Source organism: Papaver somniferum, chromosome 1, assembly GCF_003573695.1.
Source record: "Papaver somniferum cultivar HN1 chromosome 1, ASM357369v1, whole genome shotgun sequence".
In the NCBI taxonomy this organism is placed as follows: Eukaryota; Viridiplantae; Streptophyta; class Magnoliopsida; order Ranunculales; family Papaveraceae; genus Papaver; species Papaver somniferum.
In genome coordinates, this window is record NC_039358.1 from 211737022 (window position 1) to 211809110 (window position 72089).

At 37.4% G+C, this 72089-nt stretch overlaps 5 protein-coding genes across 5 annotated transcripts; 4 read left to right on the forward strand and 1 right to left on the reverse strand.

The window, feature by feature from the left end:
* The first annotated feature begins 1120 nt into the window (after window positions 1–1120).
* Window positions 1121–2089, forward strand: LOC113336245 (basic leucine zipper 19-like). The gene has a single exon (XM_026582212.1). It carries the CDS (start codon window positions 1268–1270, stop codon window positions 2072–2074), a length of 807 nt encoding a protein of 268 aa, XP_026437997.1. The 5' UTR covers window positions 1121–1267; the 3' UTR covers window positions 2075–2089.
* An 8053-nt stretch (window positions 2090–10142) lies between these two features.
* Window positions 10143–10736, reverse strand: LOC113359651 (octapeptide-repeat protein T2-like). Its single transcript, XM_026603246.1, has one exon. The coding sequence runs from the start codon at window positions 10734–10736 to the stop codon at window positions 10143–10145; it is 594 nt and encodes a 197-aa protein (XP_026459031.1).
* Window positions 10737–18338: 7602 nt separating this feature from the next.
* On the forward strand, window positions 18339–18981 carry LOC113359658. Its single transcript, XM_026603253.1, has 3 exons — window positions 18339–18466; window positions 18556–18646; window positions 18721–18981. The coding sequence occupies exons 1-3, from the start codon at window positions 18339–18341 to the stop codon at window positions 18979–18981; spliced, it is 480 nt and encodes a 159-aa protein (XP_026459038.1).
* A 2894-nt stretch (window positions 18982–21875) lies between these two features.
* Window positions 21876–22379, forward strand: LOC113359666 (basic leucine zipper 23-like). The gene has a single exon (XM_026603260.1). It carries the CDS (start codon window positions 21876–21878, stop codon window positions 22377–22379), a length of 504 nt encoding a protein of 167 aa, XP_026459045.1.
* A 26639-nt stretch (window positions 22380–49018) lies between these two features.
* On the forward strand, window positions 49019–50665 carry LOC113336252 (basic leucine zipper 23-like). The gene is made up of 2 exons (XM_026582223.1): window positions 49019–49126; window positions 49699–50665. The coding sequence occupies exon 2, from the start codon at window positions 49840–49842 to the stop codon at window positions 50605–50607; it is 768 nt and encodes a 255-aa protein (XP_026438008.1). The 5' UTR covers window positions 49019–49126; window positions 49699–49839; the 3' UTR covers window positions 50608–50665.
* The last annotated feature ends 21424 nt before the right edge of the window (window positions 50666–72089 follow it).

Consider the following 72089-nt stretch of genomic DNA (forward strand, 5'->3'; position numbering starts at 1 on the left):
TACTGCTTGTCAAATCATGACCAGATCTACCTAATGATTGTTTCTTTTCTTAATTATTTGTTTATAGGCTTCATATTTGTGTGTGATGGATGATGTGGATCATAACACCACCATTAAGCAGATGACTAGCGCGTGGGATAGGGATGTGAAATTGCTGCAGGACAGTGTTTGTTGACAAGGTTTACTAACATCTAGCGCTGACATGGATTACTGTACTTGATTATAAGTCTATTGTGCTAGAAAATAGACCTACAGTCCTTGATAATAGACCATGTGTACTTGATGCTAGACCTATTTTGAACGTGAGAGCGGCACGTCGCGTATAAGGTCCCCGTTAATATACAAATTAATTAAGACATTGGATATAAACTATAAATCTCTCACAACTTTGTAGGAGAAACCTCTAAAAACGATCAACCAACTACTATCTATCTTTCTCTCTGTCTTCATATCTTCCCTGACTTGGTTTTGAGAGGTAATACTAATACTTATACTTCGATCATTGCAACATTTTCAATTACTGGGTTTCATCATGATCTGTTCATTTTTTGTTCGATCAGCTTGATCATGTTTTGTAGTTTCCAGAATATAGTATTATGTGCAGTATCTTGGCATCTGATAGCTAGATCTCTTAGGCATAACAGACCATGCTATAAATTGTCATGTGGATGATAGATCCTTCTGTAGTTCTGTACAAAACTAATGATATGATTTATTATGTACGTAAGAATCTCGCTATCTTGAAAATGAAACCAGATCAATTAGCTATATTCTACGTACTCAGTATCGTGTGAGCAGTTTTCAACTCAGTGATAAGATGGTGACTGTTGTCATAATACGCCTGTTCTTTTTGTTGTCTGACTGATAGCTTTTGTTTCCTTCTCATACACCTTCACATATAGTACATTATTTTCTTTCTTCTGATAGTACATATCCATAGTACATTCGTAGTACATATTTGTTCCTTTCGCTCTAATATACATATTGCAGTAGAAAACTAGAGATAAAGATGTTTGATTTTGTCGTGTGGGTACTTTGGCGTCTTGCCTTTTCGATTAAAAGATTTTGTTCACTTTAATCATCTATAACTTATACATTTGGATCTCACTCAAAATCCATGTTATTTTGTAGGTTTTCATCTTGACGAAGCCAAAACTGGTCGGAGTCCCTGGGTTAGAGAATTTCATATCTAGTCCGGAGGTTGAAAAGTTTTGAGTTCGTTGACTTTGTTTGACATTGGTTAATTAATTCTGAATTTGTTCGAGTCATGGATGATGGAGAGTTAGATTTCTCGAGCCAAGTCTTAAAGATGGACCATCAACTGCTAACAATGGATAGTTTTTTGGAGGATTTCCTTGGTGATAGTCATGCAGCAGGTACTCAAACCAATACTTCCACCCCAACTGAACAAGATGTACCTCACCCACAAAGTTATTTCCATCAACGTACTAAAAACCGTCCTGTCGAAGAGAAAACCACTACTGAGGAAACAGGTGACTCCGTTGAAATTAAATCCAAAAAACGTGCACCTGGTAATAGAGACTCTGTTCGTAAGTACCGCGAGAGAAAGAAAGCCCGGCAAGCTTTAATTGAGGACGAACTTGCCAAATTGAGAATCGTAAATCAACAGTTGTTAAGAAGGTTGCAGGGACAAGTTGCTCTTGAGCAAGAGGTAGCTAGGTTTAAGCTTCTGCTTGTGGACATTAGGGGAAGGATTAAAGGCGAACTTGGATCATTTCCTTATCAGAAACCAAGTGCTAAGGGTATCGGTGGTGGCATTTCGCGAAACATGCCCCAATCTACCTTGCCTGGAGCTTATGATGTGAACCAGTGCGACCTTCAGTACCCCGGGTTTGATAATCAAGATGTTGACGTATCTGGTGGATTTCAAAACGAAGGTTTTGGGGCTTCTGATGCTAGTTATCTACCATGTATTTGGAACAATAATTCAGGATATAATGAGTTTCTAGAATTTGGACAAACAAATGTTAGGGTAACTGCTAATGTTAATAATCCTTCCACTGCTTCCAGGAAGCGGAAAGGAAAGAACTCGAACAGAAGTTCGAACAGATGACTAGGGAAATGTTTATAATGATCCAACTTTAAGTAATGACTACTTGCTTTAGTGCCTTGTGTTAATTTCCTTCGTTTCACTAGCCTTTGTTTTCTTTTTCTTTTCTTTTTTTTTTGATCGGGTCAGAAATATTTATTGATCAAACAAGGAGAGGTTACAAAAGATTTGTACCACCCTCACACAAAAATAAAAGCAAAAAAAAAAAAAAAAAAAAAAAGAAAAGAGCTAGGCCAATTCAGAAATTTATTGATCGGGTCAGACTAATTCCTAGCTTAATGAGAATCAAAATACATCACAGGCCAATTAAGAATAATATTCTTAAAAGTAGGAGACTCTAAATCTTTGAAGAGTAGATACCAAGTAAATAAGAAATATTTTGCCTTAGATATGTTGAACTGCGATTTCTGTACTTTCCTTGTTGGTAAAGGCTCTAGCATTTCCTTCCCTCCAAAGCACCAACTGATAGCTACTGAGATCATGCTCCATAACTGATTTTTCTTAGGATAATAATCAATCACTTCCTTTGGCATGATTCCAAACGCACTTTGTGATAAACTCATGGAAGTTCTTTCATATCAGTTTATCCTACATATTTTAAGAAACAGGTTATGGATCTTTGCCTGAGATTATTGGTGGATAGATAAATGATTCTATAATTTTTTTTCTCTACAATCTACGTTGGAGGATGATTATGAGCTTATTGTTCCTATTCTTGATTTATTTTCGAATCTAAATTCGGAAGTTCAGTTACAGGAGCGGGTAACCAAATGAAAAAATTTCTAGGATTTAATCTTCAAGGCTTGTACTTGGGAGGAAGAAGAGGGTCATGTTATCTTATTTTATCTGGTCCAATGGAAAGCTTAGACCCGCTCATATTCCAATAGTGGACTATCGTTCTTTCACATACTACCCGATCAATAGCCATGTGGTTGAGCAGAAACAGGAGCTCCGTATGCTACGGTAAAATTTGTTGGAAAACGTTGTTTTTGTTAAAGCTAGGAGGAGTCAAGGACGCGATTGTAATTGGTCAACCGATCATATAATCTCCTGTGCCTATCATTATAAAAGGAGTTGTTGACATTGATGAAGATGGAAGAGTTGAGAATATATTCAAATATATCGAGTTTAAAGCTAGCTTGGGAAATGTCATCTATAACAGAAAAGTACGGATGGTTTATTATTAAGAAATGATGAGACGGATCGAAGATGACAGTTTTTTTATTTGTTTTCGTTAACTTGGTAGTTGTAAGAAATTTTACAACTACATTCCACAATAACTGATTCAATCTTTAGGTGATCATTATGAATTCTTATTTTATTAACCAAAGATTAAGAATGTTTACAAGAATGATTCAAATATTACAACAATTCTGCTTGAAACCTAAGCTCACTTTCTCTTTCTTCCTATTTTTTTCCAAGACTTGTCCTAGAATCCTTTTAAAAACAATGACTCTCTCCTTTATATAGGATTTCACATAGTGGATGACAGCTAAGAATCCCATTATTTTCGGGATCTCTATGCGACATATTCGCTCATATACAATCGCTCATCTTCGCATAGCATACTTCTTCGCATGATTCTTCACACTTTACTCGTGACTTTGCTGACATTATCTGGTGCGTCATCTCAACTTTGTTGTGTGCGACACCCTTCGATATTAACGCGTAGGTTGTATTCTTTACTTCAGGTAGTTACTAACGTGTGCGATATTTAACTCCTACATTTTCCTCTTCTCATGTTGCTTATTCTTCAGAGTGAGCGATATGAGAAATTCTCCTCTTGCAAATCGCACATGCTTGTCTTTTTTCATTTTACTTTGCCGACAATTTTCCGTATTTCAAGCTCTCCTTGTGTACGCGTGTCCTTTTAATCACTCATCTTTCGACACGTCCTTTTTAAGCGTTCATTTTTTCGCATTAATGAGAATAAATCTTGAAAAACAGGTCGCTCTTTCCTATATATTCTCTTCTATCTTACTCCTTTTATTTCCTTCATTCTTCTTCACCTTCTCTGCAAATTTATATTCTTCATTCCCATTCTTCAATGGCTCCTGCTGGTAAAAAGATGGAATTGAATTTAACAGATTAAAACTGACTTCAACAGAGGGGTTATAACTCTCTCTTCCTCCTTCATAATTTCGCATCCAAACTTAATCTTGATCTAATCAAATCTGATCAATGGAATAACAAAAATCATCGTTGCGTTAGGTCAACTTCAATTTCTACCAATTCCTTATATAACCCTGAGATTCCTCTTTTCTATAGAATTCTTGCTGATGAAAGATTCGCACGAGGAATATTTCAGTTTGGTGATGCTATGGATACCATTAGAGTATGCTCGTCGCGCAGCTGGTCTTGGAAATTCTTATCCTGATGAAGTGCGAAAAGAGGATCATCGTGATAAAATTATAGATCCTGCTGAGTATACTCTCGATAATTTCTTTAAGAACTATTACGTCGCTTTATGAAAAGTAACGTGACTAAATGGGCTGTTCGCATAAGGAATAGATGGTATCGCTGAAGATGAAAAATTATGCGAGATGTTGATTGGAATTCAAACTCTAATCGTGCTGCTCGCAGATCCAATGATTCTAGTTGGCTTAATTGCCTGTCATCTTAGAAGGTCCTTTGTATCTGGTAAAGCTGCGGATGGTTCTGACAATCCTCTGCCCGAAGATTTCCCTCTTTACCAACCTTGGGAATTTAAATTACTCGCAAAGAGGAAAAGAAAGTAGCGGTATGTGATCCTCTTGATCAATTTGTAAATTCTCATAACTTTCCTTCTTATTATTTTTTTTTCGCAGGATGCCAAAAAGGTCAGTATTCGCGCAAGGTATCATCTTCGCAGAATAAGGTAAGAAACACACTTTCTATTTTAACAATATTTTGCCTCTGTTTCTTATCTTGATTATTCGTAGGTGAATCCTTTGAACGACAAAACTTTAGGCAAAAGCAAGAGCACTCCTAAGAAACCATCAAAATCTGATCCAAGAAAACTCATTAAAAATGATGTCTCTAGAAGTGCGAGATATGATTCTTCTCAAGTTCGAATCTTCAGATAGATACTTTTGTTTCTGAGAAGAGGTATCGATTGATTCGTATCGAAGAAGTTGTCTGATCTTTTTCTGAGATGCTTTGCTACTCGGGATGATGAAACGGATCGTGCCTTCAAGATGATCTCAAGGATCTGTACTGCTTCGATTGGGGGATCGATCTCTTCGTGGAGCTGCCTGCGATAAACCCAGATTTTCAATTTGCGATGAATGGCTTGGTAATATTCTGCAACATTTGCTTTTATCTTTCCTTATTATTCTTCTTTTCTTATAATGCTTTTTTTTTCACAGAGTGCCCGCATATCTTATGCGATTTCTTAGACAATGAAGAAACTTCGCAGTTGCAAGATGAGAATGCCAAACCGAAACATGAGAAATCTATTCTTTCGGATGTGAATGCGAATCTTACAGGCGAGAATACAAAACTTATAAATGAGAATTTAACTAATTCTCAATTAGTTCTCCGAACTCGAGAAAGAAACAAGGAACTCATTGGTATGCAACTTATATTTTCGTACTCCTTTTCTTTTATGCGATCGTTCGCACTTCTTACTTAATTATCTTCGCAGACCTGTATGTCCTTTCAGATGAAGCGGCTAATCTTCCCGATGTTGAAATTCTTTTAGAACATCTCAACTCCTCTTTAAATAATTATCCTACTCGAGGATTTGAAAACCTCAGCTTAGAAGAGTTAAGATTAAAATATACTACTCTTAGAGAACGCCATAAAAGTGCATTATCCACTGCCAATAATTTTAAACGACGTTTTTATGAGGAGAGAGAAGCAATTCAAGTATTGGAGGAGAAGAAGAACAAACTTATTATTGAAAAAGATGATATCACTCTTAGGGGTGCGAAAACACTAGAAAAATTTCAAGAATCCCTTATTGAGGTTAAGATAGAACGTGATTCATCTTGTCGTGAGAGGGACATTCTTATTGAGGAAAGAAATTTAATTCGATCTCAACTCCTTATAGAAAGTGAAGCTGAGTTTAACTGGGCTGCTAGAGTTCTGAACAATGCTAGAAATAATCTAAGTGTAAATGTTAGCATTCATACTGAACATTCTACACTAGCCGCAGACATTTTTTCCAATTATGAAGGTCATTTGTTGTTCTTTGATCTTCATTCATATTCCTTAGGAATAATTGTTTGTTATCTTAACTCTTTTGTTGATGTTTCGCAGAGAAAGAGAAAGAATATCAAAAGAGAGTTGCATAGCTAGAAACTCGCTTGGCTGCTAAAGAAGAAGAATCATCTGCTCGTAACTCAAAGTATCAGCAATTGAAGGAAAATTGGTTTAATTTAGTCCAAAACAATAGTAACGATGCTAATCGTTCTCGTGAGGTTGCTGTTAAAAGAGTTTGTCTTGAGAATGGTATTCCTTTGTCGAAATACAACTTTCCAGCGATTCCTGAAAATGTACTCATTCATGATATCCAAGTTACTGATGGAGAAGAAGATTCTGAAGAAGAAATTAGTGATTCTGAGACTGAGCGAAATGAGGGAGATGAAAATTGATTGCTTCTTCTTTTTGTGATAATTCTTGTAAATTCAGTTTTCATCTTTTAATATGATTCTTCTTTTCTTTGCTTCATATTTATGACTTCTTCATATGCATATAAAACTATCAAAATGGGGCAAATAACACTTCTTTTGCATTCCCATTCTCGCTTCTTGTTATTTGGCAGATCTTGATAGACCAAATATGATTAGTATCCTTTATCATGAACTTCTGTTGGTGCGAGCATATTTTAAACATTATGAATAATTTTTTTTCTTATATTATCTATGAGGTCTTATTTTTTCCTTCCTATGTAAAGGTCTTATGTTGCCTCTGTTTATGTGCGACAAAATCGCAGACAGTCTTTACACCATAGTGTATTGACCCATTGATCTCGTCTTATCACTTTCTTGTATTATTTCCTTTTCAGGTTAATTCGCGTAAATATCACAAATCTTAATACTTGTATGAGTTAAAAGTCTTGCGATATTTACGACTTTTGACACAATTCAGCTCCCTAATGGAGGGTGTCGTCCTTATCTTCCCCCTGGCTTCCCCTTCAAGGAAACTTACCTCTATCGTGTTAAGATTATGGCTCTTCCCATCCAGTTTTTCAACAACCAGTTGACTTCGCAATCTCGCATACACTACCTATAGGGTTTATGCCAGCAAGATCGCACCTTAAATGGGTTATCTTCGGACCGAGTGCATCATAGTCAGGACTTTTCAAGAGTAGCAAGGTACGCTCCAGACGTCCATGGCACTCTTGACTCAACCGTGTACCTCGGCGCCCTGATCGAGTTTCTGCACTCCTTGGGAGAGCCTTTCTCACGTTAGGATCTCAATCTAAGATTACTATCTTAGACTGAAAATTTAAGGTATCTCTCCCAGATGGGCATTATCGTTTTATTCTCATCCCAAAATCTTCACAACTCAAGTTCCGGGGTCGGTGTAGCCTTCCCTTGAGTCATGCCTTCTAGGTTTCTCCAACTATGGCGTGCGATAGGTCTTGCTATATTGCCTCTTGCATATAAACAAACTAGGGTGCACACCACATTTGGATTCCCAGCGAATCTGATAATAAATATCATTTTCTGTAGCCTTTTATAAAGGTCTTATTATAAAGATTTATCTTTTTGTTTTCTTATTAGAAATTGAAATTTTCAACAATCCATCTTACAAATGAGAATGCCTATGTTACTCCTTAGTATATAAATGCTTTTATCGAATCATCTTGCACAAAGAAAATCAGATCCACTATTTTGGTACATATAATCATTTGTCTTCTGCACTTCTTGAATCTTCTTAAGTTCGCATGTGTTTTCCAGAATATTCATTCGTGTAACCATTCAATTGGATGTGTACGAAAGTCATTGTACCCCTCAATTTTTGATATCTTGCCTCTACGCTTTTTTTTTCCATAGAAATTTTGTTAATTTTGATTAACATTCTTTATTCGCGGAAGAATCTATTCCAACACTTCGCATACTTGTTTCCCCAACATCGTACACCGCATCAACCATTAGTCTCTCTGCTCTTTGACTATCCACTGCATATGTTTTCCAATTCCGTTGTTTGAATTCTCTTGCTTCGCATTTGTCAATATCAATTTCTTGGCAATTTTTACTTTCAATTGTATCTCCTCTTATAATGCCAACACCCTGAGATAAAGGAAACTTAATGCATTGATGAAATGTCGATGCAACAACTAATATACTATGCAGCCAAGGTCTTCCAATGAGAGCATTATAAGGCGATTCAACATCCACTACGCACAATGTGATAGCTGTTGGTAAATTTTGTAAAAGAATTCGCATAGTCACTTCTCCCTTTGGTTTATTTGCAGAACCATTAAAGTCATAGATTTTGTAAGTTGAAGGGACTAACTCATCATCTCTTCCACCCATGGTTTTATATGAATGATAAAACAGAATATCTACAGAAATTCCCGTATCTATAAGTATTATATTTATCCCCCAAGTATTCTTTTCATTTTCTTCTTCATCTTCTTCCAATGGTTTTGGATTAATTCCCAATTTCACCATTAGTGGGCACTCATGTGATGATCTTCCTACCGGTATTTCATCTGCACTGAACGAGATTTTCTTCCTTTGCCAGTCCTTCAAAGGTGATATTTTTGCCAAGTTTAAAATTTCCCTTCCTTCAGCATATCTTGCATATACTCGACTTAAGACATTATCATCAAAATCTTATATGTTTCTGAACGAGTGTATGATCGAGTTACAACATAAATTCTTTGCCTTCGCACCCACTTCAATAACAAATGTACTCCTTTCCTTCTCCTTTGCATATGTATTTCCTTGAGGTGGAGGTGGTGCTGGTGGTAAATTCCTTGGTCATTTTAGTAAGAAATGGTCCAACTTTCCTTGCTCAATCATTCGCAATATAATCTTCCTCACATTTCTACAGTTGCTTGTTGTGTGACCATGGAATCTATGATAGACACAAAGTTCTTTACTTATCCTTCCTGGTGGCGGCTCTTCTCCTACATTATGTGGTTCTGGAATATCATCCATTAAAAGAGCGGCTTCCCATACTTTATCCACTGTAGTGTTCAACTTTGGAAAATTTATCTGTTCCCACACTATTCTTCCAGCTTTCTTGTTATAATGTGTTTGCTGTCCTGCAGAGCTTCCTGGTTGAATTGTATCAGCACCTCCATAATTTTGAAGTTGCTTGTCTCTGTACTCTTTATTCAACTCTGCTTGATCTGCAATGCCCATAGCCACTAACTTTTGTTCCATCTATGCATTATTCCTTCCTTGAGTTCCCTGCGATGTACTCGCAACAACATTTGTCATCCTCAGAAGTAGACTTGTATTTCCACCTTTCAAATAAGATATTGAAACTGGGTAAGATTTCATATCTCTTTGCTTTTCCTCAAGTGCTATGTATTCTTCTTGAAATTCGCGCAGCTCCGACATTGTTATTGTATCCTTTATTCTGAAGATTTGGGTATATAATAAATCTGTTGCAAATAGAGCATTAATGAATGCAAGAATAAGATGTCGCTCATCCACCCGTATTCCCATTTCACTACACATTGTTCTCCAACGAGTCGTTAGATGTCGCAAACTCTCATTTGTTCTTCTACGAAGTCCGAATGCAGTCTCAATCCCTGGTCTTGATAGATTATTACTTATGTATTTCCCCAAAAAGACATTTTGTAGATGATGAAATGAACCAATGGATTCTACAGGTAGGCCTTCAAACCATTTCAAAGCTTCTCCTGCTAGACTTGCAGCAAAATATTTGCACATTACTGCATCATAATTTTCCCACTGCAATAAACATCTAGAATAAGCTTTTACATGTTGTATCGCACATGCGCTTCCATCAAATATACTTTTAAATGCCGGTAAACTGCACTTAGATGGTATCGGTGCTCTTTAAATTTCTTTTATAAATAGAGTTTTTCCAGCTTCCTCCACTGCTTCCTCTAGTTGTCTTCTTCCATCATTTCTCTTAATTCTGCCATCTCCTTAAGAATTTATTCGCTTAATGATTGATCCAAATCCTCTCGCATGGGTCTCTTTAATCTTGCTTGTCTCAATCTATTCTCATGATTGTTTTGGTGTATTGCCTCTTGTATCTCCTGTTGTTCAGTTTCCTCTCTTCTTCGCCTACGCCTTTCAGTATTTGCTTCAATTTTTACTCTATCAAGTGTTTCTTCATTGCCTGTGCGATCATATCGATGTCTTGATATTTCTCTTTCTTGTGGAGTAATTCGACCTTGATCTATATCATCTATGCGATGACGCTCGCGTCCCCTTACTCGATTATCAATATGACACAATCCGCTTTGTAACTCTCTTTCTTCTAATTCTTCCCTTCTTCTCTGTCTACCTCTCGCACATGCAATCTCTCTTCCGCGCTCATATTCGTCTCTCAATATTTCTCTACCATGTAATATCATTTGTCCTTGCCATGGATCCTCTTCTTCCCTTTTACAATTAGTATTTGCACGACGAAGAAGTTCGCGTGGATGTTCATATCGATTAGTTGCTAAGTCAATTACACGTCTCCTTTCCCTTTGATCTTCCAAATTTTCATCTTCTTGCGAGTTTTCTTCAATGACTTCCATATGTTTCCTTCGCCTATCATTTCTTCGATTAGATTGGATCTGTCAGGAAGAACTCCTACTGGATCTTGACTTTGAACGTGTATCACTCCTTGACCTTTGTTCTTGTAGTCTAAGATTCTCTTCTCGTAAATCATCATTTTGACGGATTAGATTCGCACGCTCTTCTTCTTCTGTCTTTCTTTCAATTAGTAATCTTTTCCTAAGCTCTGCAATCGTCATATTTCCTTTACTCGCTGTAACTGGTTCTTCGTTGCCAATTCTCTGTCCTTCCTCTGTGGAATTCGTCATCGCAGTATGGACACTCACTGTATCATAATATATATCATTATTCTGTCCTTGTTCTCGCTGAGATCCAATTGGAATTTCTGTTCTTTGATGTTCTTCCATTCTTTACTCTTGTTGCTCAAGACTTGTAATTAGCATCCAGATCTGTTTTCTAGCGCCAAAAATGTAGTTGTAAGAAATCTTACAACTACACTCCACAATAACTGATTCAATCTCTAGGTGATCATTATGAACTCTTATTTTATTAACCAAAGATTAAGAATGTTTACAAGAATGATTCAAGTATTACAACAATTCTACTTGAAACCTAAGCTCACTTTCTCTCTCTTCCTATTTCTTTTCCAAGACTTGTCCTAGAATCCTCCCAGAAACAATGACTCTCTCTTTTATATAGGATTTTACATAGTGGATGACAGCTAAGAATCCCATTATTTTCGGGATCTCTATACGACATATTCGCTCATATACAATCGCTCATCTTCGCATAGCATACTTCTTCGCATGATTCTTCACACTTTACTCGTGACTTTGCTGACATTATCTGGTGTGTCATCTCAACTTTGTTGTGTGCGATGCACTTCACTTAGGTTGTATTCTTTACTTCGCTTAGTTATTAACGTGTGTGATATTTAACTTCTACAAACTTCTTCTTCCTTTTCTTTCATTTCTTAATGCACGTGGATTCCTATTCCCGGAACAAGGCGAAGTTGTTCCCTCTGCAGTTCTTAGACCACTCTTCTTCTATGCAAAAATAAACTCCAAGTAGTAGTCTCCAACGAAGCATATTGTAGTTTATGATAATATTCCAACAGCAATTTCCGCCTGATATTCTTATATTTCACCAACAACTACGGGAAGAGCCAGGAGCTCAGGAGGTCACATACAGTTTTTTTTTTCTTTCTTTGTTACAACTTGCGAGCATAAAAAAAACACAAAATTGGTTAAAAAGACCAAAATCAACAATTTCTGGGTGAAAAGAACATTTAGATTTTGATACTGTTTAAATGGACAAAAATGTAAAAATAGTCAGGATGTAAACAGTTTCATCCTACCATTTTCAAATACTTTTTCTTATTTTTAATTTACATCAGGATGCATCCAGTTTCATCCTTGCTATTTTTTAAGTTTAAGTCAGGATGAATCCAATTTCAACCTTACTATGTTTTGGTGTCCATTTCACCCATAATAATTTTTACTCGTCCATTTGAACCATGTTTTAAAAATGTTTGGACGGGTCATTTTCCGTAAAAAAAAAGATTGAAGAAGAAGAAAGTGGAGGGTAAGACTTTAAGCCTTTAATATTTGGGTTTGTTCAAAGATCGAGGGAAATTCTATCCGATTCATTTGAAAGTCTAGAATCGCTCATATTTAACAAGTGGACTATGGTTACCTTGAATAATAGGACAGATTTTAAAACTTGCCTAGCTCAAAGTTCAAACTCAATTGCTCACTTAAAAAATGAACACAACTAGTACTACATTGGGGTTACCTCTTATTTTAAAGTACGACTGACCTTTCTTTCCGGGATTGTAAGATGCATTTTTAAATGTGGCCTATGTCATAGGTTTCTCAAATTAGGGAGATTTAAGCATATATTGTGTGGTCCAAACTGGCCGATGTTAGAGATTAGCCAATCAACTTGTTTATTTTGATAAACTCGATTAATAAATTTAGATAACCACATCTCCAGATGATACCGTTCTCGAGTAAACCCCTTCACCATATACTGCTGCTCAATATATATTTTAATCACGTACATTATCAATATCAATTAATCAATATTAAATATCATCTGAATTTTCTTAGTTAGTATCGTATCGTTTGTTAACACCTTGTGCTAAAGTGAATAAGGTGGATGTGACGACAACTAATTCCAGAGATCATAACTTAAAGCAAAATTCATTAGGAATAAAATAAACACTCAATTAACCCAATAACGATAATTTTTCGGTGAAAATGATATGTAAAATTTGATACTATTTAATTGGACGAGAATGTAAAAATTGTCAAAATGTAAACAGTTTCATCCTATCCATGTAGGGGTAAAATATCGCACAACTTGTTACTAAGCGAAATAGTCATTTCACCATCAAGCGAAGCCAAACACATAAAGCATATCAAAGATGACGTCACAAAGTCACGCTAAAAGTATGAAGAGTCGTGCGGTGATGAAGAGCATGTGCGAGAAACACCAATGTGAGCGTGCGACATTGACGCACGTCAGATCCGAAAATATGGGCTTTATTAGCTGTCATCCACTATGTAAACACATATATAAAGAAAAAGACAGGAGAGAGAAAGAGGGAGACACATTTATAGAGAGAGGTCAATCTTATCTTTGTATTCTCATCTTCTTCCTCCATCAGCTAAAACTAGATCTAGAGCTCTACCAAAAACCAATTAATGGAGATTCTAAATGTAATACTCATGTAATTTCAACAATCATAGTGAAGAACCATGGATGTTGATCACATTGATCGAACCATGTAAAAAATCCTTGTGTCCATTTACAATTTTAGCACTCTTGTCATCTTTTTCATATTCAATATGTTTATATCTATATAAATTATTAAGGGGTGTTAGTTGTGGGATTTCTCACAACTACATTTTGGCGCTAGAAACAGGGACTGCTATTTGTTAGACTGAAGAAGATTCAAAGACATTAGCTATATATTATGGAAGTTTAGGCGAAAGAATTATATTCTCAATCAATAAATTTCACCAGCAGTTCACAAAACTAACAGAGATATTGAGAAGCAGAGGCGAAGAAATTGAAAACAAAGAATCCTTCCATAAAGAATTTGTGATCAAGAACAACAAGTGTCGGAACTTCACAAAAGAATAGAGGCAAGTACGTACTTTTCAAGTTTAGTATTCTTTTGCTCGTACCTTCAACAATAAAGATCAAAAACTACTTCAACATCACGCATCTCGCTCCAACAACTACAAAAAGACGGATTTTTCCTTAAAGATCGCTCTTCAAGCAATATTCAAGAAAAAGAGGCAAAATGTAGGGGTAAAATATCGCACATCTTGTTACTAAGCGAAATAGTCATTTCACCATTAAGCGAAGCCGAACGCATAAAGCATATCAAAGATGACGTCACAAAGTCACACTAAAAGTATGAAGAGTCGTGCGGTGATGAAGAGCACGTGCGAGAAACACCAATGTGAGCGTGCAACATTGACGCACATCAGATCCGAAAATAGGGGCTTTATTAGCTGTCATCCACTATGTAAACACATATATAAAGAGAAAGGGGGAGACACATTTGTAGAGAGAGGTCAATCTTATCTTTTTTTATTCTCATCTTCTTCCTCCATCACCTAAAACTAGATCTAGAGCTCTACCAAAAACCCAATAATGGAGATTCTAAATGTAATACTCATGTAATTTCAGCAATCATAGTGAAGAACCATGGATGTAGATCACATTGATCGAACCATGTAAAAAATCCTTGTGTCCATTTACAACTTTAGTACTCTTATCAACATTTTCATATTCAAGGGGTGTTAGATCTATATATACAATTTTACAATTTTAGTACTCTTATCATCATTTACAATATGTTTAGATCTATATAAATTATTAAGGGGTGTTACTTGTGGGATTTCTCACAACTACAACCTATTTTCAAATACTTTTTCTTATGTTTAATTCACATAAGAATGCATCCAGTTTTATCCTCGCTATTTTTTAAGTTTAAGCCAGGATGAATCCAGTTCCATTCTTACTATTTTTTTGGTGTCTATTTCACCCATATTAATTTTTACTCGTCCATTAGAACCATGTTTTAAAATATTTGGCCAAATGACCCATTTTCCGTAAAATAAATATGTACATTTTAAAATTCAGAATTTGCGGTTTCCAATTTTTACCAATGAAAATAAAAACAAAATCTCACACTACTGCTCCATCTACTCTTCCCTGTTATCTTTCTTCCAATTTAAAGTTCAAAGTTTAAAGAGTAAAAGTCCACGCCATGATATCAACTTAGGAGAGAAGAGTGACGAGTAGCACATCAGGTGTTATTTAATGAGTAGATGATTAACTAACTAATCTACCGTATCCTCGCAAGGAATAATACCTCAGGCGTTTTTCCATTTTCATTTTGTTTAGATTTTATTTCTTCTTTCTACTTTTGTACAACCCTCTTATTTTTTTTATATTAACTTGCTGTAACTATTACCCTACAGTCACAGTTACACTCCGCACAAATAGTTTTGGAGATCAACTTCTCTCGGATTTTTTTCGAAACAAATGGAACTATGTATATTAATCTGTTTTTGGTGTATGCTTGTAACACATCACATCACATGTATATCACTGTGTACATGCTGCAGTATGCTCTTACGTGAGAAAGGAGAAATCAATGGACAATACAAGGAACATAAAAAGTTTATAAACACTCGTTCCATCGCTTCCAACAAGCAAGTGACATTTCTTGGTTTGGTGGAATTAAATGGAGTTGTAATTGATGGTCGTTTAAAGGAAATATTGTTTGTCAAATCATAATCACGGTCTTATCTACCTTTCTTAATTTATGATTGGGGGATTTTGCGTTTCCCCCTGATTAAAGATATCTAATTTGCATTACCCCTAGAGATTTATAATAGGTAAAACCCCTTTAATTTGGATGTGCCGTAACCGAGCAGTTTAGTACAGCACGTGCAGTTCACATGCGTGTGAGAAAAAAATATCTGAAAATTAAAACCCAAAATTACCCTTTAGAAAATCAACGGTTTATACTAGATCTGGGCTTAGATTTGTTACATGTACCCTAATCTCACCTAACTGATTGGATAAGAGGCGGGAGAGAAACCATTATCTTCCATTTCGCAGAGAGACAGAGAGAGAAACCATTCGAGAGACAGAGAGAGAAACCCTTTTCTCTTCGATTCCACACTTCTTTCTGCAAATCTTAATCAGAGAAAGAGATAGAGAAGAAGATCAAGGAAAGAACAGTGGGTTTTGAAGAAGGATTTGGACATGCAATTCCCTAAAATGTTGTAAGTTTTTTCCTTTTGATTCTCGATTCTGTGTTAGGGTTTAGTCGATTCTGTGTTAGGGTTTTTTGATTTTGGGGTTTTTGTTCTTTGGGTTGATAATAATGGTTATGATTATGATATATCTCAGTTTGATTATAAAAAATGTAAGTTTTTGATGTTATTGTTTTGATAATGAAACTGAAATTTTTTATTCTGTGTTTGTGTATGTTTGTAATGATAGTAAGGATTATGGTGTGAAAGATCTAGTGATTCATTATGGTGGACGTTGGCCACCTGACCAACCAATTGGGGGTTTGCACTTCTTCGACTATATGAATGGCCATGAATTTCGTCATAAGAATTTTGATGGTGACTGTTTGAGTATGATAGATCTTATTACTGATATGGGAGACAGGTTGAATGGTCTGGGAGGGGTGATTACTTTTCAATATTTGGATGGTGGTTTTTTATTGACATAGATGATGAACCAGACTTGCTGAGGTTTTGGACTGATTCAGATCAAGAAGAAGGCATTCCTGAAGTACATTTCTTTATGATTCATGCAAATCCTATTAGTCAAGATGTGGGGGTAGGTGTTCAGCCATATGTTCCGCGAGTGGTGTCTGAAGTTGATGTTGCTGGTTCGTCAACACAGTCTCAGAGGGAACGACCATTAATTGTTGATATTGATGACTATGATGATGTGGTACTTCCTGAGCAGCCACATGAGCAGATGAGTCAGCAGCCACATGAGAAGACAAGTCAGCAGCCACATGAGCAGACAAGTCAGCATCTACATGAACAGATGAGTCAGCAACCACCAGATACACCTGGAAGGAACTTCTTTGGTTCAAAGAAAGTGGCTTCTAAGAAACATATACCACAGAAAAGACCTACTGTGGATGATAACAGTACATCTGAACCTGCAAGTAAGAAAAAGACATCAGATGGTGATGAGTTGGATGAATTAAATGATGAAGGGTTTGATGAAGAAGAGCTGGATGTACTTCCTGAGTGCACTAATCTGGATTATCATGACATTGATGATTTACCAGTTGAATATGATTACCATAGCAGTCAGTCACTTAGTTCAGACAGTGAACCTGATGAAGAATCTGACTATGAAACTGACTTAGATGAAGAAGAAGAGACACCTGAGCCATATAGATATGGAGAATATAGGAAGGTTGCAAACAAGTATGATGATATGTATGCAGATAAAGAAAGTGAATACCATATTCCATGGACATGTGAGACAGATGAACTTGCAATTGGTATGACTTGGACAACTATGAAAGAGTACAAGGCATTTGTGACAAGGTTTTGTATAGCCAATACCATGGAAATTATAAAGACAAAGGATGACAAGGACAGATTAAGGTGCAGGTGCAAAGACCACAAATGTTCATTCAGACTTAATGGGAATCTGTAAGTTAACTTATACATATGTTATTATCTTACTTCATACATACATGCACAGTAATTGGAACCTGTAAGTTAACTTATACATGTGTTGTTAATGTGTGCAGCCAAAAAGATGGAAGCACAATCAAGGTCACTAAGTATGTGCATAAACACACTTGTGTAAACATGGATATGTCTAAGAAGAACAAATTGGCCAATTCAACTTGGATTGCTTCAGTAATAGACATGATGTAAGAAGTGATGGTTATAATTTGAAGCCAAGGAAGATAAATGAAAAGATTATGGAGTTTCATGGAGTGCCTGTGAAGTATTGGGTGTGTTGGAAGGCTCTTGGAAAGGCACTAAGCAATGTGTATGGTTCATATGAAGATGGTTATAAGTTCTCACCTGAAGTGTGCAGGCAGATTCTGTCCAAGAATCCAAACAATATTGGAGAGGTTACTGTTGATGCTGATAATGACTTTAAAACATGTTTCCTTGCATTTGATTCATACCTGACAGGCTTCAAAGATGGATTCAGACCTTTTGTTGGTTTTGATGGGTGCCATCTTAGAGGAAAGTGTGGTGGTGTCATGCTCTCAGCATTTGCACCTGATGGTACCCCTTAGCAATTTTCATTTGTGATGTAGAGAATAAGGCCAATTGGATTTTATTTCTGGAAATCATTGCAGCAAGATTGCTTGCACATCCTATGCAATTGACTTTCATTTCAGACAGACAAATGGAGAAGGATAACAAGAGGGCACATGAATGGTTTAAGGATGTGCTGACACATACTTGGGCTAGGTCAACATTTGATTTGACTTCCAAATGTGAGCATGTAACAAATAACTTCACTGAAGCAAGAAGAATAGATACAAATTGTTTGGAAAAAGTGAGTTTGAATGGTGTGTCCAAAGCCGAATGAGTGGAAGTAGGTGGGATGTTAGCTTAACTGAAAAATCATGCAGCTGTTGTGTTTGGGACATCACTGGCATTCCATGCATCCATGCAGTTGCAGTAGGAATACATTTGAGGGTTGATCTGAATAGGTAATATTCTACCATTATGATTTCCTTTGTCTTTTTTATTTGTTTCATTTGTGAAAAGTAACCTTATGACATACATTTTGTTTTTGCAGTATGGTTGATGACTTGCACAAGGTTTCCAGTTATAAAAAAGCTTATGCTGGTAAGGTTAAGGCATGTGCAATTGAAGAGAATTGGCTTGAGGTGATATTCTACCATCTCTTTAATATTTTCAGTATGTGGCAAATGTTTGTGTTCTAATATATCTTTCTACGCAGCATGAAATGAGGCCCAACAAGCCTAAATACAAGAGAAAGGTTGGTAGACCACAACTGAATAGGATTAGGTCTGATGTTGAAGGAAGACCAAACCCTGAAAAAAGCAAGAGAAACTGTAGCGGTTGTGGTTCAAGTGCCCGCAATGTCAGAAGATGCCCTACAAAGAATGTACCATCTACAAATACTAGAGGAAGGGGCAGGGGCAGAGGTAGGGGCCAAGGAAGAGGCAATACTACACTTGCTCAACAAAATGGAGCATGATCTTCACAAGGAATGTGAAGGGGAAGTGGAGCAGGATCTTCACATGGAATGGGAAGAGGTACGCCACCTGCTCAACAAAATGGAAGAGGTGCAGCTAGAGGAAGAGGTGCATCTGCAACAAGACCTGTCCCTCCTCCTTATGCAGGTATTGGTGGAGCTGGAAGAGCAGCAACAACAACAAATTTCCACAACCAGAATGGATTTAGAGCCGATGGAATGAGGGAAGCTTTTAGACCCCCATCCCAGAACTTCAACCCAGCTTGGAGGCGTTAAGTGCATATACATGTTTGTGTGTGTGCTCTTTTTTTTTTATGTGCAAGCAGGCAATATTTTGTACAGAGATTATACTCTGATCTATCTTAGCATTGTGCAGGGTAGTTGCCATTTTTTGTACAGAGATGTTACTCTGTGAAGCATATGTGTAGGGAAAACTATTTTCATACTCTGTTATGGCCATATATGGTCTTTGTTAGGCTCAGTTAGCCACTTTACTTTCTTGTTTGGACATGATGCTACTTCAGTTCCAGAAATCTGTTTATTACATTTCAGTTTTACTTGTTACGTGGAATTTCTTTTCTTCTGTCCAATGTCTAACTTGACTGAGCTTTGGAACTGATCACACAATTCACCAATACTTGTATTTGCACTAATCTGTTTTTGTTTCATGTTTCCTTCATGACAATCTTTAGCCCAATGTGAGAGATTATGACACTTTAAACACCCCTTTGCTTGATGTTGTCTAGGTGGTGGCAACCTCACCGCTTCATCCAACCATTGAAATTTACCACATATGAAGTTTTGACACCTCAAAAATCTTCTTTGTGGATTAGCTTGAGTATTTCCTTCCCAAACTCTTCTAATCCCATCACATTTTCTACACTTTGAGTATATAAATGGGCAATCTATTGCTGAATGTGTTGATTGAAAACATATTTGACAGGTGGTTTCACTGGAAGCTTCATCTTTTACCTGAAAAATCACAGTTTAAATTTGTAATACACCCTCACTGTAAATACTATAATTTGCATTAGCCCCTTTAATGGTGCATATGCAGGAACTTACCTCACTGTCGAGACTTGAAGATCCACCTCCCATACTCGATCACTAATGTCTGCTAGTGTTCTTCCTTACTTGTGATAAATCAGCTAACTAAATGATGTGGAGGTTTGGTGAAATCAAAGAATGGATTCCAACCGAGTTAAATAGAGGTTTGAGTAGAGATAACAGGGAAGGAGATGGCCGTTGAACGGTCAAATTTTTTTTGGGGCTACGAATGCACCACGTATCCATGGATAAGTATGTCTTTTGACAATTTCAGATATTTTTTCTGACACGCATGTGAACTGTACGTGTTGTACTAAACTGTTCGGTTACGGCACATTCAAGTTAAAGGAGGTTTTACCTATTATAAATCTTTATGGAGTAATGCAAATTAGATATCTTTAATCGCGAGAAAGGAAAAATCCCCCTTTATGATTGTTTATAGGCTTCCATAGAATCCATACAATTAATAATTTGCACTTTGTAATATGATGATGTGGATCATAACACCACGAATAAGGAGATGATTATCGCGTGGAGTAGGGATGTGAAAGTGTTGCAGGAGTTGCATGGCAGTGTTTCTTGGCAATATTATGCTCTGACATGGATTATTCTACGTGGAAGGGGCACGTCGAGAACAAGGTTCCCTTTGATATACAAATGAATTAAGCCATTGGATAGAACTATTTAAATCTCTCACAACTTTCTAGGTACTCTAAAATCGATCAACCAATACTTACTATCTTTCTTCAAATGTTTTAAGAGGTAATACTTTTGCTTTAGTTGTTGCAACATTTTGATCGTATTGGGTTTCATAATCTGTTCATGCTGTATTTTTATTTGCAATATTTTTTGATCTGTTTTTTATCTTCTCAAAAGTGGGTTTCTTTGTTATTGGTTTCACTTTTTTGTCTGCTCCATTCTTGCTTTTAGAGTTTCTCCAATGATTGTCATGTATGTTTTGTGGATGGCAATACAAACAAAAAAATCCTCACTCCAATTTTATTAGGGGGAAAAATTTTCATTTCCAATCGTATTGTTGTGATTTTTTTCTTGATTAAATGCAATCTTTTAGTTATTTTAAGATTTTATTAGACCTAACAATGACTATTTAATATATTAAAATTAATTTTAATTAAGAAGAAGCTTACTATACCATGTCAACTTCACATTGGTTTAAGAAGTTGGGTTGGAAAAAAACATTAGGGACAATGAATATTTATCCTATGCGGATTTGGATATTGTACATATATTTCATTGGAGAATCTCTTAGACATTTCAATTAGATCCATCTTAACTCATGATATGATTTATTATGTAGTATATATGTACTATGTAGAACAGAAATCCACGTGAAAAATGAAACCTGTTTATGTAGAAATGTTCGAACTTCAGAGTTCAGACCTTATTGAGTTGGACCCAAATAAATCTGGTGATCTGAGTCATATCCACACGAATCAGATCCAGAAAAGAATAAAAAGTGATGTAGGTTTGAAGTTCCGACTCAATTGGTGTTGCGATGTAAATATTTTTTTCATGAGGACACCAGGTTTTAGTTGTCAGACTGATTTATGTCTTTTGCTTCCTTTTGAAAATGCGAACGTCGACATATTCATTCATAGCACTTAGTATTCCTTTTCGCTCTTATAGTAGAAAACTAGAGATAAATGAAGATGTTCGATCTTGTAGTCTTCAATGCTTTGCTTCTAGCGTTCTGATTAAGATTCTATTACTTCAAATTTCGAACTTACCCGCCATCCATGCTATTTTGAACTTTTGTAGGTTTTTCAACTTGACGAAGCCAAAAACCGTTGTTGGAATCCTTGGGTTGTAGAATTTCATCTAATGCACGGATGAAAGTTATTGAGTTTGTTGACAGTGGTGAATTTTCTGAATTCCTTCAAGTCATGGATGATGGAGAGAGAGATTTCTCTGGCCAAGTCTTAAAGATGGATAATCAATTACTGACAATGGATAGTTTTTTGGAAGATTTACTTGCTGATAGTCATGCAAGTATGAACCCAACAAGAGAAGGTGCACCTGACCCACAAAACAATTTCCACCTCCGTACCAAAAACCTTCCTGTTGGAGAGAAGACCACTACCGAGGAAACGTATGACTCTGCTGAAATTAAATCCAAAAAACGTGCACCTGGTAATAGGGAGTCTGTGCGTAAGTACCGCGAGAGAAAGAAAGCCCGTATAGCTTCAATGGAGGATGAACTAATCAAATTGAGAATCGTGAATCAGCAGTTGTTAAAAAGGCTGCAGGTACAGGTTGCACTTGAGCAAGAGGTACCTAGGCTTAAGCTTCTGCTTGTAGACATTAGGGGAACTATTAAAGGCGAACTTGGATAATCTCTTTACCAAAAACCAACTAAGGGTACCGGTGGTGGCATTTCGCAAAACATGTCCCCCTCTACCTTGGTTGCAGATTACGATATGAACCGGTGCAACCTTAGATACCCCGGTTTAGATAATCAATATATTGACGTATCTGCAGGTGGATTTCAGAATGCAGGATTTGGGGCTTTAGATGGTAGTTATTTACAGTGTATTTGGAGTAATAATAATTTGTGATGTACGGTCTAACTTCGATAAATAAATAATTTGAGCAAATGAATAATTCTTCGGTCTCGATTTTGGATAAATGGGCTAAGTGAATAATCTCGCTAAATGCATACGAATCAAATTGCATCACATCCTCGATGCATGCATCATTTCAAGAATATTTTGCTCGTCCTTTAACAGGTAATTTATTTTGCTACAAGAAAACCGTCCCATCACAGTCTTCCCAACGGGGGGCCAAAAATGGCCCCTGCTAAAATGTCCATATTTTGATCGTTTTAGTAAAAACTTTCTTTGTTTGTCGTTTTATGCAAATGCTCCGACCATTTGAATGTCCGCGAAAGTTTCTCGAAGCAATATTTACTTTGACCAAAAATTCAAAACATTTGAGATAAATTTAATTTAATTTAACCGCTTTGCTTTGACTGTATTCAGAGAACCACAAGGATTACCATACGGGTCAACGTGATTCATTAACATATGAAGATTCAAGATACATAGAAGGAAGCAAATCGCCGTGTAAGTTGAGCTAGAGGTGTAAAACATGACGGCCCGGTATAACCCGGTATATGAAGTCGCGTGTTTCATGTGTCATGTGTCGTGTCTTGTTGTGTTAATGATTTAAACTTGTTGTGCCGTACTGTGCTTTATTAGTCAAAAGCTACACACAACACAGTCCACGGGCACATCATAGGATAAATGTGATGTATCGTGTTGTGTCATGCTGGCACACGTGCTACAAACAATTTGAAATCACTTAATGTATATTACGAGAATTTAAATAGACAACATATCGTTTGAAATTATTTCAAGTAAAATTAACAAGTTTATTCAATAAAAAGAAATAGCCCATCAAATATAAAATTGGATCATTGCCATGTAAATTAATGTTCTAGTCAAATATAGGTAACGACATTATAACAACGAAATTGAAATATATTTTCCAAATATTTAAGTATTATATGTGTTGTTATAAAAATAAGCCAACATAAAATATCAAAAACTATCGAGGATAGTGACTCTTTTGTGAAGTATATACAAAATGTGATGTATTATGCCTTATTATATGTGTACTTGTGCATGCTATGACGTGCTTTCTTAACATGCTGGGCTGGACTGGGCCACGTGCTTATCCGTGCTGAGTGATGTGATATGATACTGTGCCGATTAGGATAACCCAGTACAGCCCACGAAACTAACGTGTTGGGCCGTGCTGGGCTAAATCAAGTGCTGGGCTGGGCTGGGATGTGCTCGTGTTGGCACAGCCCGATTTACACCTCTAAGTTGAGCAGAAACATAAAATTAACATGGTAAATTTGTGGGACAGAAAACATATTTTTTGTTATAGCTAAGACGTGGCTATTGTAGTAGGCCAACCAATCATAAATCTAAAGACTTAAAGGCCTAGACAAATAAAGCTCCCACGTTGAACGGTGAGGAAACCCTCGCTTCCTATTGGTTGAAATAGGTCTTTTTTGAATTTTGTGAAACGAGCGTTTTGGTGAGGACACTTGACAACGTACGATTGGTTTAAATTTAAAAAAAATAGGAAAAAGATTAAAAAAAAGGAAACCAAGTTCAATATGGAATTCATGACATTACAATATTTAGGTGAAGACACTTGGCAACATATGGTTGATTTAAAAATTACAAACTTAAAAGAAAAACCTAACTTATGGTGTTTGGAATTTTATGGAAGTCCAAATAATATATAAAGGGAAAAAAGAATCCACATATTTTCTGTGAAAATAAAAAGGAAAAATAAATAAAATATGCACATATTCTTCAACTACTTAATGTATTGATTTTTGTTAGAGGGAACGAAATGGATTCGAGAAGAGCGAGAATCGTAATCCACTCACTTAAGGCCTGGTCAGTATATCTTCCTAACTCTGTCTAAATTACCCCTTCGAATACATCGACCACGCTCTGAGTCACACCCATTTTCCCAAATCTTTTCCATCACCACCGTTAACTCCACCACAAACATAACGAGCAACTCATCACATCAACCATCTGCCAGCGATGGAATATCTTTTTTTTTTTCTTTTTCTTTTTTATGAATGAACAAATGTTCTTTTGATATGAAATTAAACACTACCAATAAAAAACAATCAAACAACTTCTTCTCTGTGTGCATGTCAGAGAGACAAGATTCATCAAAAACTATATACGCATACGAGATTAACAGGTTAGTTTATTAATCGTAAAAACAAATCATCTTAAAAAAAAAAAATTGAAAATAGGGTTTGCTAAAAATTCTCCATTTTTTTCACCTCTGATTTAAACAAGGGTTTTTCGATGGTCTACTTCATTTTAGTTTCCAATCTTTTTCGTTACCTATGATTTTTATTGGCTCTAAACCAACACATTGTGTTGGATTTACGAATAGGGATTTGCTATTATTTAATTCATAATTGTTTTCACATTTACAAATCAATCAATGGAGGCCATTATTTTCGTGAAGAACAGATACAAGGACTAAAAGTCTAACAGAACAAGAATATGAGTGGAGGAACAAGGTTATCAATGATTGATACACATAGGTGATGCTGGTCGTGGAGTTGTATGGGAGATGGGTGATGGTGGTGGTGGTGAAGTTGTGTGGAAGATGGGTTGATGGTGGTGGTGGGGTTGTGTTGGAGATGGGTATGCGGCTTATGTGGGTGTATTTAGTAGGGTTTTCTAGACAATGTGCACAATATATTAACTAGGTCCTAGTAGGCTCACGTGAGTTAGAAAAATATATTAATTAGGTCTAGTTAGCGAGTTAACTACGATTATCGCTCTCATTCAATTCTTTTTTGCTCTCCCTCTGAATAAAAATCAATGTATTTGTCCGGCCCTATCAAATAAAAAATACATTGTCATGAGGTGTACGAAACAAATTAAAAATACATTGCCATGGGGCGGAGCGAACCCCCGCGCCCTCCAAGTTAAAAGGTAAAAAAAAGATGTGCACATATTCACCGCATATTTAATGTATTTGCCCCCACACCAAATTAAAAATACATCGCCACAAGGCAGGGCGAAGCCCCACACTCACAAAATCAAAAATTCATCGCCACGGGGGTCGAGGTGAAGCCCCGCACACACCAAATTAAAAATGCATTGTCACGAGGCAGGCGAAGCCCCGTACACACCAAATTAAAAGGAAATAAATAAATAAAATCTGCACATATTCTCCACTTATTTAATGTATATACCCTGCCACGCCAAATCAAAATACATCGCCACGGAGCGGGGGGAAGCGTCGCGCACGCCAAATCAAAAACGCATCGTAACAAGGGGGTGCACAAAATCAAAAATGCATTGCCACGAGGCGGGGTAAAGCCCCGCACCCCAAGTTGAAAGGAAAAAATAAATAAAAATGCACATATTTTCCACCAATTCAATGTATTTTTCCAGCCACACCAAATCAAAAATATATCGTCACGGGACGGGGCTTCGCCCAGCGCACACTAAATCAAAAAAATGCATCGTCACGTGGAGAGACAGAGCCCCACATAAACCAAATCAAAAATCCATTTCTACGGGGCAGAGCCAAACCCCGCGCACACCAAGCCAAAAGAAAAAATATTCCCGATACTTAGTACGGGAGAAAATCTAGTTTTTTTCTTTAATTTCCAGTCCACCATTAAACGAGTTGTTGACATTGAATATGTAACAGTTGAATATATATTCAAATAAATTGAGTTTACAGCTAGCTTGGGCACTGTCAGCAGCTAACAGAGTACAGTACGGATGGTTTATCATTAAAATGATGAGAGGGTAGATGACAACTTTTGTTTTTGTTTTCGTTATCTTCATTTTTTTTTTCGTTTCCTAATGCACGTGAATTCCTATTCCGGGAGCGTGGCCAAGGGTTGGGCAAGGCCTAAGGGAAAGAGTTCAGGTTTGGACAACGTCCCCAATGTAGGTGTGAATTGGGCTATATCAGCACGAGCACAACCCATTCCAGTATGTTGAATTTTTACCCCATTTCAGTCTAGCATGTGACTTAGCCTAACATGGCACAACATACTAATGTCGTGTGAGGTCTTAGCCAGACTAATCTGCCTAGTGGCGCGTTAGAGCGCGCGACAAAGATAAACACGTGGTACAACACGTCACGTTGAAAAAATACGTCATAATATACATAAAACACTAGAAAACACAGTACAATACATCACATTTTGCATGTATTTCACAAACTAGAATTTATTCTAGCCAATTTTTGACATTTAATCTTCGTTATATTCACGCATTTTTATAACAATCTTTCTTTATAATTACGGACCCAAAGAAGCCACATGTCGTCCCTGCAATTAATTTTGAACCTGATGAAACCACATCAACATTTTCTTTCCATGTCATCGTTATCTGATTAGCTGCTCCCATAACACACAATCCAGTAGGAAACTCCAACAGTCATTATAAGACACAATACCAAAAGTCACTTTAAAAAAACGCGTCTGCCTACAACCAAGCCTATCTGCAATTTCAAATATATGACACAACCCTTCACCCAAGAGTTTCAAACTCTCACATGTTCATCTGACACAATGTGAAATATATATAGCATAAATTAGTTTCCTCACCAAAAAAACATTTCCATGTTTATGTACTGTAACCATCTGATTTCTAATATTTATAGAAACTCTACGCTTCTAACTGGAAGTCTCAGTCATAATGTATATATCATACAAGCATTACGTTATAAAAACAAAAGAAGAACTGAGAATAGTTTTGTTAGAATGAACAAAAGAACAAACCAACGATGATTGCAAGGTAATAATTTGGAACAATACTTCCAGTACCTCATCAACATGTATATAACATTTGTATTTGCTGGTGTAGCATTTAAAAAAAGGACAAACGACCAACAGACTGTAAAGGAAAAGTCGATCACATGTTGCATTTGCCGGTGTAACAATTCGAAACCGAAGACACACTGCAAAGAAAAAGTCAATCACATGTTGTATTTGCTGGTATATATAATATCTAAATGTCTGGAATACATTTTTTGGAATGTATAAAAAGAATGTGCCCGAAAGAGCACAACATGTTTATTTTTATGGTGCAGCACAGCAACACACGTTCTCTAGGACGCTGCAACAAGGCATGTCTCAGTTTCCGGCACAACACAAAACGCGACCGCCCAGCACATGATTTTGTGGGTTGGACTGCACTGCACGTTTTACAACTATATATATGCAATTTTAAATGATTTATGTTATAAGAGGGGGACTTAAGATCAATCAAATGGAAGAATCATCTCAGTCATGCTCATTTAATGAACTGATTCTAGACTTTAATTTGAATCGGGCATAATTACTCACCATTACCATAAACATTTTAATCAGATGCTTCTTCGACAGGTGTCATGGTACTATAATGGTAAAGTTAGTTGGAGATGATATTATAGCGATCTGAGTTCGAAACTCGTCAGCATGTAGACTTAAATAAAAAATAAAAAGAAAAAGGAACACACCAACTAATAAAAAAAAAGGACGATTCTTTGTTGAACAATATTGAATTCTAATATACCCAGTCTTCCTTAATCCTATCATATTTTATTGTTGGTTGTGGTTTTCACATTAAAATCATAATAATCTTCGAAGATGTCTTGATTTCACTCCGCATGAAAGTTTTCTTCTATAATCTCTTGCTAGTTACATCTCCACAATTACGACTCCAGCTTATTCTTTTTGAGAAACCTCTTAAGTACTCCTTTGATGTTGAAATCTAATGGATCACCTGGAGGATATTTTTATGTTATTTCCCGATCACTTCCGTTGGCTTGAATTCCTTGTCGATCCAAAACCTATTTCTAATACACCGCGCCGATACAAGTTAATATCATGCATGATACTTGTATCGGCGAGGTGCGACACACATAGATAAAGAATTATATCGGAATAATTTAGGATAAATAACTTATTATGTGATTTTATAATTAATTTATATGTAGCTATACATTATGTTACTTAAAAGTTTCATTGTAGAGCATTTTCAATGTCAATCAATTAGCAAGAGTTTTTTTTTAATAGGAAGATGACATATATCAAAAAGAGCTTATATAAGAGTTTTATCCTGTTGGATCAAAGTTTGAATCCATTCAGGAGCATCTAAGAAATACTGAAAGCAAACAGATTGGGATCTTGCAAATTTAGCTAGACTGTCAGCTAAATGATTTGCATCCCTGTGCACATATGTGCATAACCAAACTGAAAAAGAATTAAGAATGTCTATTACATCATTTATTAAGTTTTGTGTTGTCCATTTTGATGAATGAGAACCATTTACTGCATTGATCACGTTCAGGCAGTCTCCTTCCAAGTGCACCTTTGTCCAGCCTTTCTGCTTTGCCCATAAAACTGCATTCAACAAAGCCTGCGCCTCAGCCTGCTCAGGATCTATTGCACTATATGCACCTCCTCGCAGTCCATCGCAGTTACCTGCAAAATATCTCTCCATTAGTGCCCATCCAAAGTAGCTATTACTATCAACAAATGAAGCATCAAAGTTTATTTTGATCATATCATTAGTTGGTGGAGACCAGTGATGTTTCCTCTATCTAGGCAGTTGATTATTATTGGAATGTAGTGGAATTAAATTCCTCCAGTCATTCATCTGCATATTAATGGCATTAGCTACAACATCAATATTAAGGTTTACTGCATCAAAGTTTTTAGCACATCTTGTCTTCCAAATAGACCACATACAAAAAGCCACAATTTCCTACTTTTTAAAATCCAGCACTATAGAGGTGTTACCTGTTGGAAAAAACTGGCACACCCATTGATGTAAATCAGTATTTAAGAGCGTATTTAAGAGATTAGTATCAATCTTGTTCCAGATATCTCTAGCAACAGTACATGAGACAAACAGATGTTGAGTAGTTTCAACATTTTGATTACACATAGGAAAAAGATTACAATGGTACTTGGTGATTCTAGCAAGTTTGTACTTAGTTGGCAGACACTTATGCAAAAATTTCTACATAAAATGTTGTATTCTAGGAGGAAGTTTATGTTTCCAGAAGGAGCACCAATTAATATGCATATTATTTTTGCTAGGTTTGTTTAAGAGTCTGTCATTTAAAATGACTTTGTAGGCAGATTTCACAGTAAAGCTTCCATTACTACTTGGTTCCCATCTAAGCTTATCTTCTCCATTGAAAGGAATTCTGATCTTTAGAATTTCAGACACAGTATTCCTATCAAATAAAGCATTAATGGTTTCCAACTTCCATCACTTCATATCATGATCAATTAACTGACTTACATGCACCATATTAGAGGAGTAAAATTGAGTTGAGGGGGGTCTGTGCATATTTGGAATCCAATTGTCTTTCCAAATATGTACAGACTCACCATTACCAATTTCCCAGACATAATTTTTTTTGACTATGTCCAGGCATGTGCAGATCCCCTTCCAAATCCAAGAGCCCTGTTTAGACACATTATCACACAAAGGATTAGCATTCATAAAGTATTTACCCCTAACAATACAAGCCCATTTATCATCTGCACTCTCCACCATCCTCCAAGCTAATTTAGCTAGAAGAGCAAGATTTAAAATATCAGTTTGCCTGATATTCAGACCTCCTAACTCTTTTGGAAGAGCTATGTCAGTCCATCCCTTAGGAAAACAACCCTTCTCACCATCTTTTTTACCCCACCAAAATCTCATTTGAATACTGTTAAGCTTATCAGTAAGCTCCTTTGGCATAGGAAAAACAGCTAAGTGATGACTAGCTAAACTTCCTAAAACAGATTGGTTCATTACAGTTCTTCCTGGTGGAGCTAGATAGGTTGGTTTCCAGTGAGCAAGTCTAGCCTTAGAATTGTCAATCAAATGCTTGAAAGAATCAAATTTTCTTTTTTGTAAAAGAAGAGTAACACCTAGATATTTTTCATTTAAAGACATTCTCCTAATTCTAAGAATATTGGCTATCTCATTCTTGACATTATTAGGAACTTTTTTTGCTAAAAGCTAGAGCTGATTTCTCAAAGTTAACAGCTTGCCCAGAAAATTTGCTAAATTGATCAATAATACTAGTTAATTTTCTAGCATCTCTAGTTCTTGCCTTTATGAAAATAAGGCAATCATCAGCAAAGAACAAATGAGAGATTGAAGGGAAATGTTTATTGGCCTTGAACCCATGGATGATCTTATCATGCTCAGCTTGAATTAAACTTCTAGACAAAGCTTCCATGCAAAAAATGAAGAGGTATGGAGACAAGGGATATCCTTGTCTCAATCCTCTTTGGGGATAGTAAATTTTACCTGGAGCACCATTGAGCAGGATGGAAGTGGAGACAGTTGAAATGCACTGGTTGATCATACTGCACCAATCTGAAGAGAAACCTAGCTTTTTGAGGCTATCAAGGAGAAAGGACCAATCAATTCTGTCAAATGCCTTTGACATATCAAGTTTGATAGCTACACAACCATCTTTAGCCTTAGTTTTCTTCATAGAATGAATCAATTCATGGGAAATAACTATATTATCATGTATTAGCCTACCAGATATGAAAGAAGTCTGAGAAGGAGATATAATTTTGTTCAGAACTTTCTTAAGTCTAGAGGCTAGCAACTTAGATATTATTTTGTAAGACACATTACAGAGGCTAGTGGGCCTAAAATCAGCAGCATTTTTAGGACAATTAATCTTAGGAATGAGAGTAGTGAAGTTATGATTCAATTGCTTTAGAATGTATTTAGAATGGAAAAAAGATTTTACCATTTTAACAACTTCAGGTCCAATTGTCTCCCACATTAACTGATAGAAACCAGACGGAAAGCCATCAGGACCTGGAGTGGTCAAAGGCTTCATATCAAAAACAATTTTCTTAATTTCTTCACTAGAGGGAATTTCAGTTAACATAAGATTATCCTGATCAGTTATGATATTATCAAGGTTATCAAGATAAGCATCAGAGCTAGGGGGTGTGTAGTTCTACTCATGTCACTAAATGTCTAAGAAGCTCAGTTTCAATATCATGTCTATCATCCAACCAAATACCTATATTTTTTTGTAGAGACTCAATTTGAGTTCTTTGTTTTCTAAAGTTTGCTTTTTGATGAAAATAGGTTGTGTTCCTATCATCTAAGAGGATAGCATCATCCTTACCTATTTGCCTCCAAAAATCTTCTTCAACATCATACCAATACTTTAGTTTCCTTGTTAGCTCCACAACCCTGCTGTCATTGTGATTACTAACAGTTCTAGTAAGATTAGACCGTTGAAATTCCAAGTTAGAAATATGAGAATTTATATTACCAAAGTGTTGATAATTCCAGTTTCTAAGACAATATTTGGTGTTGTAAAGAAAATTAGCAAGGATAAAACTAGCAGAGCCATCAGTATTACCTTTCCATTCAGCTTTGATTAATTCAGAGAAAGTAGGGTCTCTGAACCAGGACTTATTCACCCTAAAGGGTTTCTTTGTGTTGCACTCGAGTTTGCTAGTGATTAGCATTATAGGACAATGATCACTACCTAAGACAGTTAAGTGATATAAAGCAGCATTTGGATAGATATTGAACCATTCATAAGAAATAACAGCTCTATCTAGTCTTTCAAGAATTAGATCATTATCATTCCTTCTATTGGTCCAAGTAAAGGGATTCCCTATATAAGGCATACTGAATATGTTATTACTATCCAAAAGCAGATTATTAGCATCAATATCACTTTGACTATGTGGATTTCCACCATCTTTTTCATTCTGATGTAGTATGAAATTGAGGTCTCATATTACAATCCAAGGATTAGTATATGCTGTCCTTAGGTTTATAAGGTGGTTCCATTGATTCTCCTTGTCACTAGGATTTAGAGCACCATAAATACATGTCAACAGACTACTGTTATTTTTACTATCAAGTTTGACAGTGCAGTTTATCATATTCAGTTGAGCATCAATAATCTGCAAATCAATTCCATATTTCCACATGACACATAACCCTCCTGAAAGTCTTATAGGATCTTAAAGGGTTATATTTGGATACTTGAATCTCTTCAGTAAGTAGCTCATTCTCTTTGACTGATTTTTTGTTTCACTCAAGAAAATTATGTCAGGGTTTTGAGTTTTAATGAGTATGTTAAGATGATTTCTAGTATCCTTGTTTCCAAATCCACAAACATTCCAAGAAATTATTTTCATATTTGCAGAACAATAAGAGACATTAGTTAGAAAAATAGCAGATTGATTTTGAAAGACATAACTAAGGTAAATATTATAAAAATAATGCAGGATATTTAAAGTTATAAAAAGTTTTTTGTGTATTACCTTTTGTATTCCCTTAGTGTTGTCAGATTGCTTCTCCTTTTGTTGTGAGTCCTTCTGCAGCTTGTCTTTCCAATTGTCCCCCATCATGAGAAACTTTGCTTGATCCAGCTTCATCTTGAGGAGCAGTAATTCTCAACCTTTTGCCTAATCTTGTTGCATCATTTTCATCATCCATATGAGCTGAGGCCTCAGTCCTTGGTACCAGCATAATGCCATCCTTTGGAGGGATGAATCCTATCTTCTTAGTCTCTTTATTCTTTGGGCAGCTAGGAATGATACTGTCATGCCTTCCATTCTTCATAGTCTTCTTATTTGCAGTATTACTAGCTCCAAGGAAGTATAGCTTACTATGAGCTTTTGTTAGAAAATCTTCAGCTGCCTTGCAAACAACACCTTTAGTGTGCTTGATAATGTAGCATTTTGGACAGATGTTATGAGGCTGTTTTTCAAAAAAGAACTTAATCCATCTGGTACATCCTGCATTAGCTTTTTCCATCACACCTCTTCTTAGTGGAAATTTTATATCAACATTGACACAGACTTTGACTCCTTCTTTGTCCATTGGAATTGCATCTTTGGGTTCAATTGCAACAACTTCATCCACCAGTTTTCCAATTTTTGTGACAGAAATAACATTCAAATGCTCAGGCAATAGCTTCTTTAATTGGAGCCAGAAACATTGATGATTCCAATCCAATTCCTTATAGATAACCTCATAGTTATAGTGGTACAGGACAACTAAGTTTTTGTTTAAACTCCATGGCCTGGTTATGAAGATATTGTTCTTTGTTTCTTCATCATTGAATTTGAAAATCATGATGTTTTTATCAATTTCCACTACCTTCACTTCTCCTTCTGGGATGTGTGACCAGGAAAACTTGATATGATGTTCCACCGCTTTAAATCCCATGTTTCCTTCTTCCATGATAATCATACCAATTAGGCAGTTATCCCAATTCGTTGTATCTTCATTAGTAACAGCTTCCACTTCATCTTCTTCCTTATCTAGATCAAGTGCTGCTTGTTTAAACCTTTCAGCTAGGTCAATCACTTGCTCATTATTCTCTTCAGCCATTATAATTTTGTTCGTAAAACAGTTTCTTTGTTCCTCTTTGTCTTCAATATATTGATTTATATAATGAGTTAGCCCAATGAAATTAGGGTTTATTTCCACAATCAAAGATATGTCTTCACGATATTTTTGGAACAAATATATTCTATGGTTATTGATATTATATTTATTTGCAGTAACAAACCATATTGCATAAAATCCAAAGAGAAGAATCAGGAGCTTGTTACCAAATTTGCAATGACTTTTTCGAATTTCAAATTTTTTCCTCTTCCACCGTTTTTGCCTTTGAGTTTTCAGATGAATGATATTGGATCGGTTCTGACTGAGTCGAAAATTCTCATGATGGAGCAACAATGGTGACAACAGGACTTCAAAAAGCCACCTAGCTAACAGAGCAAACGCTGTAAACACAACAAATCTGTAGGCAAACGCCATTAAGGAGATAACAATGTGTAAACACATTAGGGAAGATTGAAAGTTAGTTGAGATACATATTTAAAAGAAAACTTTGTTGATGTGAAAAACAAGAAAATGAGATCAAAATTAACCCACAAAAGATGAAAGAAATTTTAATGTCTAAAAACCAAATGCGAATAAGAGATATGCATATGAACTCAAAGAAAGAATTGAAATCATTGACGATGGCTTAGGATTTAGAGACAAGATTAAAAATCAAATTTTTGTTTATTGAGTTGACATTTCAAAATCGCCGATTCGCAGGAATTTTTCTCTCATTTCCAAGCACAATTTGGTTCAACACTGACACTAACCCACAAACGCCAATCAATTAGCAAGAGTACATGTAATACATTATTATCTTTTATATGCTTGTATTTCTCATCATTTCAAACCAACAATGTATTAAGAAGTGGTTCAATATGGTTTGATTTTTTTGTTCCAACCTTATAGGTCAGTGGTTTTCCATCAACTACAATAAAGAGGAAGTCAGGAATTCAATTTCAACCACAAAAATTTATATTAGTGTAGTTGTATATGGGGTGCAAAAGTTTTCGGACCCATACGATTAGACGAGCCAAATTTTTAGGATATGGGGTGAAAAAGTTTTGTTTGTCCAGAGGTGCAAATTGGGTTCGTGAGGTCATGCATTTTGCACCAGAAAAAGGCCAACTTTGCAATATTGGGATGGGTATGCAGTCCATGCTTTTTTTTCTTTTTTTTTTGATCGATAAATTAGTTAATTTAACTAAGCTGACTCCGTCCCTTGCATATGATCGATGCGACCGATATACTTGTACTGTCGATACTAGGTATACCGTCTCGGTTATAAGGTCAAAATTTAATGGGTAGGATCCGTTGACATGGTTAGAGTGACATAATCTTGACATTATAACGCCATTTTTCTACCAAATCCAACCGGTAATGAATTTGAAACTAAGTTTTTGCTGACATGTTCTTCTTATAGATACCTCCAACAAAAAATGAGAGCGTTCCGAGATGTATAAGTCTACCATCTACCATTTTGAATATCAATCGTCGAAGATTAACGGTTGAAATTAAAATTTATGGATGGTAAAATTTCGTATTTCAAAATACTCTCATTTTCGGTAGGAATGTAGAGTATTATATGAGGAACATGTCACCAAAATGTTAACTCCAAATTCATCATCGTTAAGAGTTTTTTAGAAAAAATGGTGTCACCATGATAATGTCATTCTAACCATGTCATCGGATTCTTCCCCAAACTTAATATGTAAACCCTTAAGATCATACTCATAAAAAAAAACGTGACGTCAAGAGTCAGAACTTTTCAATCGTCGAGTCTAACAATTATTTTTTATGAGATGTATTAAAAAGACACGATACCAATAAATTTGTTTTAAAAGTTTGACCCAGTAGGCAAGCTGCTTAAACTCTATTAAGGGTGAGTCTGGTACCAGCATGACTGCTCATTCGGTACTAATTTGCTTGGGAATGTATCAATCCATCACCCATTTGTCTTGTACCGATTTTGGTGTTCCAAAAAAAATTGGTAATCCATTAGGTGCTATAGTGTTGGCCACGTTGGGAGTTTAATCTCTAGTTAGCAATTCGGTGTACAAAAAACATTCGGGACGACATATGTACGTGTGTTAATCGTTTTGACGGAAGATAAATTCGGTCCACTATTCGGTCAACCACTTTTAATTCGGGAATTATTCGGAACGACATACGTACGCGTATAATTTATTTTATATATTTAAATACGGGAGAGAAAATTTGGCCTATATATAAAATTAAATTAATAAGTATTTATAGATTTTACCGTGAAAAAATAACATTTTGTGAGGAGTCTTTGGAGGGATATCAGAATTATATGGTTTAAATGGATGATATATAAAATATATGAACTCTTAATAAAAAATCAGCTTGTGGAACTGTGGTTAGACCCATTGTAAAGGGAGCATGACGTCTCAAGTTTGATCCATTACCATTTTATAAATTAATATAAAAATCACCAATAGTTCCCGGAATTGCTAACTAGGGTTTAATCCATTACCATTTTGTGTTGTACGGATTTTGGTGTCCCCAAACAAAATAGTAATCCATTAGCTGCTTTGATTTTGTCTCCGCACCTCCCACCCCCTCCGCCTCCTTTTTCTCATAAAATCTTAACATGTTAGTAATTTTCCGCTTAGGAAATCAAAATTTATTAGTTCGTCCACCGGGTCAAAGTAAGCGAGTCCACCAAGGCCTAAAAAATATCTATTCACCTTCAAAAATTTATTGATGGTTTCATTTGCAGAGTAAGAAGAGGGGAGAAATAGAGAGGCCGAGAGGGAAAGTTTAAGAAGCAGAAATATTTAGTCTACCACTTCCACTATTTTAGTCCATCACGTCCAGTTCGCAAACAAAAATGTGTTGCGTTATGCTCCTAGGCTCTTAGCCCACTTGCCCTCTTTTTATAGAACGATTTTTTGGGACCATGGTTTTTTTGGGGACCATGGTCCTATTAGACCACCTACCCTATAATGTTAAGGGATGTCCTAAAATCAGATGAAATTATTAATTTAGCCCTTATCCTAATTAAATTAATCCTAACCTAATAAGAAGAGGGGAGAAATAGAGAGGCCGAGAGGGAAAGTTTAAGAAGCAGAAATATTTAGTCTACCACTTCCACTATTTTAGTCCATTACGTCCAGTTCGCAAACAAAAATGTGTTATGCGTTATGTTCCTAGGCTCTTAGCCCACTTGCCTCTTTTTATGGAACGATTTTTTGGGGCCATGGTTTTTTTGGGGACCATGGTCCTATTAGGCCACCTACCCTACAATGTTAAGGGATGTCTTAAAATCAGATGAGATTACTAATTTGGCCCTTAACCTAATTAAATTAACCCTAACCTAATAACTACATCTAACTTAATCAAAAAGAAAAACCTAAATATAATCCTAATCTAACCTAGCCGCACAAAAAAAAAAGAAAAACAGTTTTGAGGAACTGTTCTCCTCTTCTTCTTTCCTCTTCCCCCATTTCAACATCATCTTCATCGATTAATTGTCGATTCATAAAATTTTCATCGTCGATTAATCAATCGACTATAAGAATGGTTCTTCGAAAGAAAACCAATAGACTCCCAGGAACAGGTCTCCCATTAGGACATCTAACAAATCAGCCAAGTGATTTTGAGATTCATAAAGAAGTGGAAGAGCCAAGTGAATCCATAATCCAATATAATAGACGCAGTAAGAAGTCTGATTCTTCCATGGGACCGATTCGCAGGTATTTTCCAACAAACCCATACTTTTAATTTGATTTTGATTCGTTTAATTGAATAGAAATCATCAAAATAGGGTTCGAATGGGAGTTACAGTGCGCTGTTCTGTTAGGACGAATTTCTAGAAAACCCTAGTTTGTTAACCGAACTTCCTGAAAGGAAGAACACGAAGAACAGTTCGGTTTTATAGGATTCAAAACCGGGTCACTGAACTATCAGTTCGGTTAGTTCGCAAAAAAACCTAAAAAAAAATTCTAACCGAACTTCACCAGTTTTGCAACAATTTTTTTTCCACTTGTAACCGAACTGTGCAATTTTGCCCGCTATTTTGAGTTTTTGTGTAACCGAAGTGAGCTATCTTGTTCGGTTGGTTCGCATAATATTCTAAAACTATTTAGTAACCGAACTTTACCAAAAAAAAACAAATTTCAATATAACCGAACTATGCTATTTTTCCCTATATGTTGAGTTTCAATTTAACCGAACTTGTCCAACTATGTTGTGTTGCATAATGTGGAGTTCGGTTTATTCGCAAAAAACCTTGACAAACCGAACTCTTCACTATTAGTTACCAATGTTGAGTTCGGTTTATTCGCAAAAAACCTTGACAAACCGAACTCTTTACTATTAGTGACCAATGTTGAGTTCGGTTTATTCGCAAAAAACCTTGACAAACCGAACTCTTCAGTATTTGCACACATGTAGAGTTGGTGTGTTCGCAAAAAACCTATTCAAACCGAACCTTACGCTGAGAACCCTTATGTTGCATCTGATTTAGTCAATCATTTATCGATTAAGCTAATATATTTTGTTTTCTTGATTAGAGGAAAACAACCTTTACTGGAAGATCTGAGAACTCCCACGCCTCGAGGAAAAGTACATTGTGGTGCCGGTAAGCGTGGAACTAAAAATGCTAAGTATGGAGGTGGGTCATTACCGGGTGTTGTCATCCAAGATGGTGTCAATAGAGATAATGTTGACAACGTAAGCCAACAAGTTAATGAAGAGATTGTGGAAGAGATGGGAAGTCAAGAACATAATCAAGGTGGAGAAGATGAACTAGCTCAAGGAGGAGGAAATGAGGGTGGCGATGATGAGGGTGAAAAAGATGAGGAAGACGGAGACAAGGATGGAGATAAGGATGATGATGGATCAGAGGAGGACTCGGATGAAGAGGAACAAGATGAGGAACAACCAGACATAGTGGTAAAGAGACCTAGAAAGACGCCTAAAAAGCCTTGTGCTAGATATTCATACATTCCTCATAAGGATTTGTGTTTGCCGCCAAAGAATCCAACATATGGTACTCCAAGAGATGGCAGGGAGGTATTGATGGGCTACAAAAACTCATGGGATGCCAAGATCTTTGCGACAAAGGTATGGTTCAATCTTAACCATCAAGATTTAGATTTCTCAGTCATTTTATTATACTTTTACATATATTATTTTTTTCTATATATATTAGTATATAAGATATGATGTTGTTTTTTTAGGATCATAAAAATGTTGTTCGTGTTTTGAAACGTCAAAAGAACAAGCTATGGAATATAGAAAATGAGTGTGATGAGGTCCGCTTTGCGGTATTTGATTGTGTACTATGGAACGGGATACAACATGCGCACCAAAAATTTGATGCTGTCACTGTTACTGCATTTTCCGAGAGGGCTTATCCAGAAACGGATACCTTTCATCTACCTTTTGGTGAGATGGAAATAACTCCGGATGATTGTTTTAGATTCACATCCCTACCAATTACAGGAACAAGTGTTCGAGATGGCTACGATCCCTCGATGAGTTATAAAGTTCTTGAAAAACTAGTCGAAAGGTGTCTAGGATGGAGCGATAAAAAGGCACAATGTGAGTTTAGGCGAGCTAACAAAGAGCCTAAGGAAGGTGATGAGTATAATGAGTTTGAGGAAGACCGCACGTACAAGAAGAAGTTGAAAAACATCAATCTCAAAACCTTGTTTGATGAGTTTTCAGGGATGAAAGATTTGGTTGCTCAAGGAAAGTTGGTGATGACAGAGGAGAAGACTAAGCACCATGTGACTGCTTATTTGTTATATCAACTTGGAACCATCTTATTCCCTGACACTTCAGGCCACGTGGTAAATTCCCATTACCTCCAGCTATTGTACCCCTTGGATGAGGTGAACAACTACTTTTGGGGCATTGCGGTTCTTTCATTCCTTTAAGTGGAACTCAGAAAAGCTTCGAGGCTTAGGAGTCTATATTTTGGAGGCTTATACACCCTTGTTCAGGTACCCCGTTAAATTATCGTTTGTGTGTTTGAATATATAAGTGAATGAATGTGTATTGTTACTAATCATATTGTGAATGTATTATTTTTTGCCTCTTCTCATAAGTTTGGGTGTACGACCACTTCCCTAAACTGCAATTGTCTCATGCTCGCACTCCTTGGCCTTATGGGAAGCCTATAGCTGGTAAATATGAATTTTTGAACTCACAGGAAAAGAATAAGGAAAAAAAAGTGTTGGCGTTGAGGGAGACATTGGATAAGTTAACAGTGGAAGATGTGGTTTTCCATCCTTACAGCATTGCATAAGATGAAGACGAGGAGGATGTTGATGTTATTAATTTCTCACCTGTTGCGGGTTATAATGGATCGCTATTTCATCCTGGGTGTTGTACAATGTATAATCCTCGAAGAATACTTAGACAACATTCTTGTGTCCAAAGTGTCCCACAAGTGGAAAACTTCAACTTCAAGGTAAAGAAGGTCGGAACTAAGAACAGCGAGAAGAATTTCATCCCCAAATACGATCCTGCTCCATCAGTGGACCACTGGAAGAACTTTGGGGATTATCTTGTTCCAGTCGAAGAGTTACAAGATTCGTTTGATGAGCCAAATGCCGCTGACGATGGATATATGGAATGGTATGAACATTTTTCTCATCCTCGTGTAATAAACAGTGTCCAACAAGCCCGTGTTGATAAAGAAAAAGCGACGGAAATGGAGAAAGAGACTCAGAAGATTATGAAGCCTACCCCTATGTGTGGTGATGAGGCCTTGATCTTGTGGAATTCGGCGGTAAGATATTTACTCTTATTTTTGTTTTTTAAAATGTTATAAAGTATTGAAAAATAATAGTGACTTATGTTTTTGATGAGAAAAGGTGAAGGCAAGTGCTAAATTGTTGAAGAAATTGATGGCAAAAATCCGGAGTGGAGAGCCAATGGACACTCGAGAACAAACAGACCTCTACAACCAAATAACTAATGTTTTTAATCCCGACCTTGTCTATACAAGCCAGGTTGATCCAAGCCAGACCATGCCGTTCAAAAGGAGTCTCCAACAAGGGGAAGGTTCAAGTCGGATGGTTCAACAACAAAGCAGTGGAGATGACACTCCTAGTGACGAAGGACGACCTAAAGCTCGTAAACGCAAGAGTAGAAAAGTTTCTCGTAGTAGTCGTGGTAAATGAGTGATTACAACAATTAGTACTTTGTTTTCTTATGTTTGGAAGACATTTTTTTCCGGATTTGGTAGTTTGTTTCCTTATGTTTGGAAGACTTTTTTTTTTGCGGATTTGGTAGTTTGTTTTCTTATGTTTGCTTCCAACAATTAGTTATATGGATTACTAAATGAATTTCATAATTTGGTTTTTAATTTGTGTTTTAAGGGATTAGTTTGGCTATTTGACTCATATGTGTTTCGTTAAATTCAAATTTTAAGAAATTATTAGTTAGTTTGGCTATTTGACTCATATGTGTTCCATTAAACTCAAATTTTTAGAGAAATTATTAGGAAGTTCGGTTAGTTGATTAAATTTGGTAAAAAACCGAACTTGATAAACAACAAGTTCGGTTGTTCCGCAGATTAATCAACTAACCGAACTCATTAACAACAAATTTCAAAAGTTACAGTGTAATGTTCGGTTACCTGGTATTATTTCGCAGGTAACCGAACTATGGAGCTCAAAAATCAGTGAAATTTTTTCTAAGTTCAGTTACCTGCAAAATAATACCAGGTAACAGAACATTACACTGTAACTTTTGAAATTTGTTGTTAATGAGTTCGGTTAGTTGATTAAATCTGCGGAAAAACCGAACTTTTAGACTGCCCTGTTCGGTTTTGTCTATGCATTTCCTATGTAACCGAACTCTGTATTTTGAAATTTGAATGACACAAATTTCAAGTAACGACTATTTTTCTTGCCGTTATACACCTCTTTGGTTATAAGTATGTGTCATATAGTTAACATTTTGTTTCAAAATCTTCTAACAATGGCAGCTAATAGTGCTAAATTTACTCTAGATGAAGATCTCTCTCTTTGCAGAAACTACAAACTATACTATCCAAAGAGGGGTGAAGAACGAAGAATGAATGGTATTATGAGTCAAAGTTATTGGGGAAAAATTCATGAGCAATTTTGCTCCGACACAGGAAACCCTCATAACCGTGATCATACAGCTTTGTTACTTCGATTTGATAAGATTAAAGAGAGAGTTGTGGAATTTATGGCTTTGTTTCGGATTGTAAGGCGATATCGACTTAGGGGTGAAACATGCGATGAAATTCTTTTAACAGCAAAAAATGAATGGTGAAGATGGAAGACAAAGAATTTCAAATATGAAGATCATTTCTGCATCCTTGTGCACTTTTTCGTAACGCGTTTCGGATATTAAATGTTATGCAATTTTAGCTTTAGTATCACCCACAACTTTTGTTTGTTATTTTGGTGTTGTATTTTAATTAATTATTGAACTTTTAAGTACCCGAATTAGTGAAAATGCTATGTCCATAAGAAGTTCGGTTTGTTCGTTATTCTGCGGGATCAACCGACCTGATAGTTCGGTAGTATCTCAAATATATGTATGCCACCGAACTATATGTTCGGTTACCACCATAAATTTGATAGGTAACTGAACCTATCACTGTAAACCAAGAGTGACTTTTTGTATAAAAGAAAATTATGCAAACACACTATAATACACCCAAATTCCAAAAAACACAATCTTTAATTCTTATGATGATGTTCAAAGCATACATATTCTAGATAAGGGTACATTTAATCATCCCCAAGGGAAATTGAACCTTCGTGTATAATTTTGTCTGATTCCTCCAAAGATTTTCACATCTCCATGTTATGTTCATACATAATGCACCAACCCAACATTGTGTCGGGGTTAAATCCATTCCAATAAGAGCATCCACATATCGGAGGAAATGGACAATTGTCTTCTAACCGAAGGCCTATAAAATGGTTGTGGTTAACGAGCGCAATCACCAATCTCCTACGTCTAAGTTTCTCGACACATATGGTTGTTTTGGGAGTGTATGTGAAACTAGCACCTTTTGAGAAATAGTGAACCACGCAATTGAATGCGTCGGCGATTAAGTGCCCGCATATAGTCATGGCCATACAATGATCACTTGTGATTGGATGGGCCCCTTGGAGACGCATTTGAAACCTAACAAATTGAATATTAAGACTAACATCACCATCGGACAACATTGTCTTGTAAAATTCCGGTTTCTCCTTTAGATTCATCAACATCCTTTGACGTACATAAGTGATTTTATTATCATCATATAGCTTGGAACCTTGAGTGAAAGGCCCTATTTGTTGTAAGACTATATGGAAACCGCAATTACCATCCGAAGGGACGTCATGGGTGGATATGACATAACCTCTAATGTAAGGAGGTAGCTCTTCCAAGTACCTTTTATCATCAAGAGGTGGTGTATCAATTGGAGCCTTTAGATTCAGGTCTCATTGGCTTGGTTGGCTCGGTTCTGACGGAGTAGGTTGAGAGTGTAACTTCGGTCCTTTTTTCTTCATATCCCGTTCACTTGACTAGCCTTTTTCAATAATTTTCCTTCCCCTTTTCTTAGAATGTTCTTGGTACTTCGCCGCGGTATACTCATGCCCCGAAGGATCTCTAGTAAAAGGAGTAATTTCACTTTTCCTTTTAGCCAACACCTTTGCATATTCTCTAACTTGTTTTTTTGTTTCTTTGGTTTTTGGACTACCTTTTCCCTTTCCTTTATCCGGTTCTTGCACATTCTCCGAAGTATGCGGAAAAACAATTAGCCGCATGTCATCCCAAAATATTTGCCTTTCGAGTTTGTTCATGTTCCGGTACATTTCGATAACCGCTCTTCCCATTTCATTGTCACCAAACTCTTCACCGACATCGCCCTTTGGAGGAGGGACAAAACTTAATTGTTGCCAATGTGGATCAATATCTCTTAAAGGGATTATGCCATGTTCATACTTAGCCATCATGTGGCGACAAGGGAGTCCCATAGACTTCATCATGTTGCAAACACACACCTCGTCCGGCTTGGTTCCCCATATGTCAATCAAATTCACCTCAACCATTAACCTCGTGATGCAAGCATGTGAAACATTATGGTGGAGTCCCTTAAACAACCGAAGTTCCACCATTTTCTTGATGTTACCACCTTTGTCTACAATCTTTGTGTACTTCATGATGCGTATTTTTTGGAACTTCTCTTTAATTCTCTCAATATCGCGTTTGAAGTAACTCTCCATTGCGTTAAACACAACCACAAAATTATCGACACATCCAAAGAGATTTTTCTTTAACCGTAGGTGAGCCGATTCTACCAAACTTGTCACTTGATTCCCAAAGTGTTTATAGTTGTTGGTAAAAGCATTAACGAAGCGCTCTTTGTGCGGTTCCAACCATTGCTCCACCACATACGTTATTATATCCTCCGGATAGTCGGGGCTAGACCAATGTTCTTTAAATTCGGCAACATTTAGATAATACTCTTCTTCGGTGAGAGACCAAGTCAATGCCTCCCATTCCCCGGAGAAGGCAACCCATTTAGCGTGATTTATGGCGTATTGTTTATCGAATTCCTCTTTTGCATCCGCTTGTTCATCTTCCGGTAGCTTACTAATCTCTTCCAATCCTTTCCTCTTAGGTGGACAAAGTTGAGGCTTGCACATATTCATCACATTGCACCATATATGAAATGTACAAAGCATATTATGTGCTAATGGGAAGACTTTCTCTATTGCGTTCATCAATGCTACGTCATTGTCCGTCACGATAACCCCGGGGATTTCATCATCTCGGTAGATCGCCTTCACTTGTTGTAGCGCCCAAGTGTAACTTGGTTCTTGCTCGTCCTTTAGAAAACAAAAAGCAACGGTAAACGGTGACTTCGTCGACGTACGACCAACAATGTTCAACAATGGCATCTCGTATTTGTTTGTCTTGTAAGTGCAATCCATTATAAGAACTTCATGGAATGATTGAGCCAATTGAACACTCTTCGGATGGGCAATGAAGAGATGAGTTATTTCTTCTTCCGGACCTACCTTCTTTTGAACCGCGTAGCCTTTCTCTTGAGCCAAAAATAAAATAATTGTTGCATTACTTTTCTATCCTTCCACTCATTCCTTTTAATCGTCTCAACTGCATTGTAAATGGTGTACAAAGATGATACGTTACCCGGGTTATCTTGCTTTAATAAGCGAAGCATTGTGGAAGGTGGAATACACAATTTCCTATACTCGGCTATTTTTTCCATTTCTCGAGGAGTGAGCCTTGCGGCCATTGCATGCCCTTCAAGATCATCCGGACGAGGGTGGTTATGACGACCTACCACCTTATCCATAGCTAAAACCATTTCGTCGTTAATTTGCTCTTGCTAAATACTAGCTTGAACGGACATTTGATTTTCTTTGAGCACGTTGTGTTCTTCCTCGTCGTCTTTCCTTTATACTCATAACCCTTCCTCTTGTGACTAACATCGGGATCTCCACTTCTCTCACAAACCATTTCAAAACGAGTGTTGATTTCTTTTCCATTCAAAACCAAGACGCAATTGACTCTCTTGGCATGTTCTCTAGCCCAATTCTTCGCATAAATAGGTAAGTCAAATACCAACTCATTCGCATAGTGAGTAGATGTATCTTCGAACAACATAGCAATCGGAGAAGGTTGATCATGCATTAGTATAGGTTGGGATTCCATCTACAAGAAATGTCACAACATCAATGCAATCACAAATAAGTTCGGTATAATAATTTTATCGGGAAAACCGAACTCATTGTTCGGTTGGTTAAGCAAGTTGCAAAGCAAGTTGCAAAGCAACCGAACAAATAAAATGAACAAAGTTCGGTAACATGTGAATTTTATCGCAACAATCGAACCAATAAAAGGAACAGAGATCGGTTACTTTGTATTTTATGTAAATAACCGAACTAGACACTGGAACTTCATATTTTTTTTGTTTGTTAAGTTCGATTGGTTATGCTGTTAGGTTCAAGTTTGTGAAACAACCGAACTTATTAAACATAGTTCGGTTAGATAGTTGGTACATGCAGTTTGCGAACCAACCGAACTGTATACACTTAGTTAAACTTTATTTTTACATAAAGTTCGGTTAGTTGCGAACCAACCGAACATAACACTGCATCTCAGAACTTCCATTAATATGGAGTTCGATAACCTGCGTGTTTGGATAAAGTAACCGAACTACATCTTCAAATGAGTTCGGTTACTTATTCATCTCACAAGGCAACCGAACTACACCTTCAGAGCAGTTCGGTTACATGTTCTTTATATAATGTAACCGAACTGTGCAAAATCCAGTTCAAAAATTTACATTTTTGGGGAAGTTTTTAGCAATTCAACATATATTATCTAAGTTTGGAGCATACCTGTTCACCCAAATACTCTTCCTCCGGTTGTGGTTGATAAAATCCATCATTTTCATCTTGAGTTTCATTTTGGGGAAGAATACAATAACCATCTAAGAAATAAGCCAAATCCGGATCATTTTGAAGATTAACAAATATTCTAGGAGAGGATGGAGATGAAGAATCAGATGAGATTTCATCACTTGAATACTCAAAGGGGGTGAATTGGAATTTTTTTTATTTTCCATGTTTTTCTCCTTCATCTTCTCTAACTCTACTCTCACAATAATTCTACTCAACTAATAATAAACCCATCTTTTAATTTAATCTCACTAATTGTTTTTAACTAAACCATTTCACTAATCATAACCTAAAATTAATTAAGAGGGTAGACTAGGTATTAAATAAATAACTAGATATGGGGTGATCTAGAATTACTTCTAATGTATTTACCCAAAATAAAACCATGGTCCCAAAAAAAAACCATGATCCCCAAAAAATCGTTCTTTTTATAACTTGGTATCAATATTTTTCTTTTGCATTTTTTTACGATGAAAAGAACATGTTCAACGAGTATTTTACTTCTTTTGCATTTCAAGCTCTTTTGTTTACAACTAATCCATTGTTGTTGATGTTGTTTGTGTTTTTCTTCGTTATTCTTTTCCATTATTGTTGTCGTTCATAATTTGATGATGACCTCAATTCTTCATTATTTCAGACACGAGGTTGTTCATTCGATATAGGGATATGACCCCAAAGTTGCTCACTAATTATCCGATTTCTTCTAAAAGAAAATTATAGCGTCTTTCAGCGGCTTTGGTTATTATTAGTGCTTTAGTGTAAAATTTTCTTTTAGCCCCCGTATATTAAAATTCTGGTTCCACCACCGAATATTAGTGCATGACATGCGCCCTAACCTTTAACTTGAGCTCGGTAAGGGCTCGCTCACTTACAAAAATGAGCAAGATTGCACTGGGTTTTTATTTTAAAGTACGACTGATATTTTTTTCCCTTGCCGCATACAAATTTTATATGTATTCCCTATGTCATAGGTTTCTCCAACTTGTTCTTCCACTGCTGTACCGGATCAAAATGTGATAAACAATATACATGACGATGACAAAGTAGTGAGAGTTGGGCATATATTCTGTGGTCCAGTTATCGGGCGACGATCTTATTTTAGCGATTAGCCAATCAAATGTATGGTAGGCTTAGTAGCAGTCCATATCTCCAAATGATACCGCTTTCTAGTTAACCCCTTCCCCATATACTGTTCAATATTTATTTTATTTTTAAAATAGATTTAATATTTATTTTACTTTCAATAAATCATTATTTATTCAATTAAGTAATGATCATCTTTCGCAGGGGGGGAAAAATTCAACCACGGAGAATTTTGAAGTCGTCTACTTATGTTTTCTTCTATTTGGAGCTTGTTTAGGTGGCTTGGAAGTTGGAAGGCTTTTGTTTACTGTGCATTGCCGTTTAGTTTTTTTCTTCTTTGTTGTTAAATCTGGGTTTATGCCTGGTTCAAGATGGTTAGTGATAAGTGGATTTAATAACCACCAATTCGACAAATCAGTACTTACACCAATGACCAAACTTATCAAAACATAAAATAAAATTCAGAATTTGCGGAATACAGTATTTACACCAACTCCATCATGATTCTCCCTTATTTTAGTCGTACTCGATTTCGCATGGCTACGTAATTAACTATTAACAACTTCTTTTTTCCCCTTTTTGATGTAAATAGCATCTTTCCATCTTCATCTTGTTTGGATTTTATTCTTTCTTTCTACTTTTGCATGATCCTTTTATTTATTTACATTATCTTGCTGTAATTATTCTCCTGAAATTAGACTTACACACCCCCAATCAATAAACAAATAATGTTGGTGATCAACAAAATTTTCTTCTCTCAATTTTTCATCTATCTTTTAAAAGAACTAGAACTTTTTTCTTTATTATCATTCAAGAAAAAAATATCCTCCTTATAAACTAAAACACCCAAAGATGAAATCGAAGATCATCAAAAGAACAGAACATGATCATGTTCTAAGGTATGCCGGCATTAAACACAATAAAGAGGTTAAGAAGGCTGAATACACCGGCATTAGACAACTAAAGTCATATTAATGTATGCCGTGTACGCTACTACATGGACTCGTTGATTGTTTTCGTTAGGTAAAAACTCATCGGCATAAATGTGAATCACTGTAGAAACAAAGTTTGAAAACATACACAACAGGATAGTTAATAAGTGATATATTTTCTATCATTTTGCAACTAATTAAATCAAGAAAAAAAGTTCATATGGATGATTCTTCTCAAAGAATTACTTAACCTACTGCTTGTCAAATCTTGACCAGATCTATATTGTTTCTTTCCTTACTTGTTTATAGGCTTTCTGTATCAGGAAAATATTAAATACTTTGTATGTGATGATGTGGATCATAAGTTCACAACACCACAATTAAGAAGATGATTAGCACGTGGGATGGGGATGTGAAAGTGTTGCGAGACAGTGTTCGTTGACATGGCATACTCTGACATGGATTATTGTCCTTGAAAATAGACTTATTGTACCATAATAGACCTACTCTACTTGGAAATAGATCTACTCTACTTGATATAAGAGCTATATTGAACGTGGGAGGGGCGCGTCGCGAATAAGGTCCCCTCTATCAATATACAAATCAATTAAGACATTGGATAGAACTATAAATCTCTCAGAACTTTCTAGGAAGAACCTCTAAAAACGATCAACCAACTACTGCCATCTTTCTCAACCTTTTCATGTCTCTGTCTTGGTTTTAAGAGGTAATACTTATACTTCAATCATTGTAACATTTTTAATTATTGGGTTTCATCGTGATGATTCGTTCATTGTTGTACGTTCTGCCTGTTCATGTTTTGTGTTTCAACAATAGTATTATGTGCAGTATGTTGACATCTAATAGATAGATCTCCTAGGTATAACTTGTCATAAGATAAGATAGATCTTATAACAAAACTCATGATATGACTGATCATGTTGGTAGAAATCTATGTGAAAATGAAACCAGAATTAACAAAGTTCATATAGATATGTTCTTCTTCTTCCAACTCGATTATAAGATGGTGATTGTTTAGCATGTCCTTTCATTCAAAAACCTTCAGGGGAAGGTGCATATATGAGATTGAAATGCGAATGTCCGACAAATACATTCATAGTAGTACTTATTCCTTTCTCTCTAATAGTAGACAACTTCGATCATTAAAGATGTTTGCTTTTCTCGCGTTCAATGCTTTTACTTCTTGCGTTTTCGATTAATATTCTGTTTACTTTTGTTACCTTTAACTTTAAATTTGGAACTCACCCGCAACAGCCATGTTATTATAATCTTTTGTAGGCTTATCAACTTGAGGAAGCCAAAACCCGTTGGTCGATCGGAGTCCTAGGGTTAGAAAATTTTATCGATCTAGTTGGTGGTTAAAAAGTTTGACTTCGTTGATTTAGCTTGCCACTGGTGAATCTTGAATTTGTTCTATTCATGGATGATGGAGAGTTAGATTTCTCTAACCAATCCTTAAAAATGGACCATCAATTACTGACAATGGATAGTTTTTTGGAGGATTTCCTTGGTGATAGTCATGCAGGTACTCAAACCTATACTTCCAACCCAATTGGAGAAGATGTACCTCACCCACAAAACTCTTTCCATCGCCGTACTAAAAACCTTCCTGTTGAAGAGAAGACCACTACAGAGGAAACAGATGACTCTGTTGAAATTAAATCAAAAAAACGGGCACCTGGTAACAGGGAGTCTGTGCGTAAGTACCGCGAGAGAAAGAAAGCCCGACAAGCTTTAATAGAGGATGAACTTACCAAATTGAGAATCGTAAATCAGCAGTTGTTAAAAAGGTTGCAGGGACAAGTTGCTCTTGAGCAAGAGGTAGCTAGGTTCAAGTGTCTGCTTGTGGACATTAGGGGAAGGATTAAAGGTGAACTTGGAACATTTCCTTATCAGAAACCAAGTAACGGTACCATGGCTGGAGCTTATGATGTGAACCAGTGCGACGTTCAGTTTTCTGGATTAGATAATCAAGATGTTGACGTATCTGGTGGATTTCAACCTGAAGGTTTTGGGGCTTCTGATGGTAGTTATTTACCGAGTATTTGGAACAGTAATCATTCAGGATATAATAAGTTTCTAAATTTTGGACAAACAAATGTCAGGTTAGCTGCTAATGCTAATAATCCCTCCACTGCTGCCAAAAAGCGAAGAGGGAAGAGCTCAAACAAAAGTTTGAATAGATAACTAGCCAGGAAAATGTTTGTTGTGATGATCCAACTTTGAATAATTGTAATTAATGCTTTAGTGCCATATGTTACCTCTTTGTGTTTATTTATCATTGCATTAGCCTTTTAGAGAAACAAAACTAGTAATAAAAATCGAAGGTGACCAAACTTGTGGTACAAAAACTCCACTCAAATGTGGGGATCCATTAAAACTCCATCGTAAACAAAATTGATACAAAAATCCCAAATTTTTAAAAATTGATACAAAAATCCCAAATTTAAATGTTGTTTTCATCAAATTTTATTTTGGTTTCATCATAAAATTTAATGAAACCAAAATAAAATTTGATGAAACCAACATTTAAATTTGGGATTTTTGTGTTAATTTTGTTTTGATGGGGTTTTTGTGTTACTTTTGTTTTGATGGGTTTTTTATGGAAGGATGGTGATACCTCTGAGATTATAACTCGCGGACCGTTAGAGAAATTGTCAAAAAGCCTATTTTGCTCACATTTATTTCAATTCAAGTTAGAGATGCATAAATGATGGCTCATTGGGGCTAAAGCTTCTTTAGGGACAATGAAGGAGTTACGGTTCAGCAGAATGAAAATGGCTAGGCAGCTGCATTATGTGGCCGCCAGATGGCAAAACAAGTTTACCTTTTTGACTTTTCTGAGAATGATTTTTATCTTTTATGGTAGAAACTCTTTAATAATTAAATTAATAAGCCTTTTAAAAACGATTTTAACTAGGTTTCAACGAGCTAAAATCCGAGTAAATATTCGCTCTAAATTAGTAATTTTATGTCATTCTAGCTAGGTCTATTAATTTACCAGGCCAAATTGGGGTATACCCAAATTAGTTGGGGTATATAAATTTTAAACCTATCCAAGATAGTGTGTTAAGGGTGTCTAAAAGATGCTAAAAGACCAAATTATCCTTATTATTTTCAGTCAAATTTAAACTTGCCGACTAAAATTAAAACCTAAATTCTACCAAAACAATCTTCAAAATCTCTTTAAAATTCTACATGATGAAATCAAAAAAAAAAAAATCAAAATCAAAATGAAAAAAAAAACATAGGAGTTTGGAGATTGGGTATGATTTTGTACACGATCTCAAACTGAGTATGTAATACATGCTGTCCAGTCCTCCGACCACAAGAATTATTGTAGTCCTTTCAGCGGATGTAAGCCTAACTGCAAGGTAAAAAGTGGCTAAACGCATTTTTCTTATTATCTTATTATTGTGGTCCTTCTAAGTGTTGCTCATAGATAATGTGTAATTGTGTATAATGTAATCTTAACCACATCGCAAAATACTGGTCAAGTCCAATCAGCTTGTTAAGCCCGATCATGTAAATTTTTTTATTACGCCGGTGAATCCTTTATTATATGTCCCTAACTATATGAATTCCTTTGCAGTAGTTAAATATACTCTAGTATGTTATACATCTATGCAAATATTTATTAAGGTTTCCTGAACAAAAGTTTCCCAATGAAGAAGAAAAATCGAAAATATAATACTACCTGTGCAGAATCGGAGAAAGTGTATCTATAATCCTTTTGATCAAGTCATATAATAATATTTTCCACATTCAATCCAGAGTCGGAAAAATGTGAAAACATCAAGAATAAATTGAAGAGAATATTAGCGTGATCCATAACATATTGATGCATAGTGGTATTTATCAAATAACATTTCAATCCTTTTTATTATGTTCTTTATTTTACCAATTTCCTAGCTTATCCTTTCTGTCTACTATATAATGTAAAATCCTAACACTCCTTTGGGAACTAAGTTTTGTTTTAAGAAATGCTAGCTTAGAATCTTTGTTTTCCTCTTTCCTTCAATCTTTCTCTTTGAGTTAAGTTGATGCAAAGAGATGCCTCAATAAACTTGTAACTTCCAATTAATTTTGGATATAAGTTTTAAGTATTATACAGAAGAACTTTTTAATTTTTGATTCTTCCTTATTCTAAGGGTAGAAGAAGCTTAAATTGAGAGGTTAGTAATTCTATTTTATGGTATTTTGTTTCAATTACCCATTATTATTATTGCAAGTAAAAGTAACACTTTACATTAGTTGATACCAAATGATGAGATGCGGAACCTTACAATTGAAACAAACTAAAATTGATAACTTGAAATGGATAAACAATCAACCAATTTGGTTTCTTCTACCCTTTGAATAAAAGGAAGAACCTAAAAATGGAGATTCTTATCAAATAACTTATAATTTCTACCCAATTAAATTGGAAACTATAAGACTATGAAAGGCATCTAGTTGATACTCCAAAATTAAATGATCTAATTCCCCCTAGAGATAGCAATTAGGTTTGAAAGAAGATAACCTCTCATTCTTCACAGAATATTCTAAACCCAAAAAACTTAACTCCTTTAGCCTTATCTCTTCTTATTTATACTAGCACCAAGGGCATACTTAGCCTACTCAAAATGCTTCAAAGATGGAAGATAAATTGTGTTTCAATATTGCTATGGGGCATCCAATATGCATCATCCTCCCTATATTTGAACCAATTCGTCCTCGAATTATTCAAAGCACATTCTCCATTTGTGCCTGAACTTCTTCCTTGCTTGAAGACGATTCTACCTCTACACCTTCCATTGTAGCTACTCACTAAATGTAGCATTTTGTGGTCATAGTTAAGAGCATCCCCAAGTAATAAAGAAACACCAAGCATTTCACACAACTCATTTTCGCCCCAATACGAAACCAACTGAATTAATGCAACTAAGAAGCCCATTTACCATGCCCTCGAATTGTCTTGGAAATCGACGTGCTCCAATGCTATGTGGTCCAAATATAAAATGAACTCACTAGTACTTGCACTTCTTCCCTTATCGAAAACAACTCGACCTCGATTTCTTCCTTTATAGTTACTCACCAAGTCTAGCCTCTTGTGGTAATAGTCAAGTGCATACCCAAGAAGAAAAGAACCACCAAGTAGTTTTTCCAACTTTGAATGCGTCATTATACTTGTCTTCAAAGGAAGCCCAAGTTGGATCAACATAAGTTAATTTCTCATTTTCTTTGTTAATACTTGATAAAGAGCTTGTTGTTGGGTGAACTTTTGTTTCAAATTTTATCTCTTTAATGACATTTTCGGATACGTCATAAACATAACTATCAGAATCATTAACAAGCTTTCTTACCTTTCTTCCCGTGCTACAAGTGGTTTGGAATGCTTCATGCCTTGTCCCTCGATCACCATTGTCAAGTTCAAGCATGGAGTATTTGTTCACGACACTCAATCTTTGTATTTGATAACCTTTGATAAATGTTTCTTCTCTTTCTTCATTAGGGTCTTCATCAAATATGAGTGGCGACGTAGGATCAAAGTAAACATTATTACCAATCACATCTTCCTCACAACTTGAAAAAATATCAAATTTAGGTAGAGATATTTATCAAACACCTTATAGGAAACCTCTTGATCCTCATACCCACCAATGGAAATTGAATTCTCTAACTCCATTTCATATTCATAATCATTGGAGAGTTCAAATGAGTTCATATGAAGAGTTTCTAACTTCTTAATTTTCTCTTCTACTAGTAGACGCATTTCATCAAACATCTTGAGCCTTATTATATCCAACCATTCTTGAACATGAACTTTACTTAGTATTACTTACCCATCCATTTTCATTCTTCTTGTTGATACCATAATGAAATTGAAAAAGCGGGGGTACAATAACCACACCCAATATTTCGCTTAGCAATCTGTATGGACAAACTCCAATATACTTTTAAGAGAATCAACAAGACCTAATTTATAAGAAGTATATCAAAGAATTTTATCTCTCTTTCTCGATTCAATTCTTTCTCAAGCAAATAGAAATCTGCGAGTCTAATTGAATACAAGAGAAATCACTTGAACGGTATCAAAGACCAATGTTCAAGGATCAATCAATTTCAATCAACAACCAAAGGTCAGATTTCCAATTGATTGATTCAAATGCACAACCTGTTATATTTCAATTATATAACAAAATATAATGCAGAATAGAAATAACACAGACACCAGAATTTTGTTAACGAGGAAACCACAAATGCAGAAAAACCCCGGGACCTAGTCCAGATTGAACACCACACTGTATTAATCCGCTACAGACACTATCTTACTACAAACTAACTTCGGTCTGGACTGTAGTTGAACCCCAATCAATCTCACACTTATTCAAGGTACAATTGCACTCCTTACGTCTCTGATCCCAGCAGGATACTACGCACTTGATTCCCTTAGCTGATCTCACCCACAACTAAGAGTTGCTACGACCCAAAGTCGAAGACTTTAGTAAACAAATCTGTATCACACAGAAAAGTCTACAGAATAGATAAATCTATCTCCCACAGATAAACCTACAAGTTTTGTTCCGTCTTTTGAAAAATCAAGGTGAACGAAAACCAACTGATAACCCGGACTTATATTCCCGAAGAATAGCCTAGTATTATCAATCACCTCACAATAATCTTAATCGACGCGGCGAAAGAAGATATTGTGGAATCACAAACGATGAGACGAAGATGTTTGTGACTACTTTTCTATCTTGCCTATCGGAGATAAAGATCTCAATCCAATCGTTACGATTGTACTCAAAACGATAGAATCAGCAAGATCAGATCACACAACTACGAGAAAGTAGTATCGGTCTGGCTTCACAATCCCAATGAATTCTTTAAGTCGTTAACCTGGTTTTTAAGAAGAAACCAAAGGTTAAAGGAGAATCGACTCTAGATAATAAAACTAGTATCACACAGGAGGTGTGGTGATTAGGTTTCCCAGTTGCTAGAGTTCTCCCTTATATAGTCTTTCAAATCAGGGTTTGCAATCAATGTTAGCTTGGTAACAAAGCATTCAATATTCACCGTTAAATGAAAACCTGATTAGATTCAAGCTAATATCTTCCAACCGTTGGATCGAAAACTTATCTTGTTACACACAAGTGAAATGTACTATTTCGGGTTTATGTAACCGTAACCAAACATGAACATTTGTTGGTTCAACAATAGTTAACCAATGGTTAGCCATATGAGCACTTTCATATCAACCATGTTCTTCTTCACCATAACTAGTTCAAATGACTCAAATTGACTAGTTAGAGAGTTGTTCAATTGCAAGGAAATCTTATATAACTGCAAAAGACACAATCGAAGCAAAAACCATTTGATTCACTCGAATCGGTTCATGAACTATATAGCCACGGTTTGCATTTAGCATTCCTTAGTTAATATAAATAAGTTCACAAATAATCGTCTTTAGATATAACCGACTTAAGTTCGCAGACTTAGTTCGCGGAATTAAGTTCCCGGAAGGAGGTCTCAAACTCTAGCAGATTTTCTCGGGTCGAGAACTTCCGCCAGTTCGCGGATTGGGTTCGCGGACTGAGTTCACGGCTCTTGTTCCGGTTCTCTTGATCAACAAAGTTCGCAAACTTTGGTTCAAGGAAAAAAGGACTTATACATACATGTGTTGCCATAGAATGCTTATATCCATCATTGGTTATTTAATCTAAACTCTCATTTCAACCATTGAAACATTCTTAGAAGACATTTCGTCAAAGTAAGCAATTTTCAAGGTGATTGAAACGTGTCATGACTTTCGTCACTAGGTAAAGATGAACTTGGACAAAGCAAAAGCTTACCAACACATATTTCGAGAAATAAATAGGCGAGATAAACTCGGCTCGAAATAACAAATGTGTATAATCAAAGTCTATATAGAAAAACGACTTTTGTCTCAAAATAGGAGATACAGTAGATAGACTTTTGGGTGATATATAAGTTCAAGTCTCCACATACCTTTTAGTCGATGAAGATCCACCAGTTCCTTGAGTAGTCCTTCGTCTTGTATGATGATTTCCATGGAGTTCTTGAGCTAAACTACACTTTCTATCCTAGTCCAAGACTTAGCTATAGTAGACTAGAAATCAAGACTTATAGTTTTGATCACTAGCATTGACAAACATGCTTGAGATAGCAACGCATGCGAGTTCGACCGAGCAATGCTCTAACAGAAATCACCATATAATTGACATATCCAATTTGAAAAAATTATCAAGCAAATTAAACACAACCCAATGTACTTGATTATGAAATAAGCAGTCTCTACAAACAATTAATATCTTCACCAAACCTCCCCAAAAAAATCAAACAAAAGCTCTTGATACCAACTAATGTAAAGTGTTACATCTAGTTGCAATAGTAATGTGTAAATTGAAACAAAACACCATAAAATAGAATTACTAACCTTTTAATTTAAGCTTCTTCTACCCTTAGAATAAGAAGAAACAAAAATTAAAGTTCCTCTCGATAACACTTAAAATTTCTACCCAAAATTAATTGGAAGTTACAAGTTTATTGAGGCATCTCCTTGCATCAACTCAACTCAAAGAGAAAGATTGAAGGAAAGAGGAAAACAAGGATTCTAACTTAGTATTTCTTAAAACCAAAACTTAGCCCCTAAAGGAAAGTTAGGGTTTCGCATTATATAGTAGAGAGAAAGGATAAGCTAGAAAAAACCCAAAAGAAATTGGTAAAATAAAGAACATAATAAAAAGGGCTATTTAATGTTTGTTACCCAGCAAATGTCCAACACATTGCTTCGGTACCCAAGATTTCAAATACTAAGGGTTGGTACCTGGATCCGTCGTTGACTGTCAAGTCAAGACATTGACTTAACTGAAATACTATATCTGTAACGGAACTTATCTTATTACCTTGTTACCCTTAAGAATTAGAAAAATTGCTACAAATGCCATAACGTCCAGTTATAATTGTATACACGTGTCCGAGTATGAACACTTCATCCGAATAGATGGCCACGATTAAAGCTATTGTAATCAATCCCTGAAACCATACTTCCAATTTTATCTCTTCGTCTTCCTAATCTCTCTGCAACTGAACGTAGCTAAGAAAAAAAAATCCCCACCCAATTCTGCAACTGAACGTAGATAAGAAGAAAAAAACTCCTCACCCAATTCTAGGATTCTTAATTCCATTCTAAATCCAACCTTGATATTCGTATGTAAATAACCTAGGTCTCTAATTTCAGAAAAAGAAGAAGAACAATAATAATGGTTAAAGGAAGGTTTAAGCAAATTATTATTCAATATTTATTCCTTTTTGAATCTGATTGTATAGCGATTTGATTTATCAGAGGTAAAGATTTTTTAGGGTTTTGATTATATATTTTACGATTTGATGAATCATCTCGGAGTTATGTAGAGGAGGAAATTAGGTTTTGAAGATTTTATATTGTTGATTTGATTGTTTATTTGTCGATTGAGTATGAAAAGGGGATCTTAGTTGGGATATTGATCGAATTCTGTGTATTAGATTGGTTGATAGTTGTCTGGATTTGGGTTTTGGTTTGATTGTTTGGGTGATGATATTGATAATGGGTTGTAGCTGTTTTTTTATGTGATTGTCAATTCGTTAGTAGGGGTTTGATATTAAGAATGATTTTGTGAAATTGGAGATGGGTATTAACTGGATTTCTTTTCCTTGATTATGATGGTGGTGGTGGTATTGGTGAGTGTCGCTGGTTGTGGATGTTAGTGGCTGTGGAGATGAGTGGATGTTAATAATGGTGTTGAATGATTTGAGGAAAATTATGAATCAATGATTTAAGGGAATTCAATTTTCATGTTGTGCATGCGACCACGGTGTTGGTGGTGCTTGTACTAGTGTTTTTAGTAAGAAGCTATTAGCTATGTGCTGAAGAAGCTTTGCAGGTGTTGTTCGTTAATAGCTCAAGAGATGAAGAAAATGGCGGAAGAGAAGGCGTGAGAGAAGTGTAATGAATTAATTATCTTTTTTTTTTTTTGTAGTGGTGAGTTAACGTTGTTGAAAAATTAATATTTATTGATAATTCTAATTAATTAGGTAACACATTGTTAAGTCAACGTCTTGACTTGACAGTCAACGGCGAATTCAGGTACCAACCTCTAATATTTGAAATGTTGGGTACGAAGACAATGTATTGGACATTTGTTGTACAATTTTCATGGTACATGTAACATTTTTGGTTTTTCTTGCGTTTCTTATGCACGTGGATCCCTATTCCCGGAACATGACCCCTCTTGCTACATTGCAAATATGAATGTGAACATATAAATCACGAAGCCATCCACGTGTTCACAAACAATATTCGCATACATTCTAATTCTAAAATTGTACGTCGTATGTGTAAAGGGGATGATTATATCGATTCATCGACTCAAAGCCTTCGAGCTTGTCATTGTCTAGTCGAATATTATCATAAATAATGTTCGTATAAAGGAATAAACGGAGAATCAAGTATAAATGTAAAGCACATGAAGTTCAACGCTGAATATAAAGTGCTGAAATGTAAATAAGACAAAAATTTACGTGGTTCGGCACTAAGGCCTACATCCACGGGGCTGGTGTTTCACTATGTATTGAATGATTACAAAGATAGTCGAATGACTTTAGAATATACATAGGTCTGCGGAGGTGGGGGATTACTTACTCTTCCTATTTCTCTCTCCTATATTCTCCTATAATTTCTCTGGATTGGTCGACCCCCTCTCTCTTAGTGGAGAGGGATATTTATAGGGTTGGAACGTGGGTCCTACTTCTGGGATGCCGTTGCAACCTTATCTTCTTGTGCTTTGTGCCCATTACGCAGAGGTTTTCGGTATATGCTGCGGTCTAAGCTTGAATACGAAGAGCTATCCTCGCTTATTCTACGAGCTGATTGACACGTGTATATCTCTTGGTATTTAATGCGGGCAGTTGGACGTCCGCTCGTGTCAGACAAGTGTCTCTTAGTCTGGTCACATCTGCGTCAGTCAAACTCTCTCTCAGCCGTTGATCTTGGATCTTCCTCGGGATAGGATGTACTAACACCCAAGGGGTATTATCTGGTGCTCCTCTTTGCCATCACACCTCTGTGATCCTCAGTCCCTGACCGTCAGATCTGCTGACCGGTGATATTTTCTGATGAGATGCTCCTCTAGGTTATGACTGCTTGTTATCATGTTTTGATGTCTCGCTTTGCATGCCTTCCACGTGTCTCTTCCTGTACACGTGGTGGATGATGCAATGTGTACATACAATTTGCCCCTCTTCTTCTGACTTGGGCGTAATTTGCAGTTTAGAAGAAGAAAGGTCGTCATACACGTTTTATCTCTCCTGAAATAACTTCCCCTATAAATACGGGCACGTTTCCCACTTTTGCATTAACTTCCCCCATAACTGCTCCTTGGTACGAGGGACATTTATTTTCTTCTCTAGCTTTATAAATAGGAAAGAGAATGTGAAAAAAAAACTTTTATCCTCTTCTTGTCAGTGTTCATCCTCTTCATGTGTTTTTTTTTTTATTCTTGTTCTTTAGTTATTTATTATCATCGTCCTTGTGAGGAAGATAACATCATTCAATTTTCTGACTCTTTCGCTCTCGGCTGCTGCTTCCCCTATATCAAAGATAACCTGCTTTTGACATCTCGGATCTCTCTATCTTCGACTGTGGTTAGTGTTTGCCGTCCTCTTTTATACAGGTATGTGGTTTTTCATTATTTCCATCATTGATTCATCTATGTTCTGTTGTTGTATCTACCCGTTTGTCTTCTGCGGCTGTACTTTTGTCTTTGTGATGAAGAACACATATGTCGAAGCATATATGCTTGCCCTTGTTCTATGTTACAAAGTCTATAAGCCTGTATCTAAGTATCATTTCTGGAGTCTGCTGGGGTATTTATGGTTATTTTCGGATTCTAGGGTTTTTGATGTTAATCAGGATGAACCATCAGTTTATGGGTTTTTTGATCTTTAGTGATCCCCTCGTATTTTCCTCTAAACTGTTTTTGTGTTTCCTTGTATCTATGTCTGATCGTCCGCGGGCTCCTTACCAAACCCCGCCGTCTAGTCCGCCAAGATCCCCTCCGCGTAGAGATTCTGAAAGATCTCTACTTGGGGAAGGTTCTTATAAATCTTCGCAATCGGATCCTCGTGGTCATAGGGTTTCATCTTCCTCTGGTGCGAAGGATTTTCCTACTAAAAAAGGGGATTTGCCGAAGGGTCCTTATGGGTCTAGGTATGCTGTTAACCGTGCTCCTTCTCGTCCTCGTGAAGATTCTAGGAGTACGCGGGCTCCTCCTCCTCGTGATGACACATTAGATGTTCCGCCCCTTCGTTCAATGGCTCCTCCTTCAGTGCCCCTGCAGAATTCTTTTCCTCCTCCTCCAACGGTTTCTTTCAAAGGGAAGTACTCCAAGGGTACTATGTCGAAAGCTGATCCGTCTGAAAATCTTTCTTCCAAAAGGAAAGCTTCAGAATTGAGTCCTACGTCAGATTCCGCAGACGAGGAAGAAACTGCCCCCGTGATACGCAGCGTTTCAGTTGGTAAGAAGAAGGTCACTTTCAAGCATATTGATCTTGAGATGTTCAAGGAAAAACATGAGCTTCAAGCTTTTGAGGTTCGCTTATATGCCCCTGACGATGATATCACTTACGAGCTCCTCTCTAAGTATCAGTTTGATGAGTTCCATCTGTTGACTACGGTTGGAGCCTTCGAGGCGGGTCTCATGTTTCCCCTGTATAAGTTGAGTGACTCCTTTTATTATGACGTGCTGGCTAGTCGCGAAGGTTCTTCTACAAACACTCATAATCGTTCCGTGTCACAACTGTCTGGGAATTATCTTCGTGCACTGAAGGAATGTTACATGCGGAGCAAGGGAGAGACTATGATGACCTGCTACGTTTCATATCCTGCTGAGAGAGAGTGGTACACTCCTCAAAATTTCAACAGTTCCTTTGGGGATTATGTCAACAGTAGGAACCGTAAGCCGTGGAGTGTTAGTCTTCGTAACATTGCTGCTCCTCGTGGTGAAATTCGTCTTTTGAGTGAGGTGAGTGATGCCAAGATGAAGTATGTTCCTGGTACTGAGGGATCTGCTAAACGGAAACTCTTTCCTGCTCGTGAAAGGATTAAGCGTGATCATGATTATGAGTGGCATGCTACTGTCATTGAAATAGTTGGCCCTTGGGCTTATGGTTGGATTCCTGGTCCGCGCGGTTGGCGTCCTTCTGAAAACAGCAAGCCTCGTGAAACTCCTCCTGCTCGTTATGGAGATTTCTGTCCTTGGCGTCCGAATTTCGCGGGCATGAATTTTCCTTACGCTCTTGATGTCGTTGATGGAGATGAGGAGGAGGGTTCTGGTGCTATTCATCCACCGAAGAGTACTGCTACTGCCAAGGTACAGTTTCTTTCTATATTCTCTATTCTATTTGCCCCTTTTTCCTTGGTTGAAAAAAAAGCATTTTTTAAGTGAGGGAGAAAATGAGCCTTTGTTGGGACGTGTACTGGTTTGTAGGTGTCGAGGAAGAAGAAAATTGGACCCAAACAATCTTCTACTGTTGTGACCAGTGAGGCTGAGGTTTATGAGGAGGTTACGAGTCCTGTAAACGAAGGGTATGCTGAGGATGAAGGAATGTCCGATGGAGAAGAGCGTACTGATACTTCTCCTCCTGATGACGAGGGTGGTAATGGTGAAGAAGAAGTTTCCGCGGGTGGTGATGGTGAGTCTGAGGGTAATATTACCGCAGGTGGTACTGGCGAGGGGGGATCTGCCCCTGTTGGCGATAATATTGGTGGTGTGGGTACTCTTCCCGTTATTTCCCCTGAATTTTCTTTTGGTAGGATATATTCCGCGGGGGAATCCTTTGATGTGAACGCTGCCATGGGTCTTGCCGAAGACTTCTCATTGCTTTCCCCAAATGATGATTGGGATGTTCTTGGGAATCTTGGTAAAGAAGGTGCTACTGGTCAGCAGGCTGAAAACGCAGGTGGTCATGCTGAGGCTGGTGATGTCGAGACTTGCGCGGGTGAGGAGATAACAGCCAAGGGGAAGTCTGCGGTTGAGTCTCCTTCAGAGGATTTCCCTTACTCGCTAATGCCTGAAGGTGAAGATGTCATTTTGTCTTGGCTTAAGAAGAAGAATCTGATGTTCGTCCCTAACCCTTCCCCAGTGGTCCCTGGTGAGAAGAATTCCGACGCTTATACTCGTCAGATGATGCAATTGTCTTCTGAAGCCCGCGTTGCTGAGATGTGGGAAAAGAATCTGAGAGCTTCGGAAGCTAACCTAGTGGTTGACCCTCCCTCCTCTGTTGCTGATATGATGGCCATAGCTGATGGGTACCAATACGTTTTTCCCCAGCAGCGTGTCTTAGAGTTAAATCCTTGTACTTATTTCTTCATGATATCCTAACATTGTATTCTTCATGATATCCGATCCCTTTGGTATAATAATTTTTGTTGTTTGTGACATAGATGATGAGGAGCGAACATTGTAACCATGTTCTATACCAATTCTTCAAAGCAAAGTCTTTAAAGTTGGAGGCTAAGCTTCGTCATAAAGAAGAGGAACTATCTGCGGCTGAAGTGGAAATAAGTGAACTGAGGGGCTGCCTGAAGAAAAAGGAACAGCTTGGTAACGCTGAGGAGAGTCTTCGTTCGGAACTTGCTATAGTCCGCAACGAATTGGAGCAGACTCGTAGAAATGTATCGTCCCTCACAGGTTCGTATTTTACCGATCTTTCACTCCTCGTGATTCCCTGTTTGTACTTTGGTGTTCTGTCTGAGTCTCCCCAACCTATCTTCAGTGGGTGGAGTCCCTGAGATGATCTGGCTTCGGAAAGAAAGGGAACAACAGAAATCCCGCATTGCAGAGTTGGTGGGTAAGTTGAAAAGCGAAGCCATAAAGTGGAACGCTCTTGATGATGAGCACAACGCCTTAGCAGCTGAGTGGCGTGAAAAGCGAACTCTAATGGTTGATATGCAAAATAAGTACAATCATGACCGTCGTTTGTTTAATGGTATGCTGCTATGGACACGTGATAACCTTCGGGAAGCTTGAGGACATGCTTCGGACTTAGAGGCTAGAGTGCGCCTTTTGGAAGGAGAGTTACAACAGGCTCGTTCTTTCTTAGGCCCCGGGGTTAGGGATAGTATGCTGCATCTTACCGAAGAAAGAGATAACGCTAGGGCTGAGGTCGGCGCTCTTAGTAAAGCCCTAGCAGCGTCTCGAGCTGATGTTACCCGCCAAGTGGAGTCTGAGAGAGATCTTGAAGTAAATGTGTATCGACTCCATAAAAGGATGGGGGAGATGAATGATGAAGTCAACCATCTTCGTCACTTTGATTCAATGAAGCAGGTAGACTTAGATGCGAGTCAATTTGCTCTTACGAACCTTCAAATGGATTATACGAAATTATCCGACGAGTATGACTTTCTTGATGAAGCACGGGACGCAGTTGTTAATGAGTATGAAGAGGCTTCGGCTAATGTCGAAGGTATAACCTCGTTTTATTTAGTGTGATTCTGTTATTTCTTTGTTTTAACCCCTTGGTATTTCTTTTTTTCATCACTCGAGGGACAGCGTCACGCAGCAAATGATGAGCTTAAAAAAGCTCAATCTGCCTTAGTGCAGCAGGAGGGACAAGCCAACTAATTCAAAGGGTTGGCCGCGTCTCGTGAGGAAGCAGTAGAGATTGCCTCCAAAGAGGCGGAACGCCTATCTGCATTGTTGTCTCAGGCCCACCAGCGGACCGATGTTATCACATATAAAGCTCGATGTCAGTTGGCTGAGGAGACCAACAAAGTACTAGACAAGATTGAACTTGATCTTAAAGCCGAACATGGTCTTGTCAAGAATTATCCGCGTCGTCCCCTACCCGCGCCCTTGCCTGGTTCTTCTGGGCCTTCTTCAGGTGGTAGCGTACCTTCATCTCGCAAAGACAACCCTATTAATGGAGATGTATCGTCCAAGTAGATTTCTTTTATCAGTCATAGAAAGTTGATCCTTGTTGATTATATAATTTCGGATCATGTTTTGATGTGTTTCTTGCTCTATCTTATTTGCTGAACTTGCAATCAACTCTTTATGAAATGGATCATCCTTTGGGCATACCTGCGTTATAAATTCATTTTTATTTTAAGTATTGTGAAGAGTTAAAATAGAAATAACTTTCTTTGTAAAAAGTTAAGAGTGTTTGGGTTCGACATCGAAGGTAAATACCTTCGTGATCGTCTTGAGACCTGTCACCCCGCTGGAGAATCCTGGGCCAGAGGATTCCCAAACGGTGGGGGCCGAGGCAGCGTTCTAGGATATGGGATGCTTATTTGAAATATTTACATGCACCCATTTCGTCGACCCGCTTCCTTTAAATTGGCTGGGTATCTCTTTCTACTGGGTGCCTTCCCCCTGGTCTTACACTCATAGACACTGATAGGGGAGCCCTGAGAGATTGTAAATTAACTACTTTCCCCAATATTGTTAATTTATTATGTAATGTGCATACGTTCACCCAGCGGGCCTTTGACCATTTCGTTTGCTTGAAAATTTCCCAAAATGTTTGTTTGATTGATAGGTTGAGGCCTGCTACTCCTCGTCTAGAGATAGAAACATGTAGAGCGGTTACGCTGCCTTCTTCTTCTGGTATTCTTCACGCAGATGCAAAGCTGCGCTTCTCCTAAGGGTAGTACGGTTTGAGCCATTTAGCATTCCAAGGGTGTCGGAGGACCTCGCCTTTCAGATTGCGAAGATAGTAGGAACCGTTTCCCGCAATGTCGTGTATTATAAAAGGTCCTCCCCAAATAGGTGCTAACTTTCCCCATTTCTTCTCTCATTGATACTGCGGGATTGTTCTTAGCACATACTGCCCTTCTACAAAATTTCGAAGCTTAAACTTTTTGTTGTATTCTCTCGCTAATCTTCGTTGATAATTTTCCATCTTTTGCAATGTTGTTTCCCTCCTTTCTTCCAGGTCGTCCAGTCTCTCTAACATCATGTCTGTTGTGAGATTTTTCTCCCATGCTTCGGTCTTTGTGGTTGGCATGAGGATCTCTGTTGGGATGACTTCTTCAGCTCCATAAGTGAGGAGAAATGGGGATTCCCCGGTGGCAGATCTTCGTGTTGTCCTGTATGCCCATAATACATTGTGCAGCTGTTCACACCATCGCCCCTTATGTTCGTCTAATTGCTTTTTGAGGATAAGGGCGAGGGTCTTGTTAGTAGCTTCCGCTTTTCCGTTGCTTTGAGGGTATATGGGGGTGGACTTGTTCTTCCTTATTTTGAAAGTGTCGAAGAGCATGTCTATATTTTTCCCCTGTAATTGCTTACCATTATCGGACACGATTTCCGCTGGTATGTCGAACCTGCAAATGATGTTTTGGAATATGAAAGTAAACACATCCACGTCTCTGATCCTGGCTAAGGCTTTAGCTTCCACCCATTTACTTAAGTAGTCCGTGGCTACTATCAAAAATCGTTTTTTCCCTGATCCTTCGATGAAAGGACCAACGATATCTATGCCCCATTTTGCAAATGGCCACGGACTATCCACAGAATTCAACGTTGCTGCTGGTGCGTGTATCTTTTTGGCGAAACGCTGACATTCTTCACATCGTCGGGACATTCTTGCGGCATCTTGTATCATTGTGGGCCAGTAATATCCTTGCATTTTTTCTTTGTCGGCTAGTGATCTCATGCCGCTATGATTCCCTGCGTCACCATAATGGATGTCGTTTAGAATTTGATGCCCCTCTTTCCTGGATAAGCAACGTAGTAACGGTCCGAGGAAAGATTTCTTGTACAGGACCCCATCCCGAAGATCATATCTTCCTACTTTGGAGAGTATTTTCCTGGCTTGTTTATGATCCGCGGGTAAGGTTCCATCTTCGAGAAACACATGAATCACCATTCTCCAATCATCTTCGTTGCTGAAATCTTCGTCTTGATTTGCTCTTGACAGGATATCTTCTTCGTCAAAATCGTTATGGATGTCTTCTCCTACCTGATCTTCGATATTTTCTTCCACTGTATCTTGATTGGTAGCAAAGGAGAATTGCGATACAATTGAAGGCTCGTATACCCTTGTTATTTTGATAGCTTCGAAATTCTTGTCCTTCAGCATGGATGATATATATGCTAGGGCATCCGCGTGCCTGAGATATCTCCTGCGTAAGTGCCTGAACTTGATGTTCGGAGTTTGTGATGACAATGTTTGGACCAAGTCCATGTAAGCTGAGAGGGTGTCGTCATATACATTGTATTCGAAACCTATTTGTCGTATGACAATCTGCGAATCACTTGTCAGTCTTACATCAGTTACCCCCATCTCTATTATCAAGCGGAGGGCATGTACGACTACCTCGTATTCGACGATGTTGTTAGTATGCTCTTTGAATTCTAACCTGAGTGCCTGTACGATTTTTTCTCCAGTTGGGGTGGTGATGAAAATGCATATTCCTGCGCCTTCCTTATTTTTGGAACCATCAACGAAGACTTCCCATCGTCTTTGACTCGTGGGTTCTAGGACATCAACTGGATCCTTGCTTTCCTCGTCAGCTTCTGGTATGCCCCTAATCTCTTCATCGTTGTCCAGGGGGAGGTCTGCTAAGAAATCCGCCAATACTTGGGATTTTTGGGAGTGTTGAATTTCATGGATGATGTTGAATTGGTCCAGGTGGGTGTTCCACTTGGCTATTCTCCCTACTTTCCCCACGCTTTTGAGGACTGCTTCCAATGGTGCTTTGCATGGGACGCGGATGAAGTGAGTTAGGAAATAGGTTCTCAGCTTTTGAGTAGTCCATACTAATGCCAGGATGAGTTGTTCGATCTTCGTGTAATTCCTTTCCGCAGAATTGAGGGTCTTGCTGACATAATAAATAGGTTGTTTTATCTTCGTATTGGTTTTGACTAGCACTGCGCTAACTGCGTCTTCTGTCGCTGCTATGTACAGTGCCAAAACCTCATCAGGATCAGGTTTCTGTAGGATTGGAATTGAATCCAGGTATTCCTTGATTTTTTGGAAGGCTTCTTCACATTCTGCGGTCCATTCAAACTTACTCCCTTTTTTGAGAATATTGAAAAAATGTTTGCATTTGTCCAAGAATCGGGCAATAAATCTTCCTAAGGCTGCTAAGGATCCATTGAGATTTTGCACTTCTTTTAAATTCTTCGGAGATGGCATTTCCACTATGTCCTGAATCTTTGCGGGGTCTACCTCAATGCCCCTTTTTGTTACCAGATATCGGAGAAATTTCCCTGAGGTGACACCGAAGGTGCATTTTTCTGGATTTACTTTCATGTGATGTTTCCTCATTGCTTCAAAAATATTTCTCAGGTCTTGGTGGTGATCTTTGTGCAGCCTACTTTTGACGAGCATGTCGTCAACGTAAACTTCTAGGGTACTACCAATCCATGGCTTGAAGATAGCATCGACCATTCTCTGGTAAGTTGCCCCTGCGTTTCGAAGTCCGAAGGGCATTCTAGTGTAGCAATAAAGGTCGTGCGGGGTGTAGAATGCTGTATGTTGTTGATCTTCTTCTTCCAGGGCTACTTGGTTGTAACCAGAATATCCATCCATGAATGACAGCTCTTCGTACCCTTCCACTGATTCAACCAGTTGATCTATGTTCGGTAGTGGATAGTTATCTTTTGGACATGACTTGTTGAGGTTAGTAAAGTCGATGCATATCCTAACCCCTCCATTTTTATTATGAACGATGACCATGTTCGAGATCCATGTTGGGTATTTGACTTCCTTGATGAAGCCTGCTTCTAGTAGTTTCCGGAGCTCTTTCTCTACTTCCTTATGATACTCCGGTGCAACTTTTCTTATTTTCTGCCTGAAAGGTGGCGTGCCTGGTTTGATGCGTAGCTCGTGTTGGATTATTTTTGGATCAATCCACGGCATGTCTCCTAACTTCCAGGAAAATACATACGTGTATTCTTTAAGTAGTTTGGTTAAGAAAGCTTCTCTTTCTTCATCCATTATGGTCCCTACTTTGATCATCTTCGGATTTTCTTCCGTTCCTATGTTGATTTCTTTTACGGGCTCCACTGGTGTGAACATCGGCTTCGGGTCCCCAAGGACAGGGACGTTCTTTAATTGCTATTTGGTATGTTCTTTTCCTTCGCTGGCTGCTGAAGTACTTGCCTCTGTGTTAAGAATATTATCATTTTTTGTCAATCCCTTCCCCGCGATTTCCTTGAGGAACAGGTCTATAGTCTTTTCTTTCGCAGCTTCTTTATTTTTGATCCTTCGGGTTTTTCGCTGCTCTTCCTGTTCGTTATTAATACGATCCTGAGTGGCATGACACTCTTTTGTAAAAACTCGATCTCCCTTGATTTCCATTACTCCCTCGGGTGTAGGGAATATGAGATATTGGTAATAAGTTGCTGCCACTTCCTTGAGTTTGTGTACCCATTTTCGGACAATAATGGTGTTATAGGGGGATGGGGCGTCTATCACGCTGAACCGTGTTTCTACTTTCATGGGACCGGCGTTCACCTGCAACACGATGTCTCCCAATGGCTTTTTGGGTGCTCCGTTGAACTCGTAGATGGTGTAATAAGAGGACATCATCTGCTCATCATTGAGCTTCATCCGTTTGAAGGTGTCGTAGAATAGAACGTTAACTGAGCTTCCCCCGTCGATGAGGATCTTTTTGAGGTTACATCCGGCCACTTGTAGTGTGAGGACCAAGGGATCGTTATGGTCTTCCATATCTTTTTCGATATCATCAGTATCGAATATGATAGGTGCGTCCATCCACTCTTCGTTCTCGTCCACCTCTACGCCATCAATCTTATATAATTCGCAGTGGTCTTCGAATTGCTTTCTTATCCTCTTTCCTATCTGCGTTGTAAGTGAGGGCCCTACGGCTTCGGAACACGAGATGGTGTTGATTGTGCGGTTTCCCTCTGGAAGTTGGACTTGCTTGGTTTGTTTGGATCTGTCCACGGTGACTTCCTTTCGTATGTATTGCTTGAGTTCGCCAGCATCAATAAACTTTTGGATCATTATTTTGAGGTTTTTACATTTCTCGGTCTGGTGACCATTGAAGCAATGATACTCACAGTAATCTTTTGACTTCTCGGTCCTTGGGGGATGTTTTCTTTTAGACCATGGCCACTATAAATTTTACCTTACTTTGATCTCTCGCAAGATCCGAGCGTAGCTAGCATTGAGCTTCGTATAAACCTGATCTTCGAATTTTCGATCGTCTTTTTGTCGATCATCTCTTCGTTCCTTCCTATCTTCGTGCGGTCGTTCCACTGAGATATTCCTTTTGGCGCCGCTTGTTTGTTCTGCGGAATTGGTACGGTGAGACCTTTGAGTTTGTGCCCTCGGGTTCTCACGCTGGATTTCTTCAAGACGAGCATACTTCTCAATAATTATTCGAAGATCTTTTTCTGTCTTAGGTACGCTTCCGTGGATCTCAAAAAACAGTAGACTCATTCGGTCTAATCCCCACTTGTAGCAGTTGATGCTTACTACGGGATCCACACTCCCTAGCTTTCCAGATCTTATGCCATCTGTTGGTGTATTCCCTTGTGTTCTCCTTGTAACCAATTGCCAGTGAAAATTTTTTATCCATTCCGGTGTTGACAGATTTGTTGTACATGTAGGTTCTCAAGAATTTCTCTGCGAGTTGATCGTAGGAGTTGATAGAATCAGGTGGCAGGTTGTCAAACCAAGACAAAGACGATCCCTTAAGACTTGATGGGAAATACCTACAGAGGACGGCGTCGTTTTGACTCCATCGGGCTAAGATATGATTATAATACCGGATATGTGCCGCGGGATCACTGGATCCGTCGTAGCATTCAAAAGTCGGGACATGGCACTTCAGCGGAATGGGGGTATTTGCCAGGCGATGAGTTAGGTGCGTGGAGTTGGCCACTTTCATCACCTCTTCAATCCTTCCTCCGCCTTGTCTGGATTTTAACTGCCTGATCTCAGCCATCATCTCATCACGCAGCTCTTCCATCGCGCGGTAATGTCCCACGTTCTCGTGCTTAGTTGAGCGTTTATTTCTTCGGTCTTCACTGTCATAATAATCTGAGTCTTCGGCGGAATAATCCAGATCATATGCACTGCTTTCCATAACGGAGTTTGCTAGGATGATTCTTCGGTCTCCATTAGGCTCTGGTGCCTTAGAATTTGCTTCGTCCAGTTGTTGGATGGTCTTCTTGTTTTGGGCAATCCGATCTTTTAAGTCTTGATTTTCTCTGGCCAGCAGATCTACGACATCTGCGTAGACATGCTGGCTCTTTTTCAATTCTTCGAGATCTATCATCAGTCGATGGGACTGGTTAGACCCCTGATTTGGATTTCCGACTTGTACCCCTACGGCCATGGTTCCCCCTTCATCTACCGTGTGTATTAAGGGTGGTAGAGGATCAGCTTCGATTGTTGGTATATCCAAGTTTGGTCCCCTCGGTTGAGTTTCCACCCGCGGTGCTAAAACCACTGGTATGGTTTGATTCTGATCGTTTGTTGACGGCATTCCGAAGGCTGGCGGGTGTGCGGGCTGATGTGTCATAGATTCTGCCACCTCTTCTCTTTGTTGATGGACTTGGTTTGTAACCAAAGTTTTGTTAGCTTCTGCAGCCTGGAGGGCCGCAACAGTTGCATTGCTCTTCGTAGCTGCTGCTTTGAGAGCCGCGGCTGCAATGGAGTTAGTGTTCACAGGTGAGGTGATTTCCGCAGCATCCTGCCTCTGATTAGCTGTCTTAGCTTTGTCTCCTTTCTGCTTACTTCGGGTCATGACCGGGGTAGTCCTCGGTGTCTCCTTTGATGAGGCTTTAGTTTTTCCTGCCTCTCGTGTCTTTTCCATCTTGAGTCCTTTTTCTGCATAGGGGTATTTCAAATAAAGAGAACCAAAGATATCCACGAGGATCGGGTTAGTGTCATTCGTACCCGAAAAATGTGTGGAATAAAAAGTGTTTATCTTGAGAAGGAATTGAGTTGCCCGAGGGCCTTAATAAAAGAAAAACATAAAGACTCCAACGGTCTTGTTTTCGCAATACAAATCCTCTAATAAACAATCATGGATCTACATCCGCAGTAAAAAAAAAAAAGGAAATCTTTTGAAAAGGCAGATCCGTGGCGAAAACTCATGAATCTGATTATTAAGTCTTTTACTTAGTTTAAAACACACCGCACGTGCAAATCTGTGATAGATAGCCGTGGATCCGTCTGCTTTGAAATGGTGTTTGTAAAGATAAAGACTATGCACCCAGAATAAAAAAGGTTTTGAAATCACGCTGAACCCAAAATAGAGCACATACATAATGCGCGTTTAAGGTGAAATCACAGGATAAGATAAATCTTTTACCGGGACAAAGTCCCTGTTTCTAGCGCCAGATTGTGAACACATAAATCACGAAGCCATACACGTGTTCACAAACAATATTCGCATACATTCTAATTCTAAAATTGTACGTCGTATGTGTAAAGGGGATGATTATATCGATCCATCGACTCAAAGCCTTCGAGCTTGTCATTGTCTAGTCGAATATTATCATAAATAATGTCCGTATAAAGGAATAAACAGAGAATCAAGTATAAATGTAAATCACATGAAGTTCAACGCTGAATGTAAAGTGCTGAAATGTAAATAAGACAAAGATTTACGTGGTTCGACACTAAGGCCTACATCC

Excerpts from the sequence above, each read along its gene's own strand:
- LOC113336245 (XM_026582212.1), top strand. The coding sequence starts at position 1,268 with ATGGATGATGGAGAGTTAGATTTCTCGAGCCAAGTCTTAAAGATGGAC.
- LOC113359651 (XM_026603246.1), bottom strand. The coding sequence starts at position 10,736 with ATGGAAGTCATTGAAGAAAACTCGCAAGAAGATGAAAATTTGGAAGAT.
- LOC113359658 (XM_026603253.1), top strand. The coding sequence starts at position 18,339 with ATGAGTGGAAGTAGGTGGGATGTTAGCTTAACTGAAAAATCATGCAGC. Across the intron at positions 18,467-18,555 it reads TTGAGGGTTGATCTGAATAG|TATGGTTGATGACTTGCACA; the intron begins GTAATATTCTAC and ends TTGTTTTTGCAG. Across the intron at positions 18,647-18,720 it reads TTGAAGAGAATTGGCTTGAG|CATGAAATGAGGCCCAACAA; the intron begins GTGATATTCTAC and ends CTTTCTACGCAG.
- LOC113359666 (XM_026603260.1), top strand. The coding sequence starts at position 21,876 with ATGAAAGTTATTGAGTTTGTTGACAGTGGTGAATTTTCTGAATTCCTT.
- LOC113336252 (XM_026582223.1), top strand. The coding sequence starts at position 49,840 with ATGGATGATGGAGAGTTAGATTTCTCTAACCAATCCTTAAAAATGGAC.